Raw genomic sequence first — 72,089 nt, 5'->3', positions numbered from 1 at the left:
TGCTATAGGAAGGGTCTCAGGATTGGAATGGGAAGAAGTTGGATATCACATCTCAAGCTATAGGAAGGGTCTCAGGTTTGGTATAAGCATTGAGATATCACATCTCATGCTATAGGAAGGGTCTCAGGATTGGAATGGGAAGGAGCTGGATATCACATCTCATGCTAAAGGAAGGGTCTCAGGTTTGGAACGGGAAGGAGTTGGATATCACATCTCATGTTATAGGAAGGGTCTCAGGTTTGGTATAAGCATTGAGATATCACATCTCTGCTATCGGAAGTGTCTCAGGATTGGAATGGGAAGGACTTGGATATCACATCTCATGCTATAGATAGGCTCTCAGGTTTGGAAAGGGAAGGAGTTGGATATCACATTTCATGTTAGAGGAAGGATCTCAGGTTTGGTATCAGAGGCATTGAGATATCACATCTCAGGCTATAGGAAGGGTCTGAGGATTGGAATGGGAAGGAGTTGGATATCACATCTCATGCTATAGGAAGGGTCTCAGGTTTGGTATAAGCATTGAGATATCACATCTCGTGCTATAGGAAGGGTCTCAGGATTGGAATGGGAAGGAGTTGTATATGACATCTCATGCTATAGACAGGGTCTCAGGTTTGGAAAGGGAAGGAGATGGATATCACATTTCATGTTATAGGAAGAGTCTCAGGTTTGGTATTAGAAGCATTGAGATATCCCATCTCATGCTATAGGAAGGGTCTCAGGTTGGAATGGGAAGGAGTTGGATATCACATTTCATGTTATAGGAAGGGTCTCAGGATTGGAATTGGAAGGACTTGGCTATCATATCTCATGCTATAGGAAGGCTCTCAGGTTTGGAAGGGGAAGGAGTTGGATATCACATTTCATGTTAGAGGAACGATCTCAGGTTTGGTATTAGAGGTCTTGAGATATCACATCTCATGCTATAGGAAGGGTCTCAGGATTGGAATGGGAAGGAGTTGGATATCACATCTCAAGCTATAGGAACGGTCTCAGGTTATGTATAAGCATTGTGATATCACATCTCATGCTATAGGAAGGGTCTCAGGATTGGAATGGGAAGGAGTTGGATATCACATCTCATGTTATAGGAAAGATCTCAGGTTTGGTATTAGAAGCATTGAGATATCACATCTCATGTTATAGGAAGGGTCTCAGGATTGGAATGGGAAAAAGTTGGATATCACATCTCATGCTATAGGAAGGGTCTCAGCTTTGGTATAAGCATTGAGATATCACATCTCATGCTATAGGAAGGGTCTCAGGATTGGAATGGGAAGGAGTTGTATATGACATTTCATGCCATAGGAAGGGTCTCAGGTTTGGTATAAGCATTGAGATATCACATCTCTGCTATCGGAAGAGTCTCAGGATTGGAATGGGAAGGAGTTGGATATCACATCTCATGCTAAAGGGAGGGTCTCAGGTTTGGAAGGGGAAGGATTTGGAAATCACATCTCATGTTATAGGAAGGATCTCAGGTTTGGTATTAGAAGCTTTGAGATATCACATCTCATGCTATCGGAAGTATCTCAGGTTTGGTATTAGAGGCATTGAGATATCACATCTCATGCTATCATAAGGGTCTCAGGATTGGAATGGGAAGGAGTTGGATATCACATCTCATGTTATAGGAAGGATCTCAGGTTTGGTATTAGAAGCATTGAGACATCACATCTCATGCTATAGGAACGGTCTCAGGATTGGAATGGGAAGGAGTTGTATATGACATCTCAGGCCATAGGAAGGGTCTCAGGTTTGGTATAAGCATTGAGATATCACATCTCTGCTATCGGAAGAGTCTCAGGATTGGAATGGGAAGGAGTTGGATATCCCATCTCATGTCATAGGAAGGGTCTCAGGTTTGGTATTAGAAGCATTGAGACATCACATCTCATGTTATAGGAAGGGTCTCAGGATTGGAATGGGAAGAAGTTGGATATCACATCTCATGCTATAGGAAGGGTCTCAGGTTTGGTATAAGCATTGAGATATCACATCTCATGTTATAGGAAGGGTCTCAGGATTGGAATGGGAAGGAGTTGTATATGACATCTCATGCCATAGGAAGGGTCTCAGGTTTGGTATAAGCATTGAGATATCACATCATATGCTATAGGAAGGGTCTCAGGATTGGAATGGGAAGGACTTTTGATATCACATCTCATGCTATAGGCAGGGTCTCAGGTTTGGAAAGGGAAGGAGATGGATATCACATTTCATGTTAGAGGTAGGATCTCAGGTTTGGTATTAGAGGCATTGAAATATCACATCTCATGCTATCAGAAGGGTCTCAGGATTGTAATGGGAAGGAGTTGGATATCACATCTCATGCTAAAGGGAGGGTCTCAGGTTTGGAAGTGGAAGGATTTGGAAATCACATCTCATGTTATAGGAAGGATCTCAGGTTTGGTACTAGAAGCATTGGGATATCACATCTCATGCTATCAGAAGTATCTCAGGTTTGGTATTAGAGGCATTGAGATATCACATCTCATGCTATCATAAGGGTCTCAGGATTGGAATGGGAAGGGGTTGGATATCACATCTCATGTTATAGGAAGGATCTCAGGTTTGGTATTAGAAGCATTGAGACATCACATCTCATGCTATAGGAAGGGTCTCAGGATTGGAATGGGAAGGAGTTGGATATCACATCTCATGCTATAGGAAGGGTCTCGGATTTGGTATAAGCATTGAGATATCACATCTCATGCTATAGGAAGGGTCTCAGGATTGGAATGGGAAGGAGTTGTATATGACAAATCAGGCCATAGGAAGGGTCTCAGGTTTGGTATAAGCATTGAGATATCACATCTCTGCTATCGGAAGGGTCTCAGGATTGGAATGGGAAGGAGTTGGATATCCCATCTCATGTTATAGGAAGGGTCTCAGGTTTGGTATTAGAAGCATTGAGATATCACATCTCATGCTATAGGAAGAGTCTCAGGATTGGAATGGGGAGGACTTGGATGTCACATCTCATGCTATAGGGAGGGTCTCAAGTTTGATATTAGAAGCATTGAGATAACAAATATCATGATATCGGAAGGGTCTCAGGATTGGAATGGGAAAGAATTGGATATCACATCTCATGATAAAGGAAGGGTCTAAGGTTTGGAAGGGGAAGGATTTGGATATCACATCTCATGTTATAGGACGGGTCGCAGGTTTTGTATTAGAAGCATTTAGATATCAAGTCTCATGGTATAGGAAGGGTCTGAGAATTGGAATGGGAAGGAGTTGGATATCACATCTCAAGCTATAGGTAGGGTCTCAGGATTGGAATGGGAAGGAGTTTGATATCACATCTCATGCCATAGTATGGGTCTCAGGTTTGGTAGAAGCATTGGGATATCACATCTCATGCTATCGGAAGGGTATCAGTTTGGATTTGGAAGGAGTTGGATATCCCATCTCATGCTATAGGAAGGGTCTCAGGTTGGAATGGGAAGGAGTTGGATATCACATTTCATGTTATAGGAAGGGTCTCAGGATTGGATGGGAAGGACTTGGATATCATATCTCATGCTATAGGAAGGCTCTCAGGTTTGGAAGGGGAAGGAGTTGGATATATCATATTTTATGTTAGAGGAAGGATCTCAGGTTTGGTATTAGAGGCCTTGAGATATCACATCTCATGCTATAGGAAGGGTCTCAGGATTGGAATGGGAAGAAGTTGGATATCACATCTCAAGCTATAGGAAGGGTCTCAGGTTTGGTATAAGCATTGAGATATCACATCTCATGCTATAGGAAGGGTCTCAGGATTGGAATGGGAAGGAGTTGGATATCACATCTCATGTTATAGGAAAGATCTCAGGTTTGGTATTAGAAGCATTGAGACATCACATCTCATGTTATAGGAAGGGTCTCAGGATTGGAATGGGAAGAAGTTGGATATCACATCTCATGCTATAGGAAGGGTCTCAGAGCCTACCTATAGCATGAGATGTGATATCCAAGTCCTTCCCATTCCAATCCTTAGACCCTTCCTACAGCATGCAATATGATATCTCAATGATTCTAATAACAAACCTGAGATCCGTCCTATAACATGAGATGTGATATCCAACTCCTTCCCGTTTCAAACCTGAGACCCTTCCTATAACATGAGATGTGATATCCAACTCCTTCCCGTTTCAAACCTGAGACCCTTCCTATAGTATATGTGATATCCAACTCCTTCCCATTCCAAACATGAGACCCTTCCTATAGCAAGAATGTAATATCCAACTCCTTCCCATTCCAATCCTGAGACCATTCCTATAGCATGAGATGTGATATCTCAATGCTTCTAATACCAAACCTGAGATCCTTCCTATGACATGAGATGTGATATCCAATTCCTCCCCATTCCAAACCTGAGAACCTTCCTACAGCATGCGATGTGATATCTCAATGCTTCTAATACCAAACCTGAGACCAGTCCTATAACATGAGATTGGATATCCAACTCCTTCCCCTTCCAAACCTGAGACCCTTCCTATAGCATGAGATGTGATATCCAACTTCTTCCCATTCCAATCCTGAGACCCTTCCTATAACATGAGATGTGATGTCTCAATGCTTCTAATCTTTACCCTTCCAAACCTTAGACCCTTCCTTTATCATGAGATGGGATATCCAACTCCTTCCCATTCCAATCCTGAGACCCTTCCGATAGCAGAGGAGAAGTGATATCTCAATGCTTATACCAATCCTGAGACCCTTCCTATGGCCTGAGATGTCATATACAACTCCTTCCCAATCCAATCCTGAGACCCTTCCTATAGCATGAGATGTGATATCTCAATGCTTATACCAAATCTGAGACCCTTCCTATAGCATGAGATGTGATATCCAACTCCTTCCCATTCCATCTCATGCTATCGGAAGTATCTCAGGTTTGGTATTAGAGGCATTGAGATATCACATCTCATGCTATCATAAGGGTCTCAGGATTGGAATGGGAAGGAGTTGGATATCACATCTCATGTTATAGGAAGGATCTCAGGTTTGGTATTAGAAGCATTGAGACATCACATCTCATGCTATAGGAAGGGTCTCAGGATTGGAATGGGAAGGAGTTGGATATCACATCTCATGCTATAGGAAGGGTCTCAGATTTGGTATAAGCATTGAGATATCACATCTCATGCTATAGGAAGGGTCTCAGGATTGGAATGGGAAGGAGTTGTATATGACATCTCAGGCCATAGGAAGGGTCTCAGGTTTGGTATAAGCATTGAGATATCACATCTCTGCTATCGGAAGGGTCTCAGGATTGGAATGGGAATGAGTTGGATATCCCATCTCATGTTATAGGAAGAGTCTCAGGTTTGGTATTAGAAGCATTGAGATATCCCATCTCATGCTATAGGAAGGGTCTCAGGTTGGAATGGGAAGGAGTTGGATATCACATTTCATGTTATAGGAAGGGTCTCAGGATTGGAATTGGAAGGACTTGGCTATCATATCTCATGCTATAGGAAGGCTCTCAGGTTTGGAAGGGGAAGGAGTTGGATATCACATTTCATGTTAGAGGAACGATCTCAGGTTTGGTATTAGAGGCCTTGAGATATCACATCTCATGCTATAGGAAGGGTCTCAGGATTGGAATAGGAAGGAGTTGGATATCACATCTCAAGCTATAGGAACGGTCTCAGGTTTGGTATAAGCATTGTGATATCACATCTCATGCTATAGTAAGGGTCTCAGGATTGGAATGGGAAGGAGTTGGATATCACATCTCATGTTATAGGAAAGATCTCAGGTTTGGTATTAGAAGCATTGCGACATCACATCTCATGTTATAGGAAGGGTCTCAGGATTGGAATGGGAAGAAGTTGGATATCACATCTCATGCTATAGGAAGGGTCTCAGGTTTGGTATAAGCATTGAGATATCACATCTCATGCTATAGGAAGGGTCTCAGGTTTGGAATGGGAAGGAGTTGTATATGACATCTCATGCCATAGGAAGGGTCTCAGGTTTGGTATAAGCATTGAGATATCACATCACATGCTATAGGAAGGGTCTCAGGATTGGAATGGAAAGGACTTGGATATCACATCTCATGCTATAGGCAGGGTCCCAGGTTTGGAAAGGGAAGGAGATGGATATCACATTTCATGTTAGAGGTAGGATCTCAGGTTTGGTATTAGAGGCATTGAAATATCACATCTCATGCTATCAGAAGGGTCTCAGGATTGGAATGGGAAGGAGTTGGATATCACATCTCATGCTAAAGGGAGGGTCTCAGGTTTGGAAGGGGAAGGATTTGGAAATCACATCTCATGTTATAGGAAGGATCTCAGGTTTGGTATTAGAAGCATTGAGATATCACATCTCATGCTATCGGAAGTATCTCAGGTTTGGTATTAGAGGCATTGAGATATCACATCTCATGCTATCATAAGGGTCTCAGGATTGGAATGGGAAGGAGTTGGATATCACATCTCATGTTATAGGAAGGCTCTCAGGTTTGGAAGGGGAAGGAGTTGGATATCACATTTCATGTTAGAGGAACGATCTCAGGTTTGGTATTAGAGGCCTTGAGATATCACATCTCATGCTATAGGAAGGGTCTCAGGATTGGAATGGGAAGGAGTTGGATATCACATCTCAAGCTATAGGAACGGTCTCAGGTTTGGTATAAGCATTGTGATATCACATCTCATGCTATAGGAAGGGTCTCAGGATTGGAATGGGAAGGAGTTGGATATCACATCTCATGTTATAGGAAAGATCTCAGGTTTGGTATTAGAAGCATTGCGACATCACATCTCATGTTATAGGAAGGGTCTCAGGATTGGAATGGGAAGAAGTTGGATATCACATCTCATGCTATAGGAAGGGTCTCAGGTTTGGTATAAGCATTGAGATATCACATCTCATGCTATAGGAAGGGTCTCAGGATTGGAATGGGAAGGAGTTGTATATGACATCTCATGCCATAGGAAGGGTCTCAGGTTTGGTATAAGCATTGAGATATCACATCACATGCTATAGGAAGGGTCTCAGGATTGGAATGGAAAGGACTTGGATATCACATCTCATGCTATAGGCAGGGTCTCAGGTTTGGAAAGGGAAGGAGATGGATATCACATTTCATGTTAGAGGTAGGATCTCAGGTTTGGTATTAGAGGCATTGAAATATCACATCTCATGCTATCAGATTGGTCTCAGGATTGGAATGGGAAGGAGTTGGATATCACATCTCATGCTAAAGGGAGGGTCTCAGGTTTGGAAGGGGAAGGATTTGGAAATCACATCTCATGTTATAGGAAGGATCTCAGGTTTGGTATTAGAAGCATTGAGATATCACATCTCATGCTATCGGAAGTATCTCAGGTTTGGTATTAGAGGCATTGAGATATCACATCTCATGCTATCATAAGGGTCTCAGGATTGGAATGGGAAGGAGTTGGATATCACATCTCATGTTATAGGAAGGATCTCAGGTTTGGTATTAGAAGCATTGAGACATCACATCTCATGCTATAAGAAGGGTCTCAGGATTGGAATGGGAAGGAGTTGGATATCACATCTCATGCTATAGGAAGGGTCTCAGATTTGGTATAAGCATTGAGATATCACATCTCATGCTATAGGAAGGGTCTCAGGATTGGAATGGGAAGGAGTTGTATATGACATCTCAGGCCATAGGAACGGTCTCAGGTTTGGTATAAGCATTGAGATATCACATCTCATGCTATCATAAGGGTCTCAGGATTGGAATGGGAAGGGGTTGGATATCACATCTCATGTTATAGGAAGGATCTCAGGTTTGGTATTAGAAGCATTGAGACATCACATCTCATGCTATAGGAAGGGTCTCAGGATTGGAATGGGAAGGAGTTGGATATCACATCTCATGCTATAGGAAGGGTCTCGGATTTGGTATAAGCATTGAGATATCACATCTCATGCTATAGGAAGGGTCTCAGGATTGGAATGGGAAGGAGTTGTATATGACAAATCAGGCCATAGGAAGGGTCTCAGGTTTGGTATAAGCATTGAGATATCACATCTCTGCTATCGGAAGGGTCTCAGGATTGGAATGGGAAGGAGTTGGATATCCCATCTCATGTTATAGGAAGGGTCTCAGGTTTGGTATTAGAAGCATTGAGATATCACATCTCATGCTATAGGAAGAGTCTCAGGATTGGAATGGGGAGGACTTGGATGTCACATCTCATGCTATAGGGAGGGTCTCAAGTTTGATATTAGAAGCATTGAGATAACAAATATCATGATATCGGAAGGGTCTCAGGATTGGAATGGGAAAGAATTGGATATCACATCTCATGATAAAGGAAGGGTCTAAGGTTTGGAAGGGGAAGGATTTGGATATCACATCTCATGTTATAGGACGGGTCGCAGGTTTTGTATTAGAAGCATTGAGATATCAAGTCTCATGGTATAGGAAGGGTCTGAGAATTGGAATGGGAAGGAGTTGGATATCACATCTCAAGCTATAGGTAGGGTCTCAGGATTGGAATGGGAAGGAGTTTGATATCACATCTCATGCCATAGTATGGGTCTCAGGTTTGGTAGAAGCATTGGGATATCACATCTCATGCTATCGGAAGGGTATCAGTTTGGATTTGGAAGGAGTTGGATATCCCATCTCATGCTATATGAAGGGTCTCAGGTTGGAATGGGAAGGAGTTGGATATCACATTTCATGTTATAGGAAGGGTCTCAGGATTGGATGGGAAGGACTTGGATATCATATCTCATGCTATAGGAAGGCTCTCAGGTTTGGAAGGGGAAGGAGTTGGATATATCATATTTTATGTTAGAGGAAGGATCTCAGGTTTGGTATTAGAGGCCTTGAGATATCACATCTCATGCTATAGGAAGGGTCTCAGGATTGGAATGGGAAGAAGTTGGATATCACATCTCAAGCTATAGGAAGGGTCTCAGGTTTGGTATAAGCATTGAGATATCACATCTCATGCTATAGGAAGGGTCTCAGGATTGGAATGGGAAGGAGCTGGATATCACATCTCATGCTAAAGGAAGGGTCTCAGGTTTGGAACGGGAAGGAGTTGGATATCACATCTCATGTTATAGGAAGGGTCTCAGGTTTGGTATAAGCATTGAGATATCACATCTCTGCTATCGGAAGTGTCTCAGGATTGGAATGGGAAGGACTTGGATATCACATCTCATGCTATAGATAGGCTCTCAGGTTTGGAAAGGGAAGGAGTTGGATATCACATTTCATGTTAGAGGAAGGATCTCAGGTTTGGTATCAGAGGCATTGAGATATCACATCTCAGGCTATAGGAAGGGTCTGAGGATTGGAATGGGAAGGAGTTGGATATCACATCTCATGCTATAGGAAGGGTCTCAGGTTTGGTATAAGCATTGAGATATCACATCTCGTGCTATAGGAAGGGTCTCAGGATTGGAATGGGAAGGAGTTGTATATGACATCTCATGCTATAGACAGGGTCTCAGGTTTGGAAAGGGAAGGAGATGGATATCACATTTCATGTTATAGGAAGAGTCTCAGGTTTGGTATTAGAAGCATTGAGATATCCCATCTCATGCTATAGGAAGGGTCTCAGGTTGGAATGGGAAGGAGTTGGATATCACATTTCATGTTATAGGAAGGGTCTCAGGATTGGAATTGGAAGGACTTGGCTATCATATCTCATGCTATAGGAAGGCTCTCAGGTTTGGAAGGGGAAGGAGTTGGATATCACATTTCATGTTAGAGGAACGATCTCAGGTTTGGTATTAGAGGTCTTGAGATATCACATCTCATGCTATAGGAAGGGTCTCAGGATTGGAATGGGAAGGAGTTGGATATCACATCTCAAGCTATAGGAACGGTCTCAGGTTATGTATAAGCATTGTGATATCACATCTCATGCTATAGGAAGGGTCTCAGGATTGGAATGGGAAGGAGTTGGATATCACATCTCATGTTATAGGAAAGATCTCAGGTTTGGTATTAGAAGCATTGAGATATCACATCTCATGTTATAGGAAGGGTCTCAGGATTGGAATGGGAAAAAGTTGGATATCACATCTCATGCTATAGGAAGGGTCTCAGCTTTGGTATAAGCATTGAGATATCACATCTCATGCTATAGGAAGGGTCTCAGGATTGGAATGGGAAGGAGTTGTATATGACATTTCATGCCATAGGAAGGGTCTCAGGTTTGGTATAAGCATTGAGATATCACATCTCTGCTATCGGAAGAGTCTCAGGATTGGAATGGGAAGGAGTTGGATATCACATCTCATGCTAAAGGGAGGGTCTCAGGTTTGGAAGGGGAAGGATTTGGAAATCACATCTCATGTTATAGGAAGGATCTCAGGTTTGGTATTAGAAGCTTTGAGATATCACATCTCATGCTATCGGAAGTATCTCAGGTTTGGTATTAGAGGCATTGAGATATCACATCTCATGCTATCATAAGGGTCTCAGGATTGGAATGGGAAGGAGTTGGATATCACATCTCATGTTATAGGAAGGATCTCAGGTTTGGTATTAGAAGCATTGAGACATCACATCTCATGCTATAGGAACGGTCTCAGGATTGGAATGGGAAGGAGTTGTATATGACATCTCAGGCCATAGGAAGGGTCTCAGGTTTGGTATAAGCATTGAGATATCACATCTCTGCTATCGGAAGAGTCTCAGGATTGGAATGGGAAGGAGTTGGATATCCCATCTCATGTCATAGGAAGGGTCTCAGGTTTGGTATTAGAAGCATTGAGACATCACATCTCATGTTATAGGAAGGGTCTCAGGATTGGAATGGGAAGAAGTTGGATATCACATCTCATGCTATAGGAAGGGTCTCAGGTTTGGTATAAGCATTGAGATATCACATCTCATGTTATAGGAAGGGTCTCAGGATTGGAATGGGAAGGAGTTGTATATGACATCTCATGCCATAGGAAGGGTCTCAGGTTTGGTATAAGCATTGAGATATCACATCATATGCTATAGGAAGGGTCTCAGGATTGGAATGGGAAGGACTTTTGATATCACATCTCATGCTATAGGCAGGGTCTCAGGTTTGGAAAGGGAAGGAGATGGATATCACATTTCATGTTAGAGGTAGGATCTCAGGTTTGGTATTAGAGGCATTGAAATATCACATCTCATGCTATCAGAAGGGTCTCAGGATTGTAATGGGAAGGAGTTGGATATCACATCTCATGCTAAAGGGAGGGTCTCAGGTTTGGAAGTGGAAGGATTTGGAAATCACATCTCATGTTATAGGAAGGATCTCAGGTTTGGTACTAGAAGCATTGGGATATCACATCTCATGCTATCAGAAGTATCTCAGGTTTGGTATTAGAGGCATTGAGATATCACATCTCATGCTATCATAAGGGTCTCAGGATTGGAATGGGAAGGGGTTGGATATCACATCTCATGTTATAGGAAGGATCTCAGGTTTGGTATTAGAAGCATTGAGACATCACATCTCATGCTATAGGAAGGGTCTCAGGATTGGAATGGGAAGGAGTTGGATATCACATCTCATGCTATAGGAAGGGTCTCGGATTTGGTATAAGCATTGAGATATCACATCTCATGCTATAGGAAGGGTCTCAGGATTGGAATGGGAAGGAGTTGTATATGACAAATCAGGCCATAGGAAGGGTCTCAGGTTTGGTATAAGCATTGAGATATCACATCTCTGCTATCGGAAGGGTCTCAGGATTGGAATGGGAAGGAGTTGGATATCCCATCTCATGTTATAGGAAGGGTCTCAGGTTTGGTATTAGAAGCATTGAGATATCACATCTCATGCTATAGGAAGAGTCTCAGGATTGGAATGGGGAGGACTTGGATGTCACATCTCATGCTATAGGGAGGGTCTCAAGTTTGATATTAGAAGCATTGAGATAACAAATATCATGATATCGGAAGGGTCTCAGGATTGGAATGGGAAAGAATTGGATATCACATCTCATGATAAAGGAAGGGTCTAAGGTTTGGAAGGGGAAGGATTTGGATATCACATCTCATGTTATAGGACGGGTCGCAGGTTTTGTATTAGAAGCATTTAGATATCAAGTCTCATGGTATAGGAAGGGTCTGAGAATTGGAATGGGAAGGAGTTGGATATCACATCTCAAGCTATAGGTAGGGTCTCAGGATTGGAATGGGAAGGAGTTTGATATCACATCTCATGCCATAGTATGGGTCTCAGGTTTGGTAGAAGCATTGGGATATCACATCTCATGCTATCGGAAGGGTATCAGTTTGGATTTGGAAGGAGTTGGATATCCCATCTCATGCTATAGGAAGGGTCTCAGGTTGGAATGGGAAGGAGTTGGATATCACATTTCATGTTATAGGAAGGGTCTCAGGATTGGATGGGAAGGACTTGGATATCATATCTCATGCTATAGGAAGGCTCTCAGGTTTGGAAGGGGAAGGAGTTGGATATATCATATTTTATGTTAGAGGAAGGATCTCAGGTTTGGTATTAGAGGCCTTGAGATATCACATCTCATGCTATAGGAAGGGTCTCAGGATTGGAATGGGAAGAAGTTGGATATCACATCTCAAGCTATAGGAAGGGTCTCAGGTTTGGTATAAGCATTGAGATATCACATCTCATGCTATAGGAAGGGTCTCAGGATTGGAATGGGAAGGAGTTGGATATCACATCTCATGTTATAGGAAAGATCTCAGGTTTGGTATTAGAAGCATTGAGACATCACATCTCATGTTATAGGAAGGGTCTCAGGATTGGAATGGGAAGAAGTTGGATATCACATCTCATGCTATAGGAAGGGTCTCAGAGCCTACCTATAGCATGAGATGTGATATCCAAGTCCTTCCCATTCCAATCCTTAGACCCTTCCTACAGCATGCAATATGATATCTCAATGATTCTAATAACAAACCTGAGATCCGTCCTATAACATGAGATGTGATATCCAACTCCTTCCCGTTTCAAACCTGAGACCCTTCCTATAACATGAGATGTGATATCCAACTCCTTCCCGTTTCAAACCTGAGACCCTTCCTATAGTATATGTGATATCCAACTCCTTCCCATTCCAAACATGAGACCCTTCCTATAGCAAGAATGTAATATCCAACTCCTTCCCATTCCAATCCTGAGACCATTCCTATAGCATGAGATGTGATATCTCAATGCTTCTAATACCAAACCTGAGATCCTTCCTATGACATGAGATGTGATATCCAATTCCTCCCCATTCCAAACCTGAGAACCTTCCTACAGCATGCGATGTGATATCTCAATGCTTCTAATACCAAACCTGAGACCAGTCCTATAACATGAGATTGGATATCCAACTCCTTCCCCTTCCAAACCTGAGACCCTTCCTATAGCATGAGATGTGATATCCAACTTCTTCCCATTCCAATCCTGAGACCCTTCCTATAACATGAGATGTGATGTCTCAATGCTTCTAATCTTTACCCTTCCAAACCTTAGACCCTTCCTTTATCATGAGATGGGATATCCAACTCCTTCCCATTCCAATCCTGAGACCCTTCCGATAGCAGAGGAGAAGTGATATCTCAATGCTTATACCAATCCTGAGACCCTTCCTATGGCCTGAGATGTCATATACAACTCCTTCCCAATCCAATCCTGAGACCCTTCCTATAGCATGAGATGTGATATCTCAATGCTTATACCAAATCTGAGACCCTTCCTATAGCATGAGATGTGATATCCAACTCCTTCCCATTCCATCTCATGCTATCGGAAGTATCTCAGGTTTGGTATTAGAGGCATTGAGATATCACATCTCATGCTATCATAAGGGTCTCAGGATTGGAATGGGAAGGAGTTGGATATCACATCTCATGTTATAGGAAGGATCTCAGGTTTGGTATTAGAAGCATTGAGACATCACATCTCATGCTATAGGAAGGGTCTCAGGATTGGAATGGGAAGGAGTTGGATATCACATCTCATGCTATAGGAAGGGTCTCAGATTTGGTATAAGCATTGAGATATCACATCTCATGCTATAGGAAGGGTCTCAGGATTGGAATGGGAAGGAGTTGTATATGACATCTCAGGCCATAGGAAGGGTCTCAGGTTTGGTATAAGCATTGAGATATCACATCTCTGCTATCGGAAGGGTCTCAGGATTGGAATGGGAATGAGTTGGATATCCCATCTCATGTTATAGGAAGAGTCTCAGGTTTGGTATTAGAAGCATTGAGATATCCCATCTCATGCTATAGGAAGGGTCTCAGGTTGGAATGGGAAGGAGTTGGATATCACATTTCATGTTATAGGAAGGGTCTCAGGATTGGAATTGGAAGGACTTGGCTATCATATCTCATGCTATAGGAAGGCTCTCAGGTTTGGAAGGGGAAGGAGTTGGATATCACATTTCATGTTAGAGGAACGATCTCAGGTTTGGTATTAGAGGCCTTGAGATATCACATCTCATGCTATAGGAAGGGTCTCAGGATTGGAATAGGAAGGAGTTGGATATCACATCTCAAGCTATAGGAACGGTCTCAGGTTTGGTATAAGCATTGTGATATCACATCTCATGCTATAGTAAGGGTCTCAGGATTGGAATGGGAAGGAGTTGGATATCACATCTCATGTTATAGGAAAGATCTCAGGTTTGGTATTAGAAGCATTGCGACATCACATCTCATGTTATAGGAAGGGTCTCAGGATTGGAATGGGAAGAAGTTGGATATCACATCTCATGCTATAGGAAGGGTCTCAGGTTTGGTATAAGCATTGAGATATCACATCTCATGCTATAGGAAGGGTCTCAGGTTTGGAATGGGAAGGAGTTGTATATGACATCTCATGCCATAGGAAGGGTCTCAGGTTTGGTATAAGCATTGAGATATCACATCACATGCTATAGGAAGGGTCTCAGGATTGGAATGGAAAGGACTTGGATATCACATCTCATGCTATAGGCAGGGTCCCAGGTTTGGAAAGGGAAGGAGATGGATATCACATTTCATGTTAGAGGTAGGATCTCAGGTTTGGTATTAGAGGCATTGAAATATCACATCTCATGCTATCAGAAGGGTCTCAGGATTGGAATGGGAAGGAGTTGGATATCACATCTCATGCTAAAGGGAGGGTCTCAGGTTTGGAAGGGGAAGGATTTGGAAATCACATCTCATGTTATAGGAAGGATCTCAGGTTTGGTATTAGAAGCATTGAGATATCACATCTCATGCTATCGGAAGTATCTCAGGTTTGGTATTAGAGGCATTGAGATATCACATCTCATGCTATCATAAGGGTCTCAGGATTGGAATGGGAAGGAGTTGGATATCACATCTCATGTTATAGGAAGGCTCTCAGGTTTGGAAGGGGAAGGAGTTGGATATCACATTTCATGTTAGAGGAACGATCTCAGGTTTGGTATTAGAGGCCTTGAGATATCACATCTCATGCTATAGGAAGGGTCTCAGGATTGGAATGGGAAGGAGTTGGATATCACATCTCAAGCTATAGGAACGGTCTCAGGTTTGGTATAAGCATTGTGATATCACATCTCATGCTATAGGAAGGGTCTCAGGATTGGAATGGGAAGGAGTTGGATATCACATCTCATGTTATAGGAAAGATCTCAGGTTTGGTATTAGAAGCATTGCGACATCACATCTCATGTTATAGGAAGGGTCTCAGGATTGGAATGGGAAGAAGTTGGATATCACATCTCATGCTATAGGAAGGGTCTCAGGTTTGGTATAAGCATTGAGATATCACATCTCATGCTATAGGAAGGGTCTCAGGATTGGAATGGGAAGGAGTTGTATATGACATCTCATGCCATAGGAAGGGTCTCAGGTTTGGTATAAGCATTGAGATATCACATCACATGCTATAGGAAGGGTCTCAGGATTGGAATGGAAAGGACTTGGATATCACATCTCATGCTATAGGCAGGGTCTCAGGTTTGGAAAGGGAAGGAGATGGATATCACATTTCATGTTAGAGGTAGGATCTCAGGTTTGGTATTAGAGGCATTGAAATATCACATCTCATGCTATCAGATTGGTCTCAGGATTGGAATGGGAAGGAGTTGGATATCACATCTCATGCTAAAGGGAGGGTCTCAGGTTTGGAAGGGGAAGGATTTGGAAATCACATCTCATGTTATAGGAAGGATCTCAGGTTTGGTATTAGAAGCATTGAGATATCACATCTCATGCTATCGGAAGTATCTCAGGTTTGGTATTAGAGGCATTGAGATATCACATCTCATGCTATCATAAGGGTCTCAGGATTGGAATGGGAAGGAGTTGGATATCACATCTCATGTTATAGGAAGGATCTCAGGTTTGGTATTAGAAGCATTGAGACATCACATCTCATGCTATAAGAAGGGTCTCAGGATTGGAATGGGAAGGAGTTGGATATCACATCTCATGCTATAGGAAGGGTCTCAGATTTGGTATAAGCATTGAGATATCACATCTCATGCTATAGGAAGGGTCTCAGGATTGGAATGGGAAGGAGTTGTATATGACATCTCAGGCCATAGGAAGGGTCTCAGGTTTGGTAAAAGCATTGAGATATCACATCTCTGCTATCGGAAGGGTCTCAGGATTGGAATGGGAAGGAGTTGGATATCCCATCTCATGTTATAGGAAGGGTCTCAGGTTTGGTATTAGAAGCATTGAGACATCACATCTCATGTTATAGGAAGGGTCTCAGGATTGGAATGGGAAGAAGTTGGATATCACATCTCATGCTATAGGAAGGGTCTCAGGTTTGGTATAAGCATTGAGATATCACATCTCATGCTATAGGAAGGGTCTCAGGATTGGAATGGGAAGGAGTTGTATATGACATCTCATGCCATAGGAAGGGTCTCAGGTTTGGTATAAGCATTGAGATATCACATCACATGCTATAGGAAGGGTCTCAGGATTGGAATGGGAAGGACTTGGATATCACATCTCATTCTATAGGCAGGGTCTCAGGTTTGGAAAGGGAAGGAGATGGATATCACATTTCATGTTAGAGGTAGGATCTTAGGTTTGGTATTAGAGGCATTGAAATATCACATCTCATGCTATCAGAAGGGTCTCAGGATTGGAATGGGAAGGAGTTGGATATCACATCTCATGCTAAAGGGAGGGTCTCAGGTTTGGAAGTGGAAGGATTTGGAAATCACATCTCATGTTATAGGAAGGATCTCAGGTTTGGTATTAGAAGCATTGAGATATCACATCTCATGCTATCAGAAGTATCTCAGGTTTGGTATTAGAGGCATTGAGATATCACATCTCATGCTATCATAAGGGTCTCAGGATTGGAATGGGAAGGAGTTGGATATCACATCTCATGTTATAGGAAGGATCTCAGGTTTGGTATTAGAAGAATTGAGACATCACATCTCATGCTATAGGAAGGGTCTCAGGATTGGAATGGGAAGAAGTTGGATATCACATCTCATGCTATAGGAAGGGTCTCAGATTTTGTATAAGCATTGAGATATCACATCTAATGCTATAGGAAGGGTCTCAGGATTGGAATGGGAAGGAGTTGCATATGACATCTCAGGCCATAGGAAGGGTCTCAGGTTTGGTATAAGCATTGAGATATCACATCTCTGCTATCGGAAGGGTCTCAGGATTGGAATGGGAAGGAGTTGGATATCCCAAATCATGTTATAGGAAGGGTCTCAGGTTTGGTATTAGAAGCATTGAGATATCACATCTCATGCTATAGGAAGGGTCTCAGGATTGGAATGGGGAGGACTTGGATGTCACATCTCATGTTATAGGAAGGCTCTCAGGTTTGGAAGGGGAAGGAGTTGGATATCACATTTCATGTTAGAGGAACGATCTCAGGTTTTGTATTAGAGGCCTTGAGATATCACATCTCATGCTATAGGAAGGGTCTCAGGATTGGAATGGGAAGGAGTTGGATATCACATCTCAAGCTATAGGAACGGTCTCAGGTTTGGTATAAGCATTGTGATATCACATCTCATGCTATAGGAAGGGTCTCAGGATTGGAATGGGAAGGAGTTGGATATCACATCTCATGTTATAGGAAAGATCTCAGGTTTGGTATTAGAGGCATTGAAATATCACATCTCATGCTATCAGAAGGGTCTCAGGATTGGAATGGGAAGGAGTTGGATATCACATCTCATGCTAAAGGGAGGGTCTCAGGTTTGGAAGTGGAAGGATTTGGAAATCACATCTCATGTTATAGGAAGGATCTCAGGTTTGGTATTAGAAGCATTGAGATATCACATCTCATGCTATCAGAAGTATCTCAGGTTTGGTATTAGAGGCATTGAGATATCACATCTCATGCTATCATAAGGGTCTCAGGATTGGAATGGGAAGGAGTTGGATATCACATCTCATGTTATAGGAAGGATCTCAGGTTTGGTATTAGAAGAATTGAGACATCACATCTCATGCTATAGGAAGGGTCTCAGGATTGGAATGGGAAGAAGTTGGATATCACATCTCATGCTATAGGAAGGGTCTCAGATTTGGTATAAGCATTGAGATATCACATCTAATGCTATAGGAAGGGTCTCAGGATTGGAATGGGAAGGAGTTCCATATGACATCTCAGGCTTGGTATAAGCATTGAGATATCACATCTCTGCTATCGGAAGGATCTCAGGATTGGAATGGGAAGGAGTTGGATATCCCAAATCATGTTATAGGAAGGGTCTCAGGTTTGGTATTAGAAGCATTGAGATATCACATCTCATGCTATAGGAAGGGTCTCAGGATTGGAATGGGGAGGACTTGGATGTCACATCTCATGTTATAGGAAGGCTCTCAGGTTTGGAAGGGGAAGGAGTTGGATATCACATTTCATGTTAGAGGAACGATCTCAGGTTTGGTATTAGAGGCCTTGAGATATCACATCTCATGCTATAGGAAGGGTCTCAGGATTGGAATGGGAAGGAGTTGGATATCACATCTCAAGCTATAGGAACGGTCTCAGGTTTGGTATAAGCATTGTGATATCACATCTCATGCTATAGGAAGGGTCTCAGGATTGGAATGGGAAGGAGTTGGATATCACATCTCATGTTATAGGAAAGATCTCAGGTTTGGTATTAGAAGCATTGCGACATCACATCTCATGTTATAGGAAGGGTCTCAGGATTGGAATGGGAAGAAGTTGGATATCACATCTCATGCTATAGGAAGGGTCTCAGGTTTGGTATAAGCATTGAGATATCACATCTCATGCTATAGGAAGGGTCTCAGGATTGGAATGGGAAGGAGTTGTATATGATATCTCATGCCATAGGAAGGGTCTCAGGTTTGGTATAAGCATTGAGATATCCCATCACATGCTATAGGAAGGGTCTCAGGATTGGAATGGAAAGGACTTGGATATCACATCTCATGCTATAGGCAGGGTCTCAGGTTTGGAAAGGGAAGGAGATGGATATCACATTTCATGTTAGAGGTAGGATCTCAGGTTTGGTATTAGAGGCATTGAAATATCACATCTCATGCTATCAGATGGGTCTCAGGATTGGAATGGGAAGGAGTTGGATATCACATCTCATGCTAAAGGGAGGGTCTCAGGTTTGGAAGGGGAAGGATTTGGAAATCACATCTCATGTTATAGGAAGGATCTCAGGTTTGGTATTAGAAGCATTGAGATATCACATCTCATGCTATCGGAAGTATCTCAGGTTTGGTATTAGAGGCATTGAGATATCACATCTCATGCTATCATGAGGGTCTCAGGATTGGAATGGGAAGGAGTTGGATATCACATCTCATGTTATAGGAAGGATCTCAGGTTTGGTATTAGAAGCATTGAGACATCACATCTCATGCTATAGGAAGGGTCTCAGGATTGGAATGGGAAGGAGTTGGATATCACATCTCATGCTATAGGAAGGGTCTCAGAATTGGTATAAGCATTGAGATATCACATCACATGCTATAGGAAGGGTCTCAGGATTGGAATGGGAAGGACTTGGATATCACATCTCATGCTATAGGCAGGGTCTCAGGTTTGGAAAGGGAAGGAGATGGATATCACATTTCATGTTAGAGGTAGGATCTCAGGTTTGGTATTAGAGGCATTGAAATATCACATCTCATGCTATCAGAAGGGTCTCAGGATTGGAATGGGAAGGAGTTGGATATCACATCTCATGCTAAAGGGAGGGTCTCAGGTTTGGAAGTGGAAGGATTTGGAAATCACATCTCATGTTATAGGAAGGATCTCAGGTTTGGTATTAGAAGCATTGAGATATCACATCTCATGCTATCAGAAGTATCTCAGGTTTGGTATTAGAGGCATTGAGATATCACATCTCATGCTATCATAAGGGTCTCAGGATTGGAATGGGAAGGAGTTGGATATCACATCTCATGTTATAGGAAGGATCTCAGGTTTGGTATTAGAAGAATTGAGACATCACATCTCATGCTATAGGAAGGGTCTCAGGATTGGAATGGGAAGAAGTTGGATATCACATCTCATGCTATAGGAAGGGTCTCAGATTTGGTATAAGCATTGAGATATCACATCTAATGCTATAGGAAGGGTCTCAGGATTGGAATGGGAAGGAGTTGCATATGACATCTCATGCCATAGGAAGGGTCTCAGGTTTGGTATAAGCATTGAGATATCACATCTCTGCTATCGGAAGGGTCTCAGGATTGGAATGGGAAGGAGTTGGATATCCCAAATCATGTTATAGGAAGGGTCTCAGGTTTGGTATTAGAAGCATTGAGATATCACATCTCATGCTATAGGAAGGGTCTCAGGATTGGAATGGGGAGGACTTGGATGTCACATCTCATGTTATAGGGAGGGTCTCAAGTTTGATATTAGAAGCATTGAGATAACAAATCTCATGATATCGGAAGGGTCTCAGGATTGGAATGGGAAGGAATTGGATATCACATCTCATGATAAAGGAAGGGTCTAAGGTTTGGAAGGGGAAGGATTTGGATATCACATCTCATGTTATAGGACGGGTCTCAGGTTTGGTATTAGAAGCATTGAGATATCAAGTCTCATGGTATAGGAAGGGTCTCAGAATTGGAATGGGAAGGAGTTGGATATCACATCTCAAGCTATAGGTAGGGTCTCAGGATTGGAATGGGAAGGAGTTTGATATCACATCTCATGCCATAGTATGGGTCTCAGGTTTGGTAGAAGCATTGGAATATCACATCTCATGCTATCGGAAGGGTATCAGTATTGGATTTGGAAGGAGTTGGATATCCCATCTCATGCTATAGGAAGGGTCTCAGGTTGGAATGGGAAGGAATTGGATATCACATTTCATGTTATAGGAAGGCTCTCAGGTTTGGAAGGGGAAGGAGTTGGATATCACATTTCATGTTAGAGGAAGGATCTCAGGTTTGGTATTAGAGGCCTTGAGATATCACATCTCATGCTATAGGAAGGGTCTCAGGATTGGAATGGGAAGGAGTTGGATATCACATCTCAAGCTATAGGAAGGGTCTCAGGTTTGGTATAAGCATTGAGATGTCACATCTCATGCTATAGGAAGGGTCTCAGGATTGGAATGGGAAGGAGTTGGATATCACATCTCATGTTATAGGAAAGATCTCAGGTTTGGTATTAGAAGCATTGAGACATCACATCTCATGTTACACGAAGGGTCTCAGGATTGGAATGGGAAGAAGTTGGATATCACATCTCATGCTATAGGAAGAGTCTCAGGTTTGGAAGGGGAAGGAGTTGGATATCCAATCTCATGTTATAGGACTGGTCTCGGGTTTGGTATTAGAAGCATTGAGATATCACATCGCATGCTGTAGGAAGGTTTTCAGGTTTGGAATGGGGAGGAATTGGATATCACATCTCATGTCATAGGAAGGATCTCAGGTTTGGTATTAGAAGCATTGAGATATCACATCTCATGCTATAGGAATGCTCTCAGGATTGGAATGGGAAGGAGTTGGATATTACACTCTTGCTATAGGAAGGGTCTCATGTTTGGAATGGGAAGGAGTTGGATATCACATATGCTATAGGAAGGGTCTCAAGTTTGGACCGGGAAATAGTTGGATATCACATCTCATGTTATAGGAAGGGTCTCAGGTTTGGTATAAGCATTGAGATATCACATCTCTGCTATCGGAAGTGTCTCAGGATTGGAATGGGAAGGAGTTGGATATCCCATCTCATGTTATAGGACGGGTCTCAGGTTTGGTATAAGCATTGTGATATCACATCTCATGCTATAGGAAGGGTCTCAGGATTGGAATGGGAAGGAGTTGGATATCACATCTCATGTTATAGGAAAGATCTCAGGTTTGGTATTAGAAGCATTGCGACATCACATCTCATGTTATAGGAAGGGTCTCAGGATTGGAATGGGAAGAAGTTGGATATCACATCTCATGCTATAGGAAGGGTCTCAGGTTTGGTATAAGCATTGAGATATCACATCTCATGCTATAGGAAGGGTCTCAGGATTGGAATGGGAAGGAGTTGTATATGACATCTCATGCCATAGGAAGGGTGTCAGGTTTGGTATAAGCATTGAGATATCACATCACATGCTATAGGAAGGGTCTCAGGATTGGAATGGAAAGGACTTGGATATCACATCTCATGCTATAGGCAGGGTCTCAGGTTTGGAAAGGGAAGGAGATGGATATCACATTTCATGTTAGAGGTAGGATCTCAGGTTTGGTATTAGAGGCATTGAAATATCACATCTCATGCTATCAGATTGGTCTCAGGATTGGAATGGGAAGGAGTTGGATAACACATCTCATGCTAAAGGGAGGGTCTCAGGTTTGGAAGGGGAAGGATTTGGAAATCACATCTCATGTTATAGGAAGGATCTCAGGTTTGGTATTAGAAGCATTGAGATATCACATCTCATGCTATCGGAAGTATCTCAGGTTTGGTATTAGAGGCATTGAGATATCACATCTCATGCTATCATAAGGGTCTCAGGATTGGAATGGGAAGGAGTTGGATATCACATCTCATGTTATAGGAAGGATCTCAGGTTTGGTATTAGAAGCATTGAGATATCAAATCTCATGCTATCGGAAGTATCTCAGGTTTGGTATTAGAGGCATTGAGATATCACATCTCATGCTATCATAAGGGTCTCAGGATTGGAATGGGAAGGAGTTGGATATCACATCTCATGTTATAGGAAGGATCTCAGGTTTGGTATTAGAAGCATTGAGACATCACATCTCATGCTATGGGAAGGGTCTCAGGATTGGAATGGGAAGGAGTTGGATATCACATCTCATGCTATAGGAAGGGTCTCAGATTTGGTATAAGCATTGAGATATCACATCTCATGCTATAGGAAGGGTCTCAGGATTGGAATGGGAAGGAGTTGGATATCACATCTCATGTTATAGGAAAGATCTCAGGTTTGGTATTAGAAGCATTGAGACATCACATCTCATGTTATAGGAAGGGTCTCAGGATTGGAATGGGAAGAAGTTGGATATCACATCTCATGCTATAGGAAGAGTCTCAGGTTTGGAAGGGGAAGGAGTTGGATATCCAATCTCATGTTATAGGACTGGTCTCGGGTTTGGTATTAGAAGCATTGAGATATCACATCGCATGCTGTAGGAAGGTTTTCAGGTTTGGAATGGGGAGGAATTGGATATCACATCTCATGTCATAGGAAGGATCTCAGGTTTGGTATTAGAAGCATTGAGATATCACATCTCATGCTATAGGAATGGTCTCAGGATTGGAATGGGAAGGAGTTGGATATTACACTCTTGCTATAGGAAGGGTCTCATGTTTGGAATGGGAAGGAGTTGGATATCACATATGCTATAGGAAGGGTCTCAGGTTTGGACCGGGAAATAGTTGGATATCACATCTCATGTTATAGGAAGGGTCTCAGGTTTGGTATAAGCATTGAGATATCACATCTCTGCTATCGGAAGTGTCTCAGGATTGGAATGGGAAGGAGTTGGATATCCCATCTCATGTTATAGGACGGGTCTCAGGTTTGTTATTAGAATCATTGAGATATCATATTGCATGCTGTAGGAAGGGTCTAAGGATTGGAATGGGAAGGACTTGGATATCACATCTCATGCTATAGGTAGGCTCTCAGGTTTGGAAAGGGAAGGAGTTGGATATCACATTTCATGTTAGAGGAAGGATCTCAGGTTTGGTATTAGAGGCATTGAGATATCACATCTCATGCTATAGGAAGAGTCTCAGGATTGGAATGGGAAGGAGTTGGATATCACATCTCATGCTATAGGAAGGGTCTCAGGTTTGGTATAAGCATTGAGATATCACATCTCATGCTATAGGAAGGGTCTCGGGATTGGAATGGGAAGGAGTTGGATATCACATCTCATGTTATAGGAAGGGTCTCAGGTTTGGTATAAGCATTGAGATATCACATCTCATGCTATAGGAAGGGTCTCAGGTTTGGAATGGGAAGGAGTTGTATTTGACATCTCATGCCATAGGAAGGGTCTCAGGTTTGGTATAAGCATTGAGATATCACATCACATGCTATAGGAAGGGTCTCAGGATTGGAATGGAAAGGACTTGGATATCACATCTCATGCTATAGGCAGTTGCTCAGTTTTGGAAAGGGAAGGAGATGGATATCACATTTCATGTTAGAGGTAGGATCTCAGGTTTGGTATTAGAGGCATTGAAATATCACATCTCATGCTATCAGAAGGGTCTCAGGATTGGAATGGGAAGGAGTTGGATATCACATCTCATGCTAAAGGGAGGGTCTCAGGTTTGGAAGGGGAAGGATTTGGAAATCACATCTCATGTTATAGGAAGGATCTCAGGTTTGGTATTAGACGCATTGAGATATCACATCTCATGCTATCGGAAGTATCTCAGGTTTGGTATTAGAGGCATTGAGATATCACATCTCATGCTATCATAAGGGTCTCAGGATTGGAATGGCAAGGAGTTGGATATCACATCTCATGTTATAGGAAGGCTCTCAGGTTTGGAAGGGGAAGGAGTTGGATATCACATTTCATGTTAGAGGAACGATCTCAGGTTTGGTATTAGAGGCCTTGAGATATCACATCTCATGCTATAGGAAGGGTCTCAGGATTGGAATGGGAAGGAGTTGGATATCACATCTCAAGCTATAGGAACGGTCTAAGGTTTGGTATAAGCATTGTGATATCACATCTCATGCTATAGGAAGGTTTTCAGGTTTGGAATGGGGAGGAATTGGATATCACATCTCATGTCATAGGAAGGATCTCAGGTTTGGTATTAGAAGCATTGAGATATCACATCTCATGCTATAGGAATGGTCTCAGGATTGGAATGGGAAGGAGTTGGATATTACACTCTTGCTATAGGAAGGGTCTCATGTTTGGAATGGGAAGGAGTTGGATATCACATATGCTATAGGAAGGGTCTCAGGTTTGGAAGGGGAAGGAGTTGGATATCACATTTCATGTTAGAGGAAGGATCTCAGGTTTGGTATTAGTGGCCTTGAGATATCACATCTCATGCTATAGGAAGGGTCTCAGGATTGGAATGGGAAGGAGTTGGATATCACATCTCAAGCTATAGGAACGGTCTCAGGTTTGGTATAAGCATTGTGATATCACATCTCATGCTATAGGAAGGGTCTCAGGATTGGAATGGGAAGGAGTTGGATATCACATCTCATGTTATAGGAAAGATCTCAGCTTTGGTATTAGAAGCATTGAGACATCACATCTCATGTTATAGGAAGGGTCTCAGGATTGGAATGGGAAGAAGTTGGATATCACATCTCATGCTATAGGAAGGGTCTCAGGTTTGGTATAAGCATTGAGATATCACATCTCATGCTATAGGAAGGGTCTCAGGATTGGAATGGGAAGGAGTTGTATATGACATCTCATGCCATAGGAAGGGTCTCAGGTTTGGTATAAGCATTGAGATATCACATCACATGCTATAGGAAGGGTCTCAGGATTGGAATGGGAAGGACTTGGATATCACATCTCATGCTATAGGCAGGGTCTCAGGTTTGGAAAGGGAAGGAGATGGATATCACATTTCATGTTAGAGGTAGGATCTCAGGTTTGGAATTAGAGGCATTGAGATATCACATCTCATGCTATCATAAGGGTCTCAGGATTGGAATGGGAAGGAGTTGGATATCACATCTCATGTTATAGGAAGGATCTCAGGTTTGGTATTAGAAGCATTGAGATATCACATCTCATGCTATCGGAAGTATCTCAGGTTTGGTATTAGAGGCATTGAGATATCACATCTCATGCTATCATAAGGGTCTCAGGATTGGAATGGGAAGGAGTTGGATATCACATCTCATGTTATAGGAAGGATCTCAGGTTTGGTATTAGAAGCATTGAGACCTCACATCTCATGCTATAGGAAGGGTCTCAGGATTGGAATGGGAAGGAGTTGGATATCACATCTCATGCTATAGGAAGGGTCTCAGATTTGGTATAAGCATTGAGATATCACATCTCATGCTATAGGAAGGGTCTCAGGATTGGAATGGGAAGGAGTTGGATATCACATCTCATGTTATAGGAAAGATCTCAGGTTTGGTATTAGAAGCATTGAGACATCACATCTCATGTTATAGGAAGGGTCTCAGGATTGGAATAGGAAGAAGTTGGATATCAAATCTCATGCTATAGGAAGAGTCTCAGGTTTGGAAGGGGAAGGAGTTGGATATCCAATCTCATGTTATAGGACTGGTCTCGGGTTTGGTATTAGAAGCATTGAGATATCACATCGCATGCTGTAGGAAGGTTTTCAGGTTTGGAATGGGGAGGAATTGGATATCACATCTCATGTCATAGGAAGGATCTCAGGTTTGGTATTAGAAGCATTGAGATATCACATCTCATGCTATAGGAATGGTCTCAGGATTGGAATGGGAAGGAGTTGGATATTACACTCTTGCTATAGGAAGGGTCTCATGTTTGGAATAGGAAGGAGTTGGATATCACATATGCTATAGGAAGGGTCTCAGGTTTGGACCGGGAAATAGTTGGATATCACATCTCATGTTATAGGAAGGGTCTCAGGTTTGGTATAAGCATTGAGATATCACATCTCTGCTATCGGAAGTGTCTCAGGATTGGAATGGGAAGGAGTTGGATATCCCATCTCATGTTATAGGACGGGTCTCAGGTTTGTTATTAGAATCATTGAGATATCATATTGCATGCTGTAGGAAGGGTCTAAGGATTGGAATGGGAAGGACTTGGATATCACATCTCATGCTATAGGTAGGCTCTCAGGTTTGGAAAGGGAACGAGTTGGATATCACATTTCATGTTAGAGGAAGGATCTCAGGTTTGGTATTAGAGGCATTGAGATATCACATCTCATGCTATAGGAAGAGTCTCAGGATTGGAATGGGAAGGAGTTGGATATCACATCTCATGCTATAGGAAGGGTCTCAGGTTTGGTATAAGCATTGAGATATCACATCTCATGCTATAGGAAGGGTCTCGGGATTGGAATGGGAAGGAGTTGGATATCACATCTCATGTTATAGGAAGGGTCTCAGGTTTGGTATAAGCATTGAGATATCACATCTCATGCTATAGGAAGGGTCTCAGGTTTGGAATGGGAAGGAGTTGTATATGACATCTCATGCCATAGGAAGGGTCTCAGGTTTGGTATAAGCATTGAGATATCACATCACATGCTATAGGAAGGGTCTCAGGATTGGAATGGAAAGGACTTGGATATCACATCTCATGCTATAGGCAGGGTCTCAGGTTTGGAAAGGGAAGGAGATGGATATCACATTTCATGTTAGAGGTAGGATCTCAGGTTTGGTATTAGAGGCATTGAAATATCACATCTCATGCTATCAGAAGGGTCTCAGGATTGGAATGGGAAGGAGTTGGATATCACATCTCATGCTAAAGGGAGGGTCTGAGGTTTGGAAGGGGAAGGATTTGGAAATCACATCTCATGTTATAGGAAGGATCTCAGGTTTGGTATTAGAAGCATTGAGATATCACATCTCATGCTATCGGAAGTATCTCAGGTTTGGTATTAGAGGCATTGAGATATCACATCTCATGCTATCATAAGGGTCTCAGGATTGGAATGGGAAGGAGTTGGATATCACATCTCATGTTATAGGAAGGCTCTCAGGTTTGGAAGGGGAAGGAGTTGGATATCACATTTCATGTTAGAGGAACGATCTCAGGTTTGGTATTAGAGGCCTTGAGATATCACATCTCATGCTATAGGAAGGGTCTCAGGATTGGAATGGGAAGGAGTTGGATATTACATCTCAAGCTATAGGAACGGTCTAAGGTTTGGTATAAGCATTGTGATATCACATCTCATGCTATAGGAAGGGTCTCAGGATTGGAATGGGAAGGAGTTGGATATCACATCTCATGTTATAGGAAAGATCTCAGGTTTGGTATTAGAAGCATTGCGACATCACATCTCATGTTATAGGAAGGGTCTCAGGATTGGAATGGGAAGAAGTTGGATATCACATCTCATGCTATAGGAAGGGTCTCAGGTTTGGTATAAGCATTGAGATATCACATCTCATGCTATAGGAAGGGTCTCAGGATTGGAATGGGAAGGAGTTGTATATGACATCTCATGCCATAGGAAGGGTCTCAGGTTTGGTATAAGCATTGAGATATCACATCACATGCTATAGGAAGGGTCTCAGGATTGGAATGGAAAGGACTTGGATATCACATCTCATGCTATAGGCAGGGTCTCAGGTTTGGAAAGGGAAGGAGATGGATATCACATTTCATGTTAGAGGTAGGATCTCAGGTTTGGTATTAGAGGCATTGAAATATCACATCTCATGCTATCAGATTGGTCTCAGGATTGGAATGGGAAGGAGTTGGATATCACATCTCATGCTAAAGGGAGGGTCTCAGGTTTGGAAGGGGAAGGATTTGGAAATCACATCTCATGTTATAGTAAGGATCTCAGGTTTGGTATTAGAAGCATTGAGATATCACATCTCATGCTATCGGAAGTATCTCAGGTTTGGTATTAGAGGCATTGAGATATCACATCTCATGCTATCATAAGGGTCTCAGGATTGGAATGGGAAGGAGTTGGATATCACATCTCATGTTATAGGAAGGATCTCAGGTTTGGTATTAGAAGCATTGAGACATCACATCTCATGCTATAGGAAGGGTCTCAGGATTGGAATGGGAAGGAGTTGGATATCACATCTCATGCTATAGGAAGGGTCTCAGATTTGGTATAAGCATTGAGATATCACATCTCATGCTATAGGAAGGGTCTCAGGATTGGAATGGGAAGGAGTTGGATATCACATCTCATGTTATAGGAAAGATCTCAGGTTTGGTATTAGAAGCATTGAGACATCACATCTCATGTTATAGGAAGGGTCTCAGGATTGGAATGGGAAGAAGTTGGATATCACATCTCATGCTATAGGAAGAGTCTCAGGTTTGGAAGGGGAAGGAGTTGGATATCCAATCTCATGTTATAGGACTGGTCTCGGGTTTGGTATTAGAAGCATTGAGATATCACATCGCATGCTGTAGGAAGGTTTTCAGGTTTGGAATGGGGAGGAATTGGATATCACATCTCATGTCATAGGAAGGATCTCAGGTTTGGTATTAGAAGCATTGAGATATCACATCTCATGCTATAGGAATGGTCTCAGGATTGGAATGGGAAGGAGTTGGATATTACACTCTTGCTATAGGAAGGTTCTCATGTTTGGAATGGGAAGGAGTTGGATATCACATATGCTATAGGAAGGGTCTCAGGTTTGGTCCGGGAAATAGTTGGATATCACATCTCATGTTATAGGAAGGGTCTCAGGTTTGGTATAAGCATTGAGATATCACATCTCTGCTATCGGAAGTGTCTCAGGATTGGAATGGGAAGGAGTTGGATATCCCATCTCATGTTATAGGACAGGTCTCAGGTTTGTTATTAGAATCATTGAGATATCATATTGCATGCTGTAGGAAGGGTCTAAGGATTGGAATGGGAAGGACTTGGATATCACATCTCATGCTATAGGTAGGCTCTCAGGTTTGGAAAGGGAAGGAGTTGGATATCACATTTCATGTTAGAGGAAGGATCTCAGGTTTGGTATTAGAGGCATTGAGATATCACATCTCATGCTATAGGAAGAGTCTCAGGATTGGAATGGGAAGGAGTTGGATATCACATCTCATGCTATAGGAAGGGTCTCAGGTTTGGTATAAGCATTGAGATATCACATCTCATGCTATAGGAAGGGTCTCGGGATTGGAATGGGAAGGAGTTGGATATCACATCTCATGTTATAGGAAGGGTCTCAGGTTTGGTATAAGCATTGGGATATCACATCTCATGCTATAGGAAGGGTCTCAGGTTTGGAATGGGAAGGAGTTGCATATGACATCTCATGCCATAGGAAGGGTCTCAGGTTTGGTATAAGCATTGAGATATCACATCACATGCTATAGGAAGGGTCTCAGGATTGGAATGGAAAGGACTTGGATATCACATCTCATGCTATAGGCAGGGTCTCAGTTTTGGAAAGGGAAGGAGATGGATATCACATTTCATGTTAGAGGTAGGATCTCAGGTTTGGTATTAGAGGCATTGAAATATCACATCTCATGCTATCAGAAGGGTCTCAGGATTGGAATGGGAAGGAGTTGGATATCACATCTCATGCTAAAGGGAGGGTCTCAGGTTTGGAAGGGGAAGGATTTGGAAATCACATCTCATGTTATAGGAAGGATCTCAGGTTTGGTATTAGAAGCATTGAGATATCACATCTCATGCTATCGGAAGTATCTCAGGTTTGGTATTAGAGGCATTGAGATATCACATCTCATGCTATCATAAGGGTCTCAGGATTGGAATGGGAAGGAGTTGGATATCACATCTCATGTTATAGGAAGGCTCTCAGGTTTGGAAGGGGAAGGAGTTGGATGTCACATTTCATGTTAGAGGAACGATCTCAGGTTTGGTATTAGAGGCCTTGAGATATCACATCTCATGCTATAGGAAGGGTCTCAGGATTGGAATGGGAAGGAGTTGGATATCACATCTCAAGCTATAGGAACGGTCTAAGGTTTGGTATAAGCATTGTGATATCACATCTCATGCTATAGGAAGGTTTTCAGGTTTGGAATGGGGAGGAATTGGATATCACATCTCATGTCATAGGAAGGATCTCAGGTTTGGTATTAGAAGCATTGAGATATCACATCTCATGCTATAGGAATGCTCTCAGGATTGGAATGGGAAGGAGTTGGATATTACACTCTTGCTATAGGAAGGGTCTCATGTTTGGAATGGGAAGGAGTTGGATATCACATATGCTATAGGAAGGGTCTCAGGTTTGGACCGGGAAATAGTTGGATATCACATCTCATGTTATAGGAAGGGTCTCAGGTTTGGTATAAGCATTGAGATATCACATCTCTGCTATCGGAAGTGTCTCAGGATTGGAATGGGAAGGAGTTGGATATCCCATCTCATGTTATAGGACGGGTCTCAGGTTTGTTATTAGAATCATTGAGATATCATATTGCATGCTGTAGGAAGGGTCTAAGGATTGGAATGGGAAGGACTTGGATATTCCATCTCATGCTATAGGTAGGCTCTCAGGTTTGGAAAGGGAAGGAGTTTGATATCACATTTCATGTTAGAGGAAGGATCTCAGGTTTGGTATAAGCATTGAGATATCACATCTCATGCTATAGGAAGGGTCTCGGGATTGTAATGGGAAGGAGTTGGATATCACATCTCATGTTATAGGAAGGGTCTCAGGTTTGGTATAAGCATTGAGATATCACATCTCATGCTATAGGAAGGGTCTCAGGTTTGGAATGGGAAGGAGTTGTATATGACATCTCATGCCATAGGAAGGGTCTCAGGTTTGGTATAAGCATTGAGATATCACATCACATGCTATAGGAAGGGTCTCAGGATTGGAATGGAAAGGACTTGGATATCACATCTCATGCTATAGGCAGGGTCTCAGGTTTGGAAAGGGAAGGAGTTGGATATCACATTTCATGTTAGAGGAAGGATCTCAGGTTTGGTATTAGAGGCATTGAGATATCACATCTCATGCAATAGGAAGAGTCTCAGGATTGGAATGGGAAGGAGTTGGATATCACATCTCATGCTATAGGAAGGGTCTCAGGTTTGGTATAAGCATTGAGATATCACATCTCATGCTATAGGAAGGGTCTCGGGATTGGAATGGGAAGGAGTTGGATATCACATCTCATGTTATAGGAAGGGTCTCAGGTTTGGTATAAGCATTGAGATATCACATCTCATGCTATAGGAAGGGTCTCAGGTTTGGAATGGGAAGGAGTTGTATATGACATCTCATGCCATAGGAAGGGTCTCAGGTTTGGTATAAGCATTGAGATATCACATCACATGCTATAGGAAGGGTCTCAGGATTGGAATGGAAAGGACTTGGATATCACATCTCATGCTATAGGCAGGGTCTCAGGTTTGGAAAGGGAAGGAGATGGATATCACATTTCATGTTAGAGGTAGGATCTCAGGTTTGGTATTAGAGGCATTGAAATATCACATCTCATGCTATCAGAAGGGTCTCAGGATTGGAATGGGAAGGAGTTGGATATCACATCTCATGCTAAAGGGAGGGTCTCAGGTTTGGAAGGGGAAGGATTTGGAAACGCACATCTCATGTTATAGGAAGGATCTCAGGTTTGGTATTAGAAGCATTGAGATATCACATCTCATGCTATCGGAAGTATCTCAGGTTTGGTATTAGAGGCATTGAGATATCACATCTCATGCTATCATAAGGGTCTCAGGATTGGAATGGGAAGGAGTTGGATATCACATCTCATGTTATAGGAAGGCTCTCAGGTTTGGAAGGGGAAGGAGTTGGATATCACATTTCATGTTAGAGGAACGATCTCAGGTTTGGTATTAGAGGCCTTGAGATATCACATCTCATGCTATAGGAAGGGTCTCAGGATTGGAATGGGAAGGAGTTTGATATCACATCTCAAGCTATAGGAACGGTCTAAGGTTTGGTATAAGCATTGTGATATCACATCTCATGCTATAGGAAGGGTCTCAGGATTGGAATGGGAAGGAGTTGGATATCACATCTCATGTTTTAGGAAAGATCTCAGGTTTGGTATTAGAAGCATTGCGACATCACATCTCATGTTATAGGAAGGGTCTCAGGATTGGAATGGGAAGAAGTTGGATATCACATCTCATGCTATAGGAAGGGTCTCAGGTTTGGTATAAGCATTGAGATATCACATCTCATGCTATAGGAAGGGTCTCAGGATTGGAATGGGAAGGAGTTGTATATGACATCTCATGCCATAGGAAGGGTCTCAGGTTTGGTATAAGCATTGAGATATCACATCACATGCTATAGGAAGGGTCTAAGGATTGGAATGGAAAAGACTTGGATATCACATCTCATGCTATAGGCAGGGTCTCAGGTTTGGAAAGGGAAGGAGATGGATATCACATTTCATGTTAGAGGTAGGATCTCAGGTTTGGTATTAGAGGCATTGAAATATCACATCTCATGCTATCAGATTGGTCTCAGGATTGGAATGGGAAGGAGTTGGATATCACATCTCATGCTAAAGGGAGGGTCTCAGGTTTGGAAGGGGAAGGATTTGGAAATCACATCTCATGTTATAGGAAGGATCTCAGGTTTGGTATTAGAAGCATTGAGATATCACATCTCATGCTATCAGAAGTATCTCAGGTTTGGTATTAGAGGCATTGAGATATCACATCTCATGCTATCATAAGGGTCTCAGGATTGGAATGGGAAGGAGTTGGATATCACATCTCATGTTATAGGAAGGATCTCAGGTTTGGTATTAGAAGCATTGAGATATCACATCTCATGCTATCGGAAGTATCTCAGGTTTGGTATTAGAGGCATTGAGATATCACATCTCATGCTATCATAAGGGTCTCAGGATTGGAATGGGAAGGAGTTGGATATCACATCTCATGTTATAGGAAGGATCTCAGGTTTGGTATTAGAAGCATTGAGACATCACATCTCATGCTATAGGAAGGGTCTCAGGATTGGAATGGGAAGGAGTTGGATATCACATCTCATGCTATAGGAAGGGTCTCAGATTTGGTATAAGCATTGATATATCACATCTCATGCTATAGGAAGGGTCTCAGGATTGGAATGGGAAGGAGTTGGATATCACATCTCATGTTATAGGAAAGATCTCAGGTTTGGTATTAGAAGCATTGAGACATCACATCTCATGTTATAGGAAGGGTCTCAGGATTGGAATGGGAAGAAGTTGGATATCACATCTCATGCTATAGGAAGAGTCTCAGGTTTGGAAGGGGAAGGAGTTGGATATCCAATCTCATGTTATAGGACTGGTCTCGGGTTTGGTATTAGAAGCATTGAGATATCACATCGCATGCTGTAGGAAGGTTTTCAGGTTTGGAATGGGGAGGAATTGGATATCACATCTCATGTCATAGGAAGGATCTCAGGTTTGGTAATAGAAGCATTGAGATATCACATCTCATGCTATAGGAATGGTCTCAGGATTGGAATGGGAAGGAGTTGGATATTACACTCTTGCTATAGGAAGGGTCTCATGTTTGGAATGGGAAGGAGTTGGATATCACATATGCTATAGGAAGGGTCTCAGGTTTGGACCGGGAAATAGTTGGATATCACATCTCATGTTATAGGAAGGGTCTCAGGTTTGGTATAAGCATTGAGATATCACATCTCTGCTATCGGAAGTGTCTCAGGATTGGAATGGGAAGGAGTTGGATATCCCATCTCATGTTATAGGACGGGTCTCAGGTTTGTTATTAGAATCATTGAGATATCATATTGCATGCTGTAGGAAGGATCTAAGGATTGGAATGGGAAGGACTTGGATATCACATCTCATGCTATAGGTAGGCTCTCAGGTTTGGAAAGGGAACGAGTTGGATATCACATTTCATGTTAGAGGAAGGATCTCAGGTTTGGTATTAGAGGCATTGAGATATCACATCTCATGCTATAGGAAGAGTCTCAGGATTGGAATGGGAAGGAGTTGGATATCACATCTCATGCTATAGGAAGGGTCTCAGGTTTGGTATAAGCATTGAGATATCACATCTCATGCTATAGGAAGGGTCTCGGGATTGGAATGGGAAGGAGTTGGATATCACATCTCATGTTATAGGAAGGGTCTCAGGTTTGGTATAAGCATTGAGATATCACATCTCATGCTATAGGAAGGGTCTCAGGTTTGGAATGGGAAGGAGTTGTATATGACATCTCATGCCATAGGAAGGGTCTCAGGTTTGGTATAAGCATTGAGATATCACATCACATGCTATAGGAAGGGTCTCAGGATTGGAATGGAAAGGACTTGGATATCACATCTCATGCTATAGGCAGGGTCTCAGGTTTGGAAAGGGAAGGAGATGGATATCACATTTCATGTTAGAGGTAGGATCTCAGGTTTGGTATTAGAGGCATTGAAATATCACATCTCATGCTATCAGAAGGGTCTCAGGATTGGAATGGGAAGGAGTTGGATATCACATCTCATGCTAAAGGGAGGGTCTGAGGTTTGGAAGGGGAAGGATTTGGAAATCACATCTCATGTTATAGGAAGGATCTCAGGTTTGGTATTAGAAGCATTGAGATATCACATCTCATGCTATCGGAAGTATCTCAGGTTTGGTATTAGAGGCATTGAGATATCACATCTCATGCTATCATAAGGGTCTCAGGATTGGAATGGGAAGGAGTTGGATATCACATCTCATGTTATAGGAAGGCTCTCAGGTTTGGAAGGGGAAGGAGTTGGATATCACATTTCATGTTAGAGGAACGATCTCAGGTTTGGTATTAGAGGCCTTGAGATATCACATCTCATGCTATAGGAAGGGTCTCAGGATTGGAATGGGAAGGAGTTGGATATCACATCTCAAGCTATAGGAACGGTCTAAGGTTTGGTATAAGCATTGTGATATCACATCTCATGCTATAGGAAGGGTCTCAGGATTGGAATGGGAAGGAGTTGGATATCACATCTCATGTTATAGGAAAGATCTCAGGTTTGGTATTAGAAGCATTGCGACATCACATCTCATGTTATAGGAAGGGTCTCAGGATTGGAATGGGAAGAAGTTGGATATCACATCTCATGCTATAGGAAGGGTCTCAGGTTTGGTATAAGCATTGAGATATCACATCTCATGCTATAGGAAGGGTCTCAGGATTGGAATGGGAAGGAGTTGTATATGACATCTCATGCCATAGGAAGGGTCTCAGGTTTGGTATAAGCATTGAGATATCACATCACATGCTATAGGAAGGGTCTCAGGATTGGAATGGAAAGGACTTGGATATCACATCTCATGCTATAGGCAGGGTCTCAGGTTTGGAAGGGAAGGAAATGGATATCACATTTCATGTTAGAGGTAGGATCTCAGGTTTGGTATTAGAGGCATTGAAATATCACATCTCATGCTATCAGATTGGTCTCAGGATTGGAATGGGAAGGAGTTGGATATCACATCTCATGCTAAAGGGAGGGTCTCAGGTTTGGAAGGGGAAGGATTTGGAAATCACATCTCATGTTATAGGAAGGATCTCAGGTTTGGTATTAGAAGCATTGAGATATCACATCTCATGCTATCGGAAGTATCTCAGGTTTGGTGTTAGAGGCATTGAGATATCACATCTCATGCTATCATAAGGGTCTCAGGATTGGAATGGGAAGGAGTTGGATATCACATCTCATGTTATAGGAAGGATCTCAGGTTTGGTATTAGAAGCATTGAGACATCACATCTCATGCTATAGGAAGGGTCTCAGGATTGGAATGGGAAGGAGTTGGATATCACATCTCATGCTATAGGAAGGGTCTCAGATTTGGTATAAGCATTGAGATATCACATCTCATGCTATAGGAAGGGTCTCAGGATTGGAATGGGAAGGAGTTGTATATGACATCTCAGGCCATAGGAAGGGTCTCAGGTTTGGTAAAAGCATTGAGATATCACATCTCTGCTATCGGAAGGGTCTCAGGATTGGAATGGGAAGGAGTTGGATATCCCATCTCATGTTATAGGAAGGGTCTCAGGTTTGGTATTAGAAGCATTGAGACATCACATCTCATGTTATAGGAAGGGTCTCAGGATTGGAATGGGAAGGAGTTGGATATCACATCTCATGCTATAGGAAGGGTCTCAGGTTTGGTATAAGCATTGAGATATCACATCTCATGCTATAGGAAGGGTCTCAGGATTGGAATGGGAAGGAGTTGTATATGACATCTCATGCCATAGGAAGGGTCTCAGGTTTGGTATAAGCATTGAGATATCACATCACATGCTATAGGAAGGGTCTCAGGATTGGAATGGGAAGGACTTGGATATCACATCTCATGCTATAGGCAGGGTCTCAGGTTTGGAAAGGGAAGGAGATGGATATCACATTTCATGTTAGAGGTAGGATCTCAGGTTTGGTATTAGAGGCATTGAAATATCACATCTCATGCTATCAGAAGGGTCTCAGGATTGGAATGGGAAGGAGTTGGATATCACATCTCATGCTAAAGGGAGGGTCTCAGGTTTGGAAGTGGAAGGATTTGGAAATCACATCTCATGTTATAGGAAGGATCTCAGGTTTGGTATTAGAAGCATTGAGATATCACATCTCATGCTATCAGAAGTATCTCAGGTTTGGTATTAGAGGCATTGAGATATCACATCTCATGCTATCATAAGGGTCTCAGGATTGGAATGGGAAGGAGTTGGATATCACATCTCATGTTATAGGAAGGATCTCAGGTTTGGTATTAGAAGAATTGAGACATCACATCTCATGCTATAGGAAGGGTCTCAGGATTGGAATGGGAAGAAGTTGGATATCACATCTCATGCTATAGGAAGGGTCTCAGATTTGGTATAAGCATTGAGATATCACATCTAATGCTATAGGAAGGGTCTCAGGATTGGAATGGGAAGGAGTTGCATATGACATCTCAGGCCATAGGAAGGGTCTCAGGTTTGGTATAAGCATTGAGATATCACATCTCTGCTATCGGAAGGGTCTCAGGATTGGAATGGGAAGGAGTTGGATATCCCAAATCATGTTATAGGAAGGGTCTCAGGTTTGGTATTAGAAGCATTGAGATATCACATCTCATGCTATAGGAAGGGTCTCAGGATTGGAATGGGGAGGACTTGGATGTCACATCTCATGTTATAGGAAGGCTCTCAGGTTTGGAAGGGGAAGGAGTTGGATATCACATTTCATGTTAGAGGAACGATCTCAGGTTTGGTATTAGAGGCCTTGAGATATCACATCTCATGCTATAGGAAGGGTCTCAGGATTGGAATGGGAAGGAGTTGGATATCACATCTCAAGCTATAGGAACGGTCTCAGGTTTGGTATAAGCATTGTGATATCACATCTCATGCTATAGGAAGGGTCTCAGGATTGGAATGGGAAGGAGTTGGATATCACATCTCATGTTATAGGAAAGATCTCAGGTTTGGTATTAGAAGCATTGCGACATCCCATCTCATGTTATAGGAAGGGTCTCAAGATTGGAATGGGAAGAAGTTGGATATCACATCTCATGCTATAGGAAGGGTCTCAGGTTTGGTATAAGCATTGAGATATCACATCTCATGCTATAGGAAGGGTCTCAGGATTGGAATGGGAAGGAGTTGTATATGACATCTCATGCCATAGGAAGGGTCTCAGGTTTGGTATAAGCATTGAGATATCACATCACATGCTATAGGAAGGGTCTCAGGATTGGAATGGAAAGGACTTGGATATCACATCTCATGCTATAGGCAGGGTCTCAGGTTTGGAAAGGGAAGGAGATGGATATCACATTTCATGTTAGAGGTAGGATCTCAGGTTTGGTATTAGAGGCATTGAAATATCACATCTCATGCTATCAGATGGGTCTCAGGATTCGAATGGGAAGGAGTTGGATATCACATCTCATGCTAAAGGGAGGGTCTCAGGTTTGGAAGGGGAAGGATTTGGAAATCACATCTCATGTTATAGGAAGGATCTCAGGTTTGGTATTAGAAGCATTGAGATATCACATCTCATGCTATCGGAAGTATCTCAGGTTTGGTATTAGAGGCATTGAGATATCACATCTCATGCTATCATAAGGGTCTCAGGATTGGAATGGGAAGGAGTTGGATATCACATCTCATGTTATAGGAAGGATCTCAGGTTTGGTATTAGAAGCATTGAGACATCACATCTCATGCTATAGGAAGGGTCTCAGGATTGGAATGGGAAGGAGTTGGATATCACATCTCATGCTATAGGAAGGGTCTCAGATTTGGTATAAGCATTGAGATATCACATCACATGCTATAGGAAGGGTCTCAGGATTGGAATGGGAAGGACTTGGATATCACATCTCATGCTATAGGCAGGGTCTCAGGTTTGGAAAGGGAAGGAGATGGATATCACATTTCATGTTAGAGGTAGGATCTCAGGTTTGGTATTAGAGGCATTGAAATATCACATCTCATGCTATCAGAAGGGTCTCAGGATTGGAATGGGAAGGAGTTGGATATCACATCTCATGCTAAAGGGAGGGTCTCAGGTTTGGAAGTGGAAGGATTTGGAAATCACATCTCATGTTATAGGAAGGATCTCAGGTTTGGTATTAGAATCATTGAGATATCACATCTCATGCTATCAGAAGTATCTCAGGTTTGGTATTAGAGGCATTGAGATATCACATCTCATGCTATCATAAGGGTCTCAGGATTGGAATGGGAAGGAGTTGGATATCACATCTCATGTTATAGGAAGGATCTCAGGTTTGGTATTAGAAGAATTGAGACATCACATCTCATGCTATAGGAAGGGTCTCAGGATTGGAATGGGAAGAAGTTGGATATCACATCTCATGCTATAGGAAGGGTCTCAGATTTGGTATAAGCATTGAGATATCACATCTAATGCTATAGGAAGGGTCTCAGGATTGGAATGGGAAGGAGTTGCATATGACATCTCAGGCCATAGGAAGGGTCTCAGGTTTGGTATAAGCATTGAGATATCACATCTCTGCTATCGGAAGGGTCTCAGGATTGGAATGGGAAGGAGTTGGATATCCCAAATCATGTTATAGGAAGGGTCTCAGGTTTGGTATTAGAAGCATTGAGATATCACATCTCATGCTATAGGAAGGGTCTCAGGATTGGAATGGGGAGGACTTGGATGTCACATCTCATGTTATAGGAAGGCTCTCAGGTTTGGAAGGGGAAGGAGTTGGATATCACATTTCATGTTAGAGGAACGATCTCAGGTTTGGTATTAGAGGCCTTGAGATATCACATCTCATGCTATAGGAAGGGTCTCAGGATTGGAATGGGAAGGAGTTGGATATCACATCTCAAGCTATAGGAACGGTCTCAGGTTTGGTATAAGCATTGTGATATCACATCTCATGCTATAGGAAGGGTCTCGGGATTGGAATGGGAAGGAGTTGGATATCACATCTCATGTTATAGGAAAGATCTCAGGTTTGGTATTAGAAGCATTGCGACATCCCATCTCATGTTATAGGAAGGGTTTCAAGATTGGAATGGGAAGAAGTTGGATATCACATCTCATGCTATAGGAAGGGTCTCAGGTTTGGTATAAGCATTGAGATATCACATCTCATGCTATAGGAAGGGTCTCAGGATTGGAATGGGAAGGAGTTGTATATGACATCTCATGCCATAGGAAGGGTCTCAGGTTTGGTATAAGCATTGAGATATCACATCACATGCTATAGGAAGGGTCTCAGGATTGGAATGGAAAGGACTTGGATATCACATCTCATGCTATAGGCAGGGTCTCAGGTTTGGAAAGGGAAGGAGATGGATATCACATTTCATGTTAGAGGTAGGATCTCAGGTTTGGTATTAGAGGCATTGAAATATCACATCTCATGCTATCAGATGGGTCTCAGGATTCGAATGGGAAGGAGTTGGATATCACATCTCATGCTAAAGGGAGGGTCTCAGGTTTGGAAGGGGAAGGATTTGGAAATCACATCTCATGTTATAGGAAGGATCTCAGGTTTGGTATTAGAAGCATTGAGATATCACATCTCATGCTATCGGAAGTATCTCAGGTTTGGTATTAGAGGCATTGAGATATCACATCTCATGCTATCATAAGGGTCTCAGGATTGGAATGGGAAGGAGTTGGATATCACATCTCATGTTATAGGAAGGATCTCAGGTTTGGTATTAGAAGCATTGAGACATCACATCTCATGCTATAGGAAGGGTCTCAGGATTGGAATGGGAAGGAGTTGGATATCACATCTCATGCTATAGGAAGGGTCTCAGATTTGGTATAAGCATTGAGATATCACATCACATGCTATAGGAAGGGTCTCAGGATTGGAATGGGAAGGACTTGGATATCACATCTCATGCTATAGGCAGGGTCTCAGGTTTGGAAAGGGAAGGAGATGGATATCACATTTCATGTTAGAGGTAGGATCTCAGGTTTGGTATTAGAGGCATTGAAATATCACATCTCATGCTATCAGAAGGGTCTCAGGATTGGAATGGGAAGGAGTTGGATATCACATCTCATGCTAAAGGGAGGGTCTCAGGTTTGGAAGTGGAAGGATTTGGAAATCACATCTCATGTTATAGGAAGGATCTCAGGTTTGGTATTAGAAGCATTGAGATATCACATCTCATGCTATCAGAAGTATCTCAGGTTTGGTATTAGAGGCATTGAGATATCACATCTCATGCTATCATAAGGGTCTCAGGATTGGAATGGGAAGGAGTTGGATATCACATCTCATGTTATAGGAAGCATCTCAGGTTTGGTATTAGAAGAATTGAGACATCACATCTCATGCTATAGGAAGGGTCTCAGGATTGGAATTGGAAGAAGTTGGATATCACATCTCATGCTATATGAAGGGTCTCAGATTTGGCATAAGCATTGAGATATCACATCTAATGCTATAGGAAGGGTCTCAGGATTGGAATGGGAAGGAGTTGCATATGACATCTCAGGCCATAGGAAGGGTCTCAGGTTTGGTATAAGCATTGAGATATCACATCTCTGCTATCGGAAGGGTCTCAGGATTGGAATGGGAAGGAGTTGGATATCCCAAATCATGTTATAGGAAGGGTCTCAGGTTTGGTATTAGAAGCATTGAGATATCACATCTCATGCTATAGGAAGGGTCTCAGGATTGGAATGGGGAGGACTTGGATGTCACATCTCATGTTATAGGGAGGGTCTCAAGTTTGATATTAGAAGCATTGAGATAACAAATCTCATGATATCGGAAGGGTCTCAGGATTGGAATGGGAAGGAATTGGATATCACATCTCATGATAAAGGAAGGGTCTAAGGTTTGGAAGGGGAAGGATTTGGATATCACATCTCATGTTATAGGACGGGTCTCAGGTTTGGTATTAGAAGCATTGAGATATCAAGTCTCATGGTATAGGAAGGGTCTCAGAATTGGAATGGGAAGGAGTTGGATATCACATCTCAAGCTATAGGTAGGGTCTCAGGATTGGAATGGGAAGGAGTTTGATATCACATCTCATGCCATAGTATGGGTCTCAGGTTTGGTAGAAGCATTGGGATATCACATCTCATGCTATCGGAAGGGTATCAGTATTGGATTTGGAAGGAGTTGGATATCCCATCTCATGCTATAGGAAGGGTCTCAGGTTGGAATGGGAAGGAATTGGATATCACATTTCATGTTATAGGAAGGCTCTCAGGTTTGGAAGGGGAAGGAGTTGGATATCACATTTCATGTTAGAGGAAGGATCTCAGGTTTGGTATTAGAGGCCTTGAGATATCACATCTCATGCTATAGGAAGGGTCTCAGGATTGGAATGGGAAGGAGTTGGATATCACATCTCAAGCTATAGGAAGGGTCTCAGGTTTGGTATAAGCATTGAGATATCACATCTCATGCTATAGGAAGGGTCTCAGGATTGGAATGGGAAGGAGTTGGATATCACATCTCATGTTATAGGAAAGATCTCAGGTTTGGTATTAGAAGCATTGAGACATCACATCTCATGTTATAGGAAGGGTCTCAGGATTGGAATGGGAAGAAGTTGGATATCACATCTCATGCTATAGGAAGAGTCTCAGGTTTGGAAGGGGAAGGAGTTGGATATCCAATCTCATGTTATAGGACTGGTCTCGGGTTTGGTATTAGAAGCATTGAGATATCACATCGCATGCTGTAGGAAGGTTTTCAGGTTTGGAATGGGGAGGAATTGGATATCACATCTCATGTCATAGGAAGGATCTCAGGTTTGGTATTAGAAGCATTGAGATATCACATCTCATGCTATAGGAATGGTCTCAGGATTGGAATGGGAAGGAGTTGGATATTACACTCTTGCTATAGGAAGGGTCTCATGTTTGGAATGGGAAGGAGTTGGATATCACATATGCTATATGAAGGGTCTCAGGTTTGGACCGGGAAGGAGTTGGATATCACATCTCATGTTATAGGAAGGGTCTCAGGTTTGGTATAAGCATTGAGATATCACATCTCTGCTATCGGAAGTGTCTCAGGATTGGAATGGGAAGGAGTTGGATATCCCATCTCATGTTATAGGACGGGTCTCAGGTTTGTTATTAGAATCATTGAGATATCATATTGCATGCTGTAGGAAGGGTCTAAGGATTGGAATGGGAAGGACTTGGATATCACATCTCATGCTATAGGTAGGCTCTCAGGTTTGGAAAGGGAAGGAGTTGGATATCACATTTCATGTTAGAGGAAGGATCTCAGGTTTGGTATTAGAGGCATTGAGATATCACATCTCATGCTATAGGAAGAGTCTCAGGATTGGAATGGGAAGGAGTTGGATATCACATCTCATGCTATAGGAAGGGTCTCAGGTTTGGTATAAGCATTGAGATATCACATCTCATGCTATAGGAAGGGTCTCGGGATTGGAATGGGAAGGAGTTGGATATCACATCTCATGTTATAGGAAAGATCTCAGGTTTGGTATTAGAAGCATTGCGACATCACATCTCATGTTATAGGAAGGGTCTCAGGATTGGAATGGGAAGAAGTTGGATATCACATCTCATGCTATAGGAAGGGTCTCAGGTTTGGTATAAGCATTGAGATATCACATCTCATGCTATAGGAAGGGTCTCAGGATTGGAATGGGAAGGAGTTGTATATGACATCTCATGCCATAGGAAGGGTCTCAGGTTTGGTATAAGCATTGAGATATCACATCACATGCTATAGGAAGGGTCTCAGGATTGGAATGAAAAGGACTTGGATATCACATCTCATGCTATAGGCAGGGTCTCAGGTTTGGAAAGGGAAGGAGATGGATATCACATTTCATGTTAGAGGTAGGATCTCAGGTTTGGTATTAGAGGCATTGAAATATCACATCTCATGCTATCAGATTGGTCTCAGGATTGGAATGGGAAGGAGTTGGATATCACATCTCATGCTAAAGGGAGGGTCTCAGGTTTGGAAGGGGAAGGATTTGGAAATCACATCTCATGTTATAGGAAGGATCTCAGGTTTGGTATTAGAAGCATTGAGATATCACATCTCATGCTATCGGAATTATCTCAGGTTTGGTATTAGAGGCATTGAGATATCACATCTCATGCTATCATAAGGGTTTCAGGATTGGAATGGGAAGTAGTTGGATATCACATCTCATGTTATAGGAAGGATCTCAGGTTTGGTATTATAAGCATTGAGACATCACATCTCATGCTATAGGAAGGGTCTCAGGATTGGAATGGGAAGGAGTTGGATATCACATCTCATGCTATAGGAAGGGTCTCAGATTTGGTATAAGCATTGAGATATCACATCTCATGCTATAGGAAGGGTCTCAGGATTGGAATGGGAAGGACTTGGATATCACATCTCATGCTATAGGCAGGGTCTCAGGTTTGGAAAGGGAAGGAGATGGATATCAATGCTTCTAATATCAAACTTGAGACCCTCCCTATAGCATGAGATGTGATACCCAAGTCCTTCCCATTCCAATCCTGAGACACTTCCTACAGCATGCGATGTGATGTCTCAATGCTTCTAATACCAAACCTGAGACTCTTCCTATAACATGAGATGGGATATCCAACTCCTTCCCATTCCAATCCTGAGACCCTTCCGATAGCAGAGATGTGATATCTCAATGCTTATACCAAACCTAAGACCCTTCCTATGGCATGAGATGTCATATACAACTCCTTCCCATTCCAATGCTGAGACCCTTCCTATAGCATGAGATGTGATATCTCAATGCTTATACCAAACCTGAGACCCTTCCTATAGCATGAGATGTGATATCCAACTCCTTCCCATTCCAATCCTGAGACCCTTCCTATAGCATGAGATGTGATGTCTCAATGCTTCTAATACCAAACCTGAGATACTTCCGATAGCATGAGATGTGATATCTCAATGCTTCTAATACCAAACCTGAGATCCTTCCTATAACATGAGATGTGATTTCCAAATCCTTCCCCTTCCAAACCTGAGACCCTCCCTTTAGCATGAGATGTGATATCCAAGTCCTTTCCATTCCAATCCTGAGACCCTTCCTATAGCATGTGATGTGATATCTCAATGCTTATACCAAACCTGAGACCCTTCCTATGGCATGAGATGTCATATACAACTCCTTCCCATTCCAATCCTGAGACCCTTCCTATAGCATGAGATGTGATATCTCAATGCTTATACCAAACCTGAGACCCTTCCTATAGCATGAGATGTGATATCCAACTTCTTCCCATTCCAATCTTGAGACCCTTCCTATAACATGAGATGGGATGTCGCAATGCTTCTAATACCAAACCTGAGATCTTTCCTATAACATGAGATGTGATATCCAACTCCTTCCCATTCCAATCCTGAGACCCTTCCTATAGCATGAGATGTGATATCACAATGCTTATACCAAACCTGAGACCGTTCCTATAGCTTGAGATGTGATATCCAACTCCTTCCCATTCCAATCCTGAGACCCTTCCTATAGCATGAGATGTGATATCTCAAGGCCTCTAATATCAAACCTGAGATCGTTCCTCTAACATGAAATGTGATATCCAACTCCTTCCCCTTTCAAACCTGAGAGCCTTCCTATAACATGAGATGTGACATCCAAGTCCTCCCCATTCCAATCCTGAGACCCTTCCTATAGCATGAGATGTGATATCTCAATGCTTCTAATACCAAACCTGAGACCCTTCCTATAACATGATTTGGGATATCCAACTCCTTCCCATTCCAATCCTGAGACCCTTCCGATAGCAGAGATGTGATATCTCAATGCTTATACCAAACCTGAGACCCTTCCTATGGCCTGAGATGTCATATGCAACTCCTTCCCATTCCAATCCTGAGACCCTTCCTATAGCATTAGATGTGATATCTCAATGCTTATACCAAATCTGAGACCCTTCCTATAGCATGAGATGTGATATCCAACTTCTTCCCATTCCAATCCTGAGACCCTTCCTATAGCATGAGATGTGATGTCTTAATTCTTCTAATACCAAACCTGAGATCCTTCCTATAACATGAGATGTGATATCCAACTCCTTCCCATTCCAATCCTGAGACCCTTATGATAGCATGAGATGTGATATCTCAATGCCTCTAATACCAAACCTGAGATACTTCTGATAGCATGAGATGTGATATCTCAATGCTTCTAATACCAAACCTGAGATCCTTCCTATAACATGAGATGTGATTTCCAAATCCTTCCACTTCCAAACCTGAGACCCTCCCTTTAGCATGAGATGTGATATCCAACTCCTTCCCATTCCAATCCTGAGACCCTTCTGATAGCATGAGATGTGATATTTCAATGCCTCTAATACCAAACCTGAGATCCTACCTCTAACATGAAATGTGATATCCATCTCCTTCCCTTTCCAAACCTGAGACCCTGCCTATAGCATGAGATGTGATATCCAAGTCCTTCCCATTCCAATCCTGAGACCCTTCCTATAGCATGTGATGTGATATCTCAATGCTTATACCAAACCTGAGACCCTTCCTATGGCATGAGATGTCATATACAACTCCTTCCCATTCCAATCCTGAGACCCTTCCTATAGCATGAGATGTGATATCTCAATGCTTATACCAAACCTGAGACCCTTCCTATAGCATGAGATGTGATATCCAACTTCTTCCCATTCCAATCCTGAGACCCTTCCTATAACATGAGATGTGATGTCTCAATGCTTCTAATACCAAACCTGAGACCCTTCCTATAACATGAGATGGGATATCCAACTCCTTCCCATTCCAATCCTGAGACCCTTCCTATAGCATGTGATGTGATATCTCAATGCTTATACCAAACCTGAGACCCTTCCTATGGCATGAGATGTCATATACAACTCCTTCCCATTCCAATCCTGAGACCCTTCCTATAGCATGAGATGTGATATCTCAATGCTTATACCAAACCTGAGACCCTTCCTATAGCATGAGATGTGATATCCAACTTCTTCCCATTCCAATCCTGAGACCCTTCCTATAACATGAGATGTGATGTCGCAATGCTTCTAATACCAAACCTGAGATCTTTCCTATAACATGAGATGTGATATCCAACTCCTTCCCATTCCAATCCCGAGACCCTTCCTATAGCATGAGATGTGATATCTCAATGCTTATACCAAACCTGAGACCCTTCCTATAGCATGAGATGTGATATCCAACTCCTTCCCATTCCAATCCTGAGACTCTTCCTATAGCATGAGATGTGATATCTCAATGCCTCTAATACCAAACCTGAGATCCTTCCTCTAACATGAAATGTGATATCCAACTCCTTCCCTTTCCAAACCTGAGAGCCTACCTATAGCATGAGATGTGATATCCAAGTCCTTCCCATTCCAATCCTTAGACCCTTCCTACAGCATGCAATATGATATCTCAATGATTCTAATAACAAACCTGAGACCCGTCCTATAACATGAGATGGGATATCCAACTCCTTCCCATTCCAATCCTGAGACACTTCCGATAGCAGAGATGTGATATCTCAATGCTTATACCAAACCTGAGACCCTTCCTATAACATGAGATGTGATATCCAACTCCTTCCCGGTCCAAACCTGAGACCCTTCATATAGAATATGTGATATCCAACTCCTTCCCATTCCAAACATGAGACCCTTCCTATAGCAAGAGTGTAATATCCAACTCCTTCCCATTCCAATCCTGAGACCATTCCTATAGCATGAGATGTGATATCTCAATGCTTCTAATACCAAACCTGAGATCCTTCCTATGACATGAGATGTGATATCCAATTCCTCCCCATTCCAAACCTGAAAACCTTCCTACAGCATGCGATGTGATATCTCAATGCTTCTAATACCAAACCCGAGACCAGTCCTATAACATGAGATTGGATATCCAACTCCTTCCCCTTCCAAACCTGAGACTCTTCCTATAGCATGAGATGTGATATCCAACTTCTTCCCATTCCAATCCTGAGACCCTTCCTATAACATGAGATGTGATGTCTCAATGCTTCTAATACCAAACCTGAGATCTTTCCTATAACATGAGATGTGATATCCAACTCCTTCCCATTCCAATCCTGAGACCCTTCCTATAGCATGAGATGTGATATCTCAATGCTTATACCAAACCTGAGACCCTTCCTATAGCTTGAGATGTGATATCCAACTCCTTCCCATTCCAATCCTGAGACCCTTCCTATAGCATGAGATGTGATATCTCAAGGCCTCTAATACCAAACCTGAGATCCTTCCTCTAACATGAAATGTGATATCCAACTCCTTCCCCTTCCAAACCTGAGAGCCTTCCTATAACATGAAATGTGATATCCAATTCCTTCCCATTCCAACCTGAGACCCTTCCTATAGCATGAGATGGGATATCCAACTCCTTCCAAATCCAATACTGATACCCTTCCGATAGCATGAGATGTGATATCCCAATGCTTCTACCAAACCTGAGACCCATACTATGGCATGAGATGTGATATCAAACTCCTTCCCATTCCAATCCTGAGACCCTACCTATAGCTTGAGATGTGATATCCAACTCCTTCCCATTCCAATTCTGAGACCCTTCCTATACCATGAGACTTGATATCTCAATGCTTCTAATACCAAACCTGAGACCCGTCCTATAACATGAGATGTGATATCCAAATCCTTCCCCTTCCAAACCTTAGACCCTTCCTTTATCATGAGATGTGATATCCAATTCCTTCCCATTCCAATCCTGAGACCCTTCCGATATCATGAGATTTGTTATCTCAATGCTTCTAATATCAAACTTGAGACCCTCCCTATAACATGAGATGTGACATCCAAGTCCTCCCCATTCCAATCCTGAGACCCTTCCTATAGCATGAGATGTGATATCTCAATGCTTCTAATACCAAACCTGAGACCCTTCCTATAACATGATTTGGGATATCCAACTCCTTCCCATTCCAATCCTGAGACCCTTCCGATAGCAGAGATGTGATATCTCAATGCTTATACCAAACCTGAGACCCTTCCTATGGCCTGAGATGTCATATGCAACTCCTTCCCATTCCAATCCTGAGACCCTTCCTATAGCATTAGATGTGATATCTCAATGCTTATGCCAAATCTGAGACCCTTCATATAGCATGAGATGTGATATCCAACTTCTTCCAATTCCAATCCTGAGACCCTTCCTATAGCATGAGATGTGATGTCTCAATTCTTCTAATACCAAACCTGAGATGCTTCCTATAACATGAGATGTGATATCCAACTCCTTCCCATTCCAATCCTGAGACCCTTATGATAGCATGAGATGTGATATCTCAATGCCTCTAATACCAAACCTGAGATACTTCTGATAGCATGAGATGTGATATCTCAATGCTTCTAATACCAAACCTGAGATCCTTCCTATAACATGAGATGTGATTTCCAAATCCTTCCACTTCCAAACCTGAGACCCTCCCTTTAGCATGAGATGTGATATCCAACTACTTCCCATTCCAATCCTGAGACCCTTCTGATAGCATGAGATGTGATATTTCAATGCCTCTAATACCAAACCTGAGATCCTACCTCTAACATGAAATGTGATATCCATCTCCTTCCCTTTCCAAACCTGAGACCCTGCCTATAGCATGAGATGTGATATCCAAGTCCTTCCCATTCCAATCCTGAGACCCTTCCTATAGCATGTGATGTGATATCTCAATGCTTATACCAAATCTGAGACCCTTCCTATAGCATGAGATGTGATATCCAACTCCTTCCCATTCCAATCCTGAGACCCTTCCTATAGCATGAGATGTGATGTCTCAATGCTTCTAATACCAAACCTGAGATCCTTCCTATAACATGAGATGTGATATCCAACTCCTTCCCATTCCAATCCTGAGACCCTTATGATAGCATGAGATGTGATATCTCAATGCCTCTAATACCAAACCTGAGATACTTCCGATAGCATGAGATGTGATATCTCAATGCTTCTAATACCAAACCTGAGATCCTTCCTATAACATGAGATGTGATTTCCAAATCCTTCCCCTTCCAAACCTGAGACCCTCCCTTTAGCATGAGATGTGATATCCAACTCCTTCCCATTCGAATCCTGAGACCCATCTGATAGCATGAGATGTGATATTTCAATGCCTCTAATACCAAACCTGAGATCCTACCTCTAACATGAAATGTGATATCCATCTCCTTCCCTTTCCAAACCTGAGACCCTGCCTATAGCATGAGATGTGATATCCAAGTCCTTTCCATTCCAATCCTGAGACCCTTCCTATAGCATGTGATGTGATATCTCAATGCTTATACCAAACCTGAGACCCTTCCTATGGCATGAGATGTCATATACAACTCCTTCCCATTCCAATCCTGAGACCCTTCCTATAGCATGAGATGTGATATCTCAATGCTTATACCAAACCTGAGACCCTTCCTATAGCATGAGATGTGATATCCAACTTCTTCCCATTCCAATCTTGAAACCCTTCCTATAACATGAGATGGGATGTCGCAATGCTTCTAATACCAAACCTGAGATCTTTCCTATAACATGAGATGTGATATCCAACTCCTTCCCATTCCAATCCCGAGACCCTTCCTATAGCATGAGATGTGATATCACAATGCTTATACCAAACCTGAGACCGTTCCTATAGCTTGAGATGTGATATCCAACTCCTTCCCATTCCAATCCTGAGACCCTTCCTATAGCATGAGATGTGATATCTCAAGGCCTCTAATACCAAACCTGAGATCGTTCCTCTAACATGAAATGTGATATCCAACTCCTTCCCCTTCCAAACCTGAGAGCCTTCCTATAACATGAGATGTGACATCCAAGTCCTCCCCATTCCAATCCTGAGACCCTTCCTATAGCATGAGATGTGATATCTCAATGCTTCTAATACCAAACCTGAGACCCTTCCTATAACATGATTTGGGATATCCAACTCCTTCCCATTCCAATCCTGAGACCCTTCCGATAGCAGAGATGTGATATCTCAATGCTTATACCAAACCTGAGACCCTTCCTATGGCCTGAGATGTCATATGCAACTCCTTCCCATTCCAATCCTGAGACCCTTCCTATAGCATTAGATGTGATATCTCAATGCTTATACCAAATCTGAGACCCTTCCTATAGCATGAGATGTGATATCCAACTTCTTCCCATTCCAATCCTGAGACCCTTCCTATAGCATGAGATGTGATGTCTCAATTCTTCTAATACCAAACCTGAGATCCTTCCTATAACATGAGATGTGATATCCAACTCCTTCCCATTCCAATCCTGAGACCCTTATGATAGCATGAGATGTGATATCTCAATGCCTCTAATACCAAACCTGAGATACTTCTGATAGCATGAGATGTGATATCTCAATGATTCTAATACCAAACCTGAGATCCTTCCTATAACATGAGATGTGATTTCCAAATCCTTCCACTTCCAAACCTGAGACCCTCCCTTTAGCATGAGATGTGATATCCAACTCCTTCCCATTCCAATCCTGAGACCCTTCTGATAGCATGAGATGTGATATTTCAATGCCTCTAATACCAAACCTGAGATCCTACCTCTAACATGAAATGTGATATCCATCTCCTTCCCTTTCCAAACCTGAGACCCTGCCTATAGCATGAGATGTGATATCCAAGTCCTTCCCATTCCAATCCTGAGACCCTTCCTATAGCATGTGATGTGATATCTCAATGCTTATACCAAATCTGAGACCCTTCCTATAGCATGAGATGTGATATCCAACTCCTTCCCATTCCAATCCTGAGACCCTTCCTATAGCATGAGATGTGATGTCTCAATGCTTCTAATACCAAACCTGAGATCCTTCCTATAACATGAAATGTGATATCCATCTCCTTCCCTTTCCAAACCTGAGACCCTGCCTATAGCATGAGATGTGATATCCAAGTCCTTCCCATTCCAATCCTGAGACCCTTCCTATAGCATGTGATGTGATATCTCAATGCTTATACCAAACCTGAGACCCTTCCTATAACATGAGATGTGATATCCAACTCCTTCCCATTCCAATCCTGAGACCCTTATGATAGCATGAGATGTGATATCTCAATGCCTCTAATACCAAACCTGAGATACTTCCGATAGCATGAGATGTGATATCTCAATGCTTCTAATACCAAACCTGAGATCCTTCCTATAACATGAGATGTGATTTCCAAATCCTTCCCCTTCCAAACCTGAGACCCTCCCTTTAGCATGAGATGTGATATCCAACTCCTTCCCATTCGAATCCTGAGACCCATCTGATAGCATGAGATGTGATATTTCAATGCCTCTAATACCAAACCTGAGATCCTACCTCTAACATGAAATGTGATATCCATCTCCTTCCCTTTCCAAACCTGAGACCCTGCCTATAGCATGAGATGTGATATCAAAGTCCTTTCCATTCCAATCCTGAGACCCTTCCTATAGCATGTGATGTGATATCTCAATGCTTATACCAAACCTGAGACCCTTCCTATGGCATGAGATGTCATATACAACTCCTTCCCATTCCAATCCTGAGACCCTTCCTATAGCATGAGATGTGATATCTCAATGCTTATACCAAACCTGAGACCCTTCCTATAGCATGAGATGTGATATCCAACTTCTTCCCATTCCAATCTTGAAACCCTTCCTATAACATGAGATGGGATGTCGCAATGCTTCTAATACCAAACCTGAGATCTTTCCTATAACATGAGATGTGATATCCAACTCCTTCCCATTCCAATCCCGAGACCCTTCCTATAGCATGAGATGTGATATCACAATGCTTATACCAAACCTGAGACCGTTCCTATAGCTTGAGATGTGATATCCAACTCCTTCCCATTCCAATCCTGAGACCCTTCCTATAGCATGAGATGTGATATCCAAGTCCTTTCCATTCCAATCCTGAGACCCTTCCTATAGCATGTGATGTGATATCTCAATGCTTATACCAAACCTGAGACCCTTCCTATGGCATGAGATGTCATATACAACTCCTTCCCATTCCAATCCTGAGACCCTTCCTATAGCATGAGATGTGATATCTCAATGCTTATACCAAACCTGAGACCCTTCCTATAGCATGAGATGTGATATCCAACTTCTTCCCATTCCAATCTTGAAACCCTTCCTATAACATGAGATGGGATGTCGCAATGCTTCTAATACCAAACCTGAGATCTTTCCTATAACATGAGATGTGATATCCAACTCCTTCCCATTCCAATCCCGAGACCCTTCCTATAGCATGAGATGTGATATCACAATGCTTATACCAAACCTGAGACCGTTCCTATAGCTTGAGATGTGATATCCAACTCCTTCCCATTCCAATCCTGAGACCCTTCCTATAGCATGAGATGTGATATCTCAAGGCCTCTAATACCAAACCTGAGATCGTTCCTCTAACATGAAATGTGATATCCAACTCCTTCCCCTTCCAAACCTGAGAGCCTTCCTATAACATGAGATGTGACATCCAAGTCCTCCCCATTCCAATCCTGAGACCCTTCCTATAGCATGAGATGTGATATCTCAATGCTTCTAATACCAAACCTGAGACCCTTCCTATAACATGATTTGGGATATCCAACTCCTTCCCATTCCAATCCTGAGACCCTTCCGATAGCAGAGATGTGATATCTCAATGCTTATACCAAACCTGAGACCCTTCCTATGGCCTGAGATGTCATATGCAACTCCTTCCCATTCCAATCCTGAGACCCTTCCTATAGCATTAGATGTGATATCTCAATGCTTATACCAAATCTGAGACCCTTCCTATAGCATGAGATGTGATATCCAACTTCTTCCCATTCCAATCCTGAGACCCTTCCTATAGCATGAGATGTGATGTCTCAATTCTTCTAATACCAAACCTGAGATCCTTCCTATAACATGAGATGTGATTTCCATATCCTTCCACTTCCAAACCTGAGACCCTCCCTTTAGCATGAGATGTGATATCCAACTCCTTCCCATTCCAATCCTGAGACCCTTCTGATAGCATGAGATGTGATATTTCAATGCCTCTAATACCAAACCTGAGATCCTACCTCTAACATGAAATGTGATATCCATCTCCTTCCCTTTCCAAACCTGAGACCCTGCCTATAGCATGAGATGTCATATACAACTCCTTCCCATTCCAATCCTGAGACCCTTCCTATAGCATGAGATGTGATATCTCAATGCTTATACCAAACCTGAGACCCTTCCTATAGCATGAGATGTGATATCCAACTCCTTCCCATTCCAATCCTGAGACCCTTCCGATAACATGAGATGTGATGTCTCAATGCTTCTAATACCAAACCTGAGACCCTTCCTATAACATGAGATGGGATATCCAACTCCTTCCCATTCCAATCCTGAGACCCTTCCGATAGCAGAGATGTGATATCTCAATGCTTTTACCAAACCTGAGACCCTTCCTATGGCCTGAGATGTCATATACAACTCCTTCCCATTCCAATCCTGAGACCCTTCCTATAGCATGAGATGTGATATCTCAATGCTTATACCAAATCTGAGACCCTTCCTATAGCATGAGATGTGATATCCAACTCCTTCCCATTCCAATCCTGAGACCCTTCCTATAGCATGAGATGTGATGTCTCAATGCTTCTAATACCAAACCTGAGATCCTTCCTATAACATGAGATGTGATATCCAACTCCTTCCCATTCCAATCCTGAGACCCTTATGATAGCATGAGATGTGATATCTCAATGCCTCTAATACCAAACCTGAGATACTTCCGATAGCATGAGATGTGATATCTCAATGCTTCTAATACCAAACCTGAGATCCTTCCTATAACATGAGATGTGATTTCCAAATCCTTCCCCTTCCAAACCTGAGACCCTCCCTTTAGCATGAGATGTGATATCCAACTCCTTCCCATTCCAATCCTGAGACCAATCTGATAGCATGAGATGTGATATTTCAATGCCTCTAATACCAAACCTGAGATCCTACCTCTAACATGAAATGTGATATCCATCTCCTTCCCTTCCAAACCTGAGACCCTGCCTATAGCATGAGATGTGATATCCAAGTCCTTTCCATTCCAATCCTGAGACCCTTCCTATAGCATGTGATGTGATATCTCAATGCTTATACCAAACCTGAGACCCTTCCTATGGCATGAGATTTCATATACAACTCCTTCCCATTCCAATCCTGAGACCCTTCCTATAGCATGAGATGTGATATCTCAATGCTTATACCAAACCTGAGACCCTTCCTATAGCATGAGATGTGATATCCAACTTCTTCCCATTCCAATCCTGAGACCCTTCCTATAACATGAGATGTGATGTCGCAATGCTTCTAATACCAAACCTGAGATCTTTCCTATAACATGAGATGTGATATCCAACTCCTTCCCATTCCAATCCTGAGACCCTTCCTATAGCATGAGATGTGATATCACAATGCTTATACCAAACCTTAGACCGTTCCTATAGCTTGAGATGTGATATCCAACTCCTTCCCATTCCAATCCTGAGACCCTTCCTATAGCATGAGATGTGATATCTCAAGGCCTCTAATACCAAACCTGAGATCGTTCCTCTAACATGAAATGTGATATCCAACTCCTTCCCCTTCCAAACCTGAGAGCCTTCCTATAACATGAGATGTGATATCCAACTCCTTCCCATTCCAATCCTGAGACCCTTATGATAGCATGAGATGTGATATCTCAATGCCTCTAATACCAAACCTGAGATACTTCCGATAGCATGAGATGTGATATCTCAATGCTTCTAATACCAAACCTGAGATCCTTCCTATAACATGAGATGTGATTTCCAAATCCTTCCCCTTCCAAACCTCAGACCCTCCCTTTAGCATGAGATGTGATATCCAACTCCTTCCCATTCCAATCCTGAGACCCTTCTGATAGCATGAGATGTGATATTTCAATGCCTCTAATACCAAACCTGAGATCCTACCTCTAACATGAAATGTGATATCCATCTCCTTCCCTTTCCAAACCTGAGACCCTGCCTATAGCATGAGATGTGATATCCAAGTCCTTTCCATTCCAATCCTGAGACCCTTCCTATAGCATGTGATGTGATATCTCAATGCTTATACCAAACCTGAGACCCTTCCTATGGCATGAGATGTCATATACAACTCCTTCCCATTCCAAACCTGAGACCCTTCCTATAGCATGAGATGTGATATCTCAATGCTTATACCAAACCTGAGACCCTTCCTATAACATGAGATGTGATATCCAACTCCTTCCCATTCCAATCCCGAGACCCTTCCTATAGCATGAGATGTGATATCTCAATGCTTATACCAAACCTGAGACCCTTCCTATAGCATGAGATGTGATATCCAACTCCTTCCCATTCCAATCCTGAGACTCTTCCTATAGCATGAGATGTGATATCTCAATGCCTCTAATACCAAACCTGAGATCCTTCCTCTAACATGAAATGTGATATCCAACTCGTTCCCTTTCCAAACCTGAGAGCCTACCTATAGCATGAGATGTGATATCCAAGTCCTTCCCATTCCAATCCTTAGATCCTTCCTACAGCATGCAATATGATATCTCAATGATTCTAATAACAAACCTGAGACCCGTCCTATAACATGAGATGGGATATCCAACTCCTTCCCATTCCAATCCTGAGACACTTCCGATAGCAGAGATGTGATATCTCAATGCTTATACCAAACCTGAGACCCTTCCTATAACATGAGATGTGATATCCAACTATTTCCCGGTCCAAACCTGAGACCCTTCCTATAGCATATGTGATATCCAACTCCTTCCCATTCCAAACATGAGACCCTTCCTATAGCAAGAGTGTAATATCCAACTCCTTCCCATTCCAATCCTGAGACCATTCCTATAGCATGAGATGTGATATCTCAATGCTTCTATTACCAAACCTGAGATCCTTCCTATGACATGAGATGTGATATCCAATTCCTCCCCATTCCAAACCTGAAAACCTTCCTACAGCATGCGATGTGATATCTCAATGCTTCTAATACCAAACCCGAGACCAGTCCTATAACATGAGATTGGATATCCAACTCCTTCCCCTTCCAAACCTGAGACTCTTCCTATAGCATGAGATGTGATATCCAACTTCTTCCCATTCCAATCCTGAGACCCTTCCTATAACATGAGATGTGATGTCTCAATGCTTCTAATACCAAACCTGAGATCTTTCCTATAACATGAGATGTGATATCCAACTCCTTCCCATTCCAATCCTGAGACCCTTCCTATAGCATGAGATGTGATATATCAATGCTTATACCAAATCTGAGACCCTTCCTATAGCATGAGATGTGATATCCAACTCCTTCCCATTCCAATCCTGAGACCCTTCCTATAGCATGAGATGTGATGTCTCAATGCTTCTAATACCAAACCTGAGATCCTTCCTATAACATGAGATGTGATATCCAACTCCTTCCCATTCCAATCCTGAGACCCTTATGATAGCATGAGATGTGATATCTCAATGCCTCTAATACCAAACCTGAGATACTTCCGATAGCATGAGATGTGATATCTCAATGCTTCTAATACCAAACCTGAGATCCTTCCTATAACATGAGATGTGATATCCAACTCCTTCCCATTCCAATCCTGAGACCCTTATGATAGCATGAGATGTGATATCTCAATGCCTCTAATACCAAACCTGAGATACTTCTGATAGCATGAGATGTGATATCTCAATGCTTCTAATACCAAACCTGAGATCCTTCCTATAACATGAGATGTGATTTCCAAATCCTTCCCCTTCCAAACCTGAGACCCTCCCTTTAGCATGAGATGTGATATCCAACTCCTTCCCATTCCAATCCTGAGACCAATCTGATAGCATGAGATGTGATATTTCAATGCCTCTAATACCAAACCTGAGATCCTACCTCTAACATGAAATGTGATATCCATCTCCTTCCCTTTCCAAACCTGAGACCCTGCCTATAGCATGAGATGTGATATCCAAGTCTTTTCCATTCCAATCCTTAGACCCTTCCTATAGCATGTGATGTGATATCTCAATGCTTATACCAAACCTGAGACCCTTCCTATGGCATGAGATGTCATATACAACTCCTTCCCATTCCAATCCTGAGACCCTTCCTATAGCATGAGATGTGATATCTCAATGCTTATACCAAACCTGAGACCCTTCCTATAGCATGAGATGTGATATCCAACTTCTTCCCATTCCAATCCTGAGACCCTTCCTATAACATGAGATGTGATGTCGCAATGCTTCTAATACCAAACCTGAGATCTTTCCTAAAACATGAGATGTGATATCCAACTCCTTCCCATTCCAATCCTGAGACCCTTCCTATAGCATGAGATGTGATATCACAATGCTTATACCAAACCTTAGACCGTTCCTATAGCTTGAGATGTGATATCAAACTCCTTCCCATTCCAATCCTGAGACCCTTCCTATAGCATGAGATGTGATATCTCAAGGCCTCTAATACCAAACCTGAGATCGTTCCTCTAACATGAAATGTGATATCCAACTCCTTCCCCTTCCAAACCTGAGAGCCTTCCTATAACATGAGATGTGATATCCAACTCCTTCCCATTCCAATCCTGAGACCCTTATGATAGCATGAGATGTGATATCTCAATGCCTCTAATACCAAACCTGAGATACTTCCGATAGCATGAGATGTGATATCTCAATGCTTCTAATACCAAACCTGAGATCCTTCCTATAACATGAGATGTGCGTTTCCAAATCCTTCCCCTTCCAAACCTGAGACCCTCCCTTTAGCATGAGATGTGATATCCAACTCCTTCCCATTCCAATCCTGAGACCCTTCTGATAGCATGAGATGTGATATTTCAATGCCTCTAATACCAAACCTGAGATCCTACCTCTAACATGAAATGTGATATCCATCTCCTTCCCTTTCCAAACCTGAGACCCTGCCTATAGCATGAGATGTGATATCCAAGTCCTTTCCATTCCAATCCTGAGACCCTTCCTATAGCATGTGATGTGATATCTCAATGCTTATACCAAACCTGAGACCCTTCCGATGGCATGAGATGTCATATACAACTCCTTCCCATTCCAAACCTGAGACCCTTCCTATAGCATGAGATGTGATATCTCAATGCTTATACCAAACCTGAGACCCTTCCTATAACATGAGATGTGATATCCAACTCCTTCCCATTCCAATCCCGAGACCCTTCCTATAGCATGAGATGTGATATCTCAATGCTTATACCAAACCTGAGACCCTTCCTATAGCATGAGATGTGATATCCAACTCCTTCCCATTCCAATCCTGAGACTCTTCCTATAGCATGAGATGTGATATCTCAATGCCTCTAATACCAAACCTGAGATCCTTCCTCTAACATGAAATGTGATATCCAACTCCTTCCCTTTCCAAACCTGAGACCCTGCCTATAGCATGAGATGTGATATCCAAGTCCTTTCCATTCCAATCCTGAGACCCTTCCTATAGCATGTGATGTGATATCTCAATGCTTATACCAAACCTGAGACCCTTCCTATGGCATGAGATGTCATATACAACTCCTTCCCATTCCAAACCTGAGACCCTTCCTATAGCATGAGATGTGATATCTCAATGCTTATACCAAACCTGAGACCCTTCCTATAACATGAGATGTGATATCCAACTCCTTCCCATTACAATCCCGAGACCCTTCCTATAGCATGAGATGTGATATCTCAATGCTTATACCAAACCTGAGACCCTTCCTATAGCATGAGATGTGATATCCAACTCCTTCCCATTCCAATCCTGAGACTCTTCCTATAGCATGAGATGTGATATCTCAATGCCTCTAATACCAAACCTGAGATCCTTCCTCTAACATGAAATGTGATATCAAACTCCTTCCCTTTCCAAACCTGAGAGCCTACCTATAGCATGAGATGGAATATCCAAGTCCTTCCCATTCCAATCCTTAGACCCTTCCTACAGCATGCAATATGATATCTCAATGATTCTAATAACAAACCTGAGACCCGTCCTATAACATGAGATGGGATATCCAACTCCTTCCCATTCCAATCCTGAGACACTTCCGATAGCAGAGATGTGATATCTCAATGCTTATACCAAACCTGAGACCCTTCCTATAACATGAGATGTGATATCCAACTATTTCCCGGTCCAAACCTGAGACCCTTCCTATAGCATATGTGATATCCAACTCCTTCCCATTCCAAACATGAGACCCTTCCTATAGCAAGAGTGTAATATCCAACTCCTTCCCATTCCAATCCTGAGACCATTCCTATAGCATGAGATGTGATATCTCAATGCTTCTAATACCAAACCTGAGATCCTTCCTATGACATGAGATGTGATATCCAATTCCTCCCCATTCCAAACCTGAAAACCTTCCTATAGCATGAGATGTGATATCACAATGCTTATACCAAACCTTAGACCGTTCCTATAGCTTGAGATGTGATATCCAACTCCTTCCCATTCCAATCCTGAGACCCTTCCTATAGCATGAGATGTGATATCTCAAGGCCTCTAATACCAAACCTGAGATCGTTCCTCTAACATGAAATGTGATATCCAACTCCTTCCCCTTCCAAACCTGAGAGCCTTCCTATAACATGAGATGTGATATCCAACTCCTTCCCATTCCAATCCTGAGACCCTTATGATAGCATGAGATGTGATATCTCAATGCCTCTAATACCAAACCTGAGATACTTCCGATAGCATGAGATGTGATATCTCAATGCTTCTAATACCAAACCTGAGATCCTTCCTATAACATGAGATGTGATTTCCAAATCCTTCCCCTTCCAAACCTGAGACCCTCCCTTTAGCATGAGATGTGATATCCAACTCCTTCCCATTCCAATCCTGAGACCCTTCTGATAGCATGAGATGTGATATTTCAATGCCTCTAATACCAAACCTGAGATCCTACCTCTAACATGAAATGTGATATCCATCTCCTTCCCTTTCCAAAACTGAGACCCTGCCTATAGCATGAGATGTGATATCCAAGTCCTTTCCATTCCAATCCTGAGACCCTTCCTATAGCATGTGATGTGATATCTCAATGCTTATACCAAACCTGAGACCCTTCCTATGGCATGAGATGTCATATGCAACTCCTTCCCATTCCAAACCTGAGACCCTTCCTATAGCATGAGATGTGATATCCCAATGCTTATACCAAACCTGAGACCCTTCCTATAACATGAGATGTGATATCCAACTCCTTCCCATTCCAATCCCGAGACCCTTCCTATAGCATGAGATGTGATATCTCAATGCTTATACCAAACCTGAGACCCTTCCTATAGCATGAGATGTGATATCCAACTCCTTCCCATTCCAATCCTGAGACTCTTCCTATAGCATGAGATGTGATATCTCAATGCCTCTAATACCAAACCTGAGATCCTTCCTCTAACATGAAATGTGATATCCAACTCCTTCCCTTTCCAAACCTGAGAGCCTACCTATAGCATGAGATGTGATATCCAAGTCCTTCCCATTCCAATCCTTAGACCCTTCCTACAGCATGCAATATGATATCTCAATGATTCTAATAACAAACCTGAGACCCGTCCTATAACATGAGATGGGATATCCAACTCCTTCCCATTCCAATCCTGAGACACTTCCGATAGCAGAGATGTGATATCTCAATGCTTATACCAAACCTGAGACCCTTCCTATAACATGAGATGTGATATCCAACTATTTCCCGGACCAAACCTGAGACCCTTCCTATAGCATATGTGATATCCAACTCCTTCCCATTCCAAACATGAGAACCTTCCTATAGCAAGAGTGTAATATCCAACTCCTTCCCATTCCAATCCTGAGACCATTCCTATAGCATGAGATGTGATATCTCAATGCTTCTAATACCAAACCTGAGATCCTTCCTATGACATGAGATGTGATATCCAATTCCTCCCCATTCCAAACCTGAAAACCTTCCTACAGCATGCGATGTGATATCTCAATGCTTCTAATACCAAACCCGAGACCAGTCCTATAACATGAGATTGGATATCCAACTCCTTCCCCTTCCAAACCTGAGACTCTTCCTATAGCATGAGATGTGATATCCAACTTCTTCCCATTCCAATCCTGAGACCCTTCCTATAACATGAGATGTGATGTCTCAATGCTTCTAATACCAAACCTGAGATCTTTCCTATAACATGAGATGTGATATCCAACTCCTTCCCATTCCAATCCTGAGACCCTTCCTATAGCATGAGATGTGATATCTCAATGCTTATACCAAATCTGAGACCCTTCCTATAGCATGAGATGTGATATCCAACTCCTTCCCATTCCAATCCTGAGACCCTTCCTATAGCATGAGATGTGATGTCTCAATGCTTCTAATACCAAACCTGAGATCCTTCCTATAACATGAGATGTGATATCCAACTCCTTCCCATTCCAATCCTGAGACCCTTATGATAGCATGAGATGTGATATCTCAATGCCTCTAATACCAAACCTGAGATACTTCCGATAGCATGAGATGTGATATCTCAATGCTTCTAATACCAAACCTGAGATCCTTCCTATAACATGAGATGTGATTTCCAAATCCTTCCCCTTCCAAACCTGAGACCCTCCCTTTAGCATGAGATGTGATATCCAACTCCTTCCCATTCCAATCCTGAGACCAATCTGATAGCATGAGATGTGATATTTCAATGCCTCTAATACCAAACCTGAGATCCTACCTCTAACATGAAATGTGATATCCATCTCCTTCCCTTTCCAAACCTGAGACCCTGCCTATAGCATGAGATGTGATATCCAAGTCCTTTCCATTCCAATCCTGAGACCCTTCCTATAGCATGTGATGTGATATCTCAATGCTTATACCAAACCTGAGACCCTTCCTATGGCATGAGATGTCATATACAACTCCTTCCCATTCCAATCCTGAGACCCTTCCTATAGCATGAGATGTGATATCTCAATGCTTATACCAAACCTGAGACCCTTCCTATAGCATGAGATGTGATATCCAACTTCTTCCCATTCCAATCCTGAGACCCTTCCTATAACATGAGATGTGATGTCGCAATGCTTCTAATACCAAACCTGAGATCTTTCCTATAACATGAGATGTGATATCCAACTCCTTCCCATTCCAATCCTGAGACCCTTCCTATAGCATGAGATGTGATATCACAATGCTTATACCAAACCTTAGACCGTTCGTATAGCTTGAGATGTGATATCCAACTCCTTCCCATTCCAATCCTGAGACCCTTCCTATAGCATGAGATGTGATATCTCAAGGCCTCTAATACCAAACCTGAGATCGTTCCTCTAACATGAAATGTGATATCCAACTCCTTCCCCTTCCAAACCTGAGAGCCTTCCTATAACATGAGATGTGATATCCAACTCCTTCCCATTCCAATCCTGAGACCCTTATGATAGCATGAGATGTGATATCTCAATGCCTCTAATACCAAACCTGAGATACTTCCGATAGCATGAGATGTGATATCTCAATGCTTCTAATACCAAACCTGAGATCCTTCCTATAACATGAGATGTGATTTCCAAATCCTTCCCCTTCCAAACCTCAGACCCTCCCTTTAGCATGAGATGTGATATCCAACTCCTTCCCATTCCAATCCTGAGACCCTTCTGATAGCATGAGATGTGATATTTCAATGCCTCTAATACCAAACCTGAGATCCTACCTCTAACATGAAATGTGATATCCATCTCCTTCCCTTTCCAAACCTGAGACCCTGCCTATAGCATGAGATGTGATATCCAAGTCCTTTCCATTCCAATCCTGAGACCCTTCCTATAGCATGTGATGTGATATCTCAATGCTTATACCAAACCTGAGACCCTTCCTATGGCATGAGATGTCATATACAACTCCTTCCCATTCCAAACCTGAGACCCTTCCTATAGCATGAGATGTGATATCTCAATGCTTATACCAAACCTGAGACCCTTCCTATAACATGAGATGTGATATCCAACTCCTTCCCATTCCAATCCCGAGACCCTTCCTATAGCATGAGATGTGATATCTCAATGCTTATACCAAACCTGAGACCCTTCCTATAGCATGAGATGTGATATCCAACTCCTTCCCATTCCAATCCTGAGACTCTTCCTATAGCATGAGATGTGATATCTCAATGCCTCTAATACCAAACCTGAGATCCTTCCTCTAACATGAAATGTGATATCCAACTCGTTCCCTTTCCAAACCTGAGAGCCTACCTATAGCATGAGATGTGATATCCAAGTCCTTCCCATTCCAATCCTTAGACCCTTCCTACAGCATGCAATATGATATCTCAATGATTCTAATAACAAACCTGAGACCCGTCCTATAACATGAGATGGGATATCCAACTCCTTCCCATTCCAATCCTGAGACACTTCCGATAGCAGAGATGTGATATCTCAATGCTTATACCAAACCTGAGACCCTTCCTATAACATGAGATGTGATATCCAACTATTTCCCGGTCCAAACCTGAGACCCTTCCTATAGCATATGTGATATCCAACTCCTTCCCATTCCAAACATGAGACCCTTCCTATAGCAAGAGTGTAATATCCAACTCCTTCCCATTCCAATCCTGAGACCATTCCTATAGCATGAGATGTGATATCTCAATGCTTCTAATACCAAACCTGAGATCCTTCCTATGACATGAGATGTGATATCCAATTCCTCCCCATTCCAAACCTGAAAACCTTCCTACAGCATGCAATGTGATATCTCAATGCTTCTAATACCAAACCCGAGACCAGTCCTATAACATGAGATTGGATATCCAACTCCTTCCCCTTCCAAACCTGAGACTCTTCCTATAGCATGAGATGTGATATCCAACTTCTTCCTATTCCAATCCTGAGACCCTTCCTATAACATGAGATGTGATGTCTCAATGCTTCTAATACCAAACCTGAGATCTTTCCTATAACATGAGATGTGATATCCAACTCCTTCCCATTCCAATCCTGAGACCCTTCCTATAGCATGAGATGTGATATCTCAATGCTTATACCAAATCTGAGACCCTTCCTATAGCATGAGATGTGATATCCAACTCCTTCCCATTCCAATCCTGAGACCCTTCCTATAGCATGAGATGTGAGGTCTCAATGCTTCTAATACCAAACCTGAGATCCTTCCTATAACATGAGATGTGATATCCAACTCCTTCCCATTCCAATCCTGAGACCCTTATGATAGCATGAGATGTGATATCTCAATGCCTCTAATACCAAACCTGAGATACTTCCGATAGCATGAGATGTGATATCTCAATGCTTCTAATACCAAACCTGAGATCCTTCCTATAACATGAGATGTGATATCCAACTCCTTCCCATTCCAATCCTGAGACCCTTATGATAGCATGAGATGTGATATCTCAATGCCTCTAATTCCAAACCTGAGATCCTACCTCTAACATGAAATGTGATATCCATCTCCTTCCCTTTCCAAACCTGAGACCCTGCCTATAGCATGAGATGTGATATCCAAGTCCTTCCCATTCCAATCCTGAGACCCTTCCTATAGCATGTGATGTGATATCTCAATGCTTATACCAAACCTGAGACCCTTCCTATGGCATGAGATGTCATATACAACTCCTTCCCATTCCAATCCTGAGACCCTTCCTATAGCATGAGATGTGATATCTCAATGCTTATACCAAACCTGAGACCCTTCCTATAGCATGAGATGTGATATCCAACTTCTTCCCATTCCAATCCTGAGACCCTTCCTATAACATGAGATGTGATGTCTCAATGCTTCTAATACCAAAGCTGAGATCTTTCCTATAACATGAGATGTGATATCCAACTCCTTCCCATTCCAATCCTGAGACCCTTCCTATAGCATGAGATGTGATATCACAATGCTTATACCAAACCTGAGACCGTTCCTATAGCTTGAGATGTGATATCCAACTCCTTCCCATTCCAATCCTGAGACCCTTCCTATAGCATGAGATGTGATATCTCAAGGCCACTAATACCAAACCTGAGATCCTTCCTCTAACATGAAATGTGATATCCAACTCCTTCCCCTTCCAAACCTGAGACCCTTCCTATAGCATATGTGATATCCAACTCCTTCCCATTCCAAACATGAGACCCTTCCTATAGCAAGAGTGTAATATCCAACTCCTTCCCATTCCAATCCTGAGACCATTCCTATAGCATGAGATGTGATATCTCAATGCTTCTAATACCAAACCTGAGATCCTTCCTATGACATGAGATGTGATATCCAATTCCTCCCCATTCCAAACCTGAAAACCTTCCTATAGCATGAGATGTGATATCACAATGCTTATACCAAACCTTAGACCGTTCCTATAGCTTGAGATGTGATATCCAACTCCTTCCCATTCCAATCCTGAGACCCTTCCTATAGCATGAGATGTGATATCTCAAGGCCTCTAATACCAAACCTGAGATCGTTCCTCTAACATGAAATGTGATATCCAACTCCTTCCCCTTCCAAACCTGAGAGCCTTCCTATAACATGAGATGTGATATCCAACTCCTTGCCATTCCAATCCTGAGACCCTTATGATAGCATGAGATGTGATATCTCAATGCCTCTAATACCAAACCTGAGATACTTCCGATAGCATGAGATGTGATATCTCAATGCTTCTAATACCAAACCTGAGATCCTTCCTATAACATGAGATGTGATTTCCAAATCCTTCCCCTTCCAAACCTGAGACCCTCCCTTTAGCATGAGATGTGATATCCAACTCCTTCCCATTCCAATCCTGAGACCCTTCTGATAGCATGAGATGTGATATTTCAATGCCTCTAATACCAAACCTGAGATCCTACCTCTAACATGAAATGTGATATCCATCTCCTTCCCTTTCCAAAACTGAGACCCTGCCTATAGCATGAGATGTGATATCCAAGTCCTTTCCATTCCAATCCTGAGACCCTTCCTATAGCATGTGATGTGATATCTCAATGCTTATACCAAACCTGAGACCCTTCCTATGGCATGAGATGTCAAATACAACTCCTTCCCATTCCAAACCTGAGACCCTTCCTATAGCATGAGATGTGATATCTCAATGCTTATACCAAACCTGAGACCCTTCCTATAACATGAGATGTGATATCCAACTCCTTCCCATTCCAATCCCGAGACCCTTCCTATAGCATGAGATGTGATATCTCAATGCTTATACCAAACCTGAGACCCTTCCTATAGCATGAGATGTGATATCCAACTCCTTCCCATTCCAATCCTGAGACTCTTCCTATAGCATGAGATGTGATATCTCAATGCCTCTAATACCAAACCTGAGATCCTTCCTCTAACATGAAATGTGATATCCAACTCCTTCCCTTTCCAAACCTGAGAGCCTACCTATAGCATGAGATGTGATATCCAAGTCCTTCCCATTCCAATCCTTAGACCCTTCCTACAGCATGCAATATGATATCTCAATGATTCTAATAACAAACCTGAGACCCGTCCTATAACATGAGATGGGATATCCAACTCCTTCCCATTCCAATCCTGAGACACTTCCGATAGCAGAGATGTGATATCTCAATGCTTATACCAAACCTGAGACCCTTCCTATAACATGAGATGTGATATCCAACTATTTCCCGGTCCAAACCTGAGACCCTTCCTATAGCATATGTGATATCCAACTCCTTCCCATTCCAAACATGAGACCCTTCCTATAGCAAGAGTGTAATATCCAACTCCTTCCCATTCCAATCCTGAGACCATTCCTATAGCATGAGATGTGATATCTCAATGCTTCTAATACCAAACCTGAGATCCTTCCTATGACATGAGATGTGATATCCAATTCCTCCCCATTCCAAACCTGAAAACCTTCCTACAGCATGCGATGTGATATCTCAATGCTTCTAATACCAAACCCGAGACCAGTCCTATAACATGAGATTGGATATCCAACTCCTTCCCCTTCCAAACCTGAGACTCTTCCTATAGCATGAGATGTGATATCCAACTTCTTCCCATTCCAATCCTGAGACCCTTCCTATAACATGAGATGTGATGTCTCAATGCTTCTAATACCAAACCTGAGATCTTTCCTATAACATGAGATGTGATATCCAACTCCTTCCCATTCCAATCCTGAGACCCTTCCTATAGCATGAGATGTGATATCTCAATGCTTATACCAAATCTGAGACCCTTCCTATAGCATGAGATGTGATATCCAACTCCTTCCCATTCCAATCCTGAGACCCTTCCCATAGCATGAGATGTGATGTCTCAATGCTTCTAATACCAAACCTGAGATCCTTCCTATAACATGAGATGTGATATCCAACTCCTTCCCATTCCAATCCTGAGACCCTTATGATAGCATGAGATGTGATATCTCAATGCCTCTAATACCAAACCTGAGATACTTCCGATAGCATGAGATGTGATATCTCAATGCTTCTAATACCAAACCTGAGATCCTTCCTATAACATGAGATGTGATATCCAACTCCTTCCCATTCCAATCCTGAGACCCTTATGATAGCATGAGATGTGATATCTCAATGCCTCTAATACCAAACCTGAGATACTTCCGATAGCATGAGATGTGATATCTCAATGCTTCTAATACCAAACCTGAGATCCTTCCTATAACATGAGATGTGATTTCCAAATCCTTCCCCTTCCAAACCTGAGACCCTCCCTTTAGCATGAGATGTGTTATCCAACTCCTTCCCATTCCAATCCTGAGACCAATCTGATAGCATGAGATGTGATATTTCAATGCCTCTAATACCAAACCTGAGATCCTACCTCTAACATGAAATGTGATATCCATCTCCTTCCCTTTCCAAACCTGAGACCCTGCCTATAGCATGAGATGTGATATCCAAGTCCTTTCCATTCCAATCATGAGACCCTTCCTATAGCATGTGATGTGATATCTCAATGCTTATACCAAACCTGACACCCTTCCTATGGCATGAGATGTCATATACAACTCCTTCCCATTCCAATCCTGAGACCCTTCCTATAGCATGAGATGTGATATCTCAATGCTTATACCAAACCTGAGACCCTTCCTATAGCATGAGATGTGATATCCAACTTCTTCCCATTCCAATCCTGAGACCCTTCCTATAACATGAGATGTGATGTCGCAATGCTTCTAATACCAAACCTGAGATCTTTCCTATAACATGAGATGTGATATCCAACTCCTTCCCATTCCAATCCTGAGACCCTTCCTATAGCATGAGATGTGATATCACAATGCTTATACCAAACCTGAGACCCGTCCTATAACATGAGATGGGATATCCAACTCCTTCCCATTCCAATCCTGAGACACTTCCGATAGCAGAGATGTGATATCTCAATGCTTATACCAAACCTGAGACCCTTCCTATAACATGAGATGTGATATCCAACTATTTCCCGGTCCAAACCTGAGACCCTTCCTATAGCATATGTGATATCCAACTCCTTCCCATTCCAAACATGAGACCCTTCCTATAGCAAGAGTGTAATATCCAACTCCTTCCCATTCCAATCCTGAGAGCATTCCTATAGCATGAGATGTGATATCTCAATGCTTCTAATACCAAACCTGAGATCCTTCCTATGACATGAGATGTGATATCCAATTCCTCCCCATTCCAAACCTGAAAACCTTCCTACAGCATGCGATGTGATATCTCAATGCTTCTAATACCAAACCCGAGACCAGTCCTATAACATGAGATTGGATATCCAACTCCTTCCCCTTCCAAACCTGAGACTCTTCCTATAGCATGAGATGTGATATCCAACTTCTTCCCATTCCAATCCTGAGACCCTTCGTGTAACATGAGATGTGATGTCTCAATGCTTCTAATACCAAACCTGAGATCTTTCCTATAACATGAGATGTGATATCCAACTCCTTCCCATTCCAATCCTGAGACCCTTCCTATAGCATGAGATGTGACATCTCAATGCTTATACCAAACCTGAGACCCTTCCTATAGCTTGAGATGTGATATCCAACTCCTTCCCATTCCAATCCTGAGACCCTTCCTATAGCATGAGATGTGATATCTCAAGGCCTCTAATACCAAACCTGAGATCCTTCCTCTAACATGAAATGTGATATCCAACTCCTTCCCCTTCCAAACCTGAGAGCCTTCCTATAACATGAAATGTGATATCCAATTCCTTCCCATTCCAACCTGAGACCCTTCCTATAGCATGAGATGGGATATCCAACTCCTTCCAAATCCAATACTGATACCCTTCCGATAGCATGAGATGTGATATTCCAATGCTTCTACCAAACCTGAGACCCATACTATGGCATGAGATGTGATATCAAACTCCTTCCCATTCCAATCCTGAGACCCTACCTATAGCTTGAGATGTGATATCCAACTCCTTCCCATTCCAATTCTGAGACCCTTCCTATACCATGAGACTTGATATCTCAATGCTTCTAATACCAAACCTGAGTCCCGTCCTATAACATGAGATGTGATATCCAAATCCTTCCCCTTCCAAACCTTAGACCCTTCCTTTATCATGAGATGTGATATCCAATTCCTTCCCATTCCAATCCTGAGACCCTTCCGATATCATGAGATTTGTTATCTCAATGCTTCTAATATCAAACTTGAGACCCTCCCTATAACATGAGATGTGACATCCAAGTCCTCCCCATTCCAATCCTGAGACCCTTCCTATAGCATGAGATGTGATATCTCAATGCTTCTAATACCAAACCTGAGACCCTTCCTATAACATGATTTGGGATATCCAACTCCTTCCCATTCCAATCCTGAGACCCTTCCGATAGCAGAGATGTGATATCTCAATGCTTATACCAAACCTGAGACCCTTCCTATGGCATGAGATGTCATATGCAACTCCTTCCCATTCCAATCCTGAGACCCTTCCTATAGCATTAGATGTGATATCTCAATGCTTATACCAAATCTGAGACCCTTCCTATAGCATGAGATGTGATATCCAACTTCTTCCCATTCCAATCCTGAGACCCTTCCTATAGCATGAGATGTGATGTCTCAATTCTTCTAATACCAAACCTGAGATCCTTCCTATAACATGAGATGTGATATCCAACTCCTTCCCATTCCAATCCTGAGACCCTTATGATAGCATGAGATGTGATATCTCAATGCCTCTAATACCAAACCTGAGATACTTCTGATAGAATGAGATGTGATATCTCAATGCTTCTAATACCAAACCTGAGATCCTTCCTATAACATGAGATGTGATTTCCAAATCCTTCCACTTCCAAACCTGAGACCCTCCCTTTAGCATGAGATGTGATATCCAACTCCTTCCCATTCCAATCCTGAGACCCTTCTGATAGCATGAGATGTGATATTTCAATGCCTCTAATACCAAACCTGAGATCCTACCTCTAACATGAAATGTGATATCCATCTCCTTCCCTTTCCAAACCTGAGACCCTGCCTATAGCATGAGATGTGATATCCAAGTCCTTCCCATTCCAATCCTGAGACCCTT

This window comes from Ambystoma mexicanum, chromosome 2p (assembly GCF_040938575.1).
Source record: "Ambystoma mexicanum isolate Mex_15411 chromosome 2p, UKY_AmexF1_1, whole genome shotgun sequence".
Taxonomy (NCBI): Eukaryota; Metazoa; Chordata; class Amphibia; order Caudata; family Ambystomatidae; genus Ambystoma; species Ambystoma mexicanum.
Note: the sequence above shows the minus strand (reverse complement) of the source record.